Raw genomic sequence first — 59,878 nt, 5'->3', positions numbered from 1 at the left:
TTCATTTGAACCCTCTAGGCTGCTCTGTGAGCCGCCTGCTTGTAATACATAATATAAAAATATTTTTATATGTACCATATACTATATATCAGGGCGGCTCCAAAAGCAGCCCAGGGTTCAAATGAACCCCCTGACTTGGTCCCCCCCCCCCCCCCCCCCCCAAATTATATATATATATATATATATATAATATTATTTTAACCTTGTTTGACCCCTACAACAAAATAATATGAACACCCTGACTTTAATTTTGGTTAAGCTAATTGAAATAAGCTTAACATGATCTTAGTTTTATGTTGTCTTAGTTTTTCTCAATGTTCAATCAAGTAGCTTTGATAAGTGCTTTACACATTTCAAGTCCAAAAAATCTTTTACTACTTACTCCAATTCTAAAAGAGTGATCGCTGTATATTTAAAAACCATACACTTCAAAAGCAAAAATTTATACTGGAGTATTATTTTTCTTAGTTTCACAGTTACTCCTAGCCTTACTCCTAACTGTGCTACTATTCTCTCTTTTTTTTTTTTTTCTTTTTTTTTTTTTATAGGTAAAGCATTTAGAATACTCTATTTTCTTATTTATTCAATTTTTTTATTCAATTGATATAATTATAAAATAATAAGTTATTATTAATTTGATAAAAAAAAAAATATGATTAGTTATTTAACTCTATTTGTTTACGCATCCAATGATTGTTGTCTTAAAACTCTTAACAATCTTTAAACTAATAATAATTTTTATAAACTTGGAAGTTGTATATATAGAAAAACCAAAAACAACAATTAATCATCTTATTTTTTTCATTGGTGCCTACCTTCCGCCAATAAATTTGTGTCTCCGCTATTATCGACCCCCAAGAAAAAAAATCTTGAAGCTGCCACTGTATATATATATATATATATTAAATGTCCATTCTTATTATTATAAATATATATTAAATAAAAATAATATCTTATGTTAATAATATTTTATTTTTATTTTATAATTCAATAGTTATAGTGGAGATTCAATAATTATAATGAGAGATTAGAAATTTGAACCTAAAACTTTTTTGTTGAAAAAATTAGAAGGCGCCAATTAAGCTATAAAACTCTTGGTATATGTTAAATATTAAGATTGAGTAAGTATAATACTAAAAAAAAAAAGTGCAGAATAATTCTCTAAAGAGTAGGCAAATTTTTGAAAGAAATTTTTAATAAAATAAGATATCAGGCCAGAATGGGAAAACTTGATCAAACTATTCAAACTTACATCCTACCTGATATTTGTAGAGTGCCTGATGGGCAAAAATCAAGTGTAAAGAAGAAAATAAAATATGGTTTTCTCAAAGCGTGTACTAGTCAAATTAGGAGTCCTAATGCTACAAATGCTAGAAAAAGTCCTTATATTTGTGCTCAATGTACTCAAAGAATTCCGAAATTGATTGATAGAATATTTAGTTATTTTAATTTTGAAGCAAGAGTGCCTAGAGTCTTCTCTTTCAATCTCTCTTTTCTTCTTGTCCTGTGGCTCACAGTTACTGCTTCATGTGGCTAGTCACACAGCCCCTAAACAGTATCAGCAGTCTTTCTTTTCTTCTCTTTTTACAAACCTAAATCAAATCCATGCCCTTCCCTTATCAAATCCTAACACCCACATATTTCCCTACCAAACAGCCACAAAATTAAAATATTTCCAACTCTTACAAATCCTAACTCTTTCTTGAAGATACTAAATCCTAAATCCACAAATTTTTGTAGCCCTATGCCCATCATAAGCACACATAGACAAGTTTTCCTAACTCTGCCCATGTCATGAACCCTCAACTTAATTAAGCCTTCATCCCACCCATGGTTTTAAAAACTAGACTAAACAAAGACCTGGAAAAGAGAGTGATACCTTATTTTTTAGTTGAACCAAGGTTTGGCCAATGGACTAGACAAAGAACTGGAAAAGTGAGTGATTTCTAATCTTGTAGTTGATCCCGGATTTGAATGATAGGCAGATTGGCACATTATAAATAATAAATATTATTAACATCTAGGATATTAAACTTCTTAGCTTGTAAGCCAAATTTTTCTCTGTTTCATAATTTTTCATTACTAATCTATAAGAGAAACTGATAAAGACTTACTCCTTGTCAATTGTCACAGGTTTAGGGTTATTGGGCTTTTGCACCTTAAGAATGAAAGATAGCAGGGAAGAGTAGCTCAACTATAAGTTAAATCATAGCATCCTTCCTTTTTTCAATGTGGAACTTATTTCTTTATGAGAAAGAATTGTTAGAAGTCCCATGTTAGAAAATAAATGAGGGTGCTATAATCCTTCCCCTATCAAGAGTTTAAAAATTGAACGTATTAGTTTTTGTAGGCCCAATATTCTTTAGTTCAATGTTGGGCTTGTAGCTTGGCCTGTCACTCTCTTAAATAAAAAAAAGTAATGCATCAATGCTACAATAAATATATATATATATATATATATATATAATATTTGGGCACTTCAAAAAGCTTTTAGTAAGTTACTAATTAAAAAATGTTTTTGGGAAGTAAAATAATAAAAATGGTCACAACCAGTTCTGATTTGTGGTTTTAGTGATCAAACTCTCAGTTATGACAAATTTTGGAGGGATCCGGTTTTGGGTATAGACCAGATTGGTAAAGGTTCCAATTCCTAGTTGAACTGATGGTCCAGTATGGTTTTTTAAAACCATGATCCTGACCATTTGAGTAGGCTGCATTGATCTGTTTTACACCACTTGGATATATCAAGGGTCATGTCCTGATTTACCTCTCTAATATTCATGTTAAATTTTTTGACTTCCCTTTTGCCCTTTTTGCTCCTTTCACATTAATATAATCACTTTTCGGCACTAGTGCATATGCAGGCCTCTGGTGTGATAACCATAACCCGACTTTTTGACTATGAACCTATTCCACATTAATCAGGAGATGTCCAACCTTTTGTTGGGGTCCTGCTCAACCACTGGGAGAAATTTCACCTTGAAAAATTATGCAAACTGGACCTAAAAAATGTGTTTGAGTTTTAGTTCCTCTCTCAATCATTATTCTTCTTGAGTTATGCAACCAAAAGCATTTGAATTTGACACAAACTTAAAGCCCACATGTTGGCTTCATGAATATGGTAAGTGGCTCAATCAGTAAGCCCTGGTGCAGAGAACGCCATTTCTATAGCTTGCTCTTGCTTATAGATATATTTGGCATCCGATACCACAAAATATGTTGCATGGATTATGGATATGTATTAAGAACAACTAAAATCATTAAACAAGGGAAAAGAAGGGATATGTTCCCCAATAATGAATAAGCTCTGAGAATATGCAAAACTGTAATGAGTAATAAGTAGAATCATTCATTCAATGACATGTCTAGATATAATGATTCAAAACAAAAGTAGAAAAGATAAACACTAGTAGATGAGAAGATTGACCTGTTTAGTATTTAAGGAACTCTTGGTAAAGTTGGTAGCTGAAGCACCCAAACTTGCTTGGGGTAGTGTACTGTCACCAACTGGGGTAGCAAGATCAAATGGTGGGTCCTCTGGTGATGAGAAGTCAGAACTATCAAATGTTGATAATGATACACACTCATCAAAATAATTCATGGCTTCTTCTTCTAGACGTTTTGACATCTTTCTTCTTTCAATGCTAGTCTGTCATCATATTCAAACAAATACACTTTCAAAGAGAAAGAAGAAAAGACATAGTTGATTTCTATACAGGCACTAGAATTCTCAGCATCCGTGGCATTTATTTCCACACATTAGCGATATACATGGATGCAACGTGATCGATATGTGCAGGAGCGTTTGTGAAGATGGGGCAAAAAACAATTCTGTTGTAATTTTACCAGTATTTGTACCCACAAGTCTGTTATTTGCAATAGACTGATAGAATAGTTTGGGGTTTAGGCATATATCAAGTATGATCATTTTAGTCAAAGGAGGAGGAAGGGGGGCGGGGACGACATTCAAAATTTTCAAATTGACGCATTATGCAGGATAATAGTATATCTTATATTAAAAGAAACAAAGATCCAGATAAATGTTATATGTGTGTGCGCACTCGTGTGTATTGGTATAATACAAACACACTGGCGGGTCTTGAACCCACTACCTCAAACTTCACCTTGTTATTACAAGGGAAGGAGGTGCCTTTTGAGCTAGAGGTCATCAGATTGTGTAAAAATGCATCAGAATTTTGACCAAAACACCAAAAAGAGCCTACTTTTCTTCCTGGTCGAGACTTTGGCACATTAGGGGTCTTAGGATCTGGAAGTATTTCCTTCAGAATTCTACTCAGCTCATGTCCACGGTGCTCCTCCACAGCCAAGTCTGCTTGAAGTTTTCTAGCACGTTCAAGGGACTGCAAGTTGAAGACAAGGTCTAAGGAGTATATTTTTATTTGAATGAATTGGATAAAAAAAGAATAAACAATGCTGAACTTGATATGTTACATGAGTAAGACATTTAGATTAATTCTATTTTATTAACCAGGTAGCATGATTAGACACCATAGTCTGGAATGCCTGTTCCAGTGTACGTTCTCCAATGTGGCACTGAAGACTTGGTACCAGGAAAGACAATGTTTCTTCAACGTTGTCCCAAAATAGAAGCTTCAGGCCAAGCTTAATAAAAAATTTAACCATCTATTAAAAATATAACTTCAAAAATCTCTTTTGTTAAAGCAAATAAGAGAGGATAGTTCATCACAAGTGCTTGCCCAATGCACTATGGACGTTGATTTGGTTACCACCTTAATCTTCAGATTTTCTGCATGAATTAGCCACTCTGATGACACATTCTTGGTCCCATTTTCCTTAAAAAAATTAAATTAGTCACCTCTACCAGGCGCATGAATAACTTCCCTAATGTTTTTAATATATAGTGCATGAACAAACTTTATCATAGTATACTATGTCAATAAAATAGGAAACAGGATAACTACATGACCTACTGATGGGTAACCATCATATAGACAAACAGGCATTAATAATTAGGCCTGCTGTGCCCTAAGAAAGACCAATTTTCCACTTAACTTCAATAATAATTTGTTTCTAAATATTGTGGGATAAAAGTAATATTTACATTGAGTCATTATAGTAATTGGATTGGAAAGTGCATGAACCTTTATCTGCCCAAAGACTTATGTAGTTGGGAAACAATGCCATCATGAACTAAGCTATGTACCAATTACCAAGCATGACAAGACAATCCTGATTCATGTATCCCCATCTACGCTTACAGTTATGGCAAGGTAAAATCACCTGCTCAAGCTTTATGGCATATTCTCTTCTGATATCCAAAACTAATTCAACTGCATCTGGGTTTACCAAGTCGGGAGGAATATCAGCTATATTGGTCGTTGCAATAGCAGTAGTTTTACTCCTTCGGATAGCCTGAACTTAAAAGAACCAGAGAACAAATTATACACTAAACCAAAGTGGCTTGCATGATACAATGAAATGAGCCGAAATAATAAACATAATTAACTGAATTGATACTAGCCATGTAGGAATTGTCAAACATAACCAAAAATGAGAGTAGAAACAAAAGCTAGACTGCCAAATTTAACCATACAACAAGATCTAGAGCATTGGTGTGGGTACAAACATAAGTCAGCATGTATGTCCACAACCACAAGGATATCATAAGTTCAAAGTTTATGAAAGAAGTGGCTCTTGCTTAATGATTGGAGTTCACACATTCTGCCATTCCTTTTTAACAAGTAGTTGGAATTACCACATTACAAATGAAGGAGTGCCCCAATTTTAACTCTGTTAAGCCATATCCCAAGATGATTTCTTGACTATGGGTGTAAATAAGCAAAGCCAAGCCATGTTCTACCATGCTCAGGCTCAGCTCAATCTAAAATTTCAATACCTTAAGCTTGGCTGAAGCTTGAACTAGCTTCAAACTTTCAGGTCGAACTGAGCTCATCAAGCAAACAAGCAGCTCTACAAACTTAAGAAAATAAAGACGAAGTCACACTACAATAGTCTTTTTTGGATAGGTCACACTACAATACTATCTTAAACAATACATGGTCAGAAAGAACTATGAGCCCAGCATTGAACATAGAAAGGTTTGAGCCCACAAGAAAACAGGTCCAACAATTAATGGCTTAGAAACACAAGGCACATGTATTATTAGCAAGTCTTTTGTTGGCACCCTCCATTGTTCCAGCAGTTCCACATCAGGGAAAAGGATAAGAATGTTTACAACCTTTTGTGTATCAATCTTACAAATTACAAGTCCTAATTGAAATTTTAATGCAATTGAAAAGTATTTACTCTTTGTAAGGCTCCTTCCTGCACCATCAAATAGTCGAGCTTTTTTATAACAGGTTCACAAGCTAATGAGTTTGAGCACTGTACTCTTCGAGCTTGCTTGTTTACTAAATGAGCCTAAAGATCAGGCTTGGCCTGTTTAACTTGATGAACAACCCAAGTTGAGTTTCGACCAATTCTTTGACTAAGAAGCTTTTGAGCAGGTCAGTTCATTTACACCCATATTCTCAACATACCAACCCTTGAATTGGTGGTGATCCATCCCATTCCAAATTTTTCAGGTTGGTAATCTTGGTCTCTCCATAAAAATACCAAAGATGTGTAAAGAATTAAAGTTGTGTTAGAGTTACTGAACTCACTTAAAGTGAGACACTAGATGCACATTGAGAACCTCACTACTTAATCTCAGTTCTCTAATATTTTACATAATGGAATGGTGTATATGCTAGAAATGAAAATGTGGACACCCCTACCCCACCACGCAGGGGAAGGTCTCTCTTATATATTCATTATGTTTTTCCTTTTTCAAAAATCGACGTATGCTACCATCAATCAGGGCATGAATTCCCAACACAAAACATATGTTACAAAAATTTTAGAATATAGAGCATCCTATCCTTGTCATGAAAATGAACAGTCATTTAATACTAGAGAACTCAGTAAATACAGAAATGAAAATGTAGAACTCCATTACATCTTGCCTAACTCATGTTAGATTAAAAAGCATTCTGACAAGAATTTTTTCAGTAGCGGCATTACATAATTAATTCAACACTAACATAATGAAAAATAAAATAACTAACAATTTCAAGGTCATTTTGGATTTCAGAGATAGCACGCCTCACTTCAGAACGAACAGCTTCATATATACTACTAGTAGTAGAATCAGCTTCCGCGTTGTCCCCTTGGACTGACTGCAATAAGAAGTATGAAACCATTTTGTATTACAAAAGGCTTTATCCATCATAATTAGATATTACTAATTCCCATAATAGCATTTGCATTTTTGCTAACATGTAAACTGAGTTAAAGTGCATAACTTATATCTGGACCAGATGACCACAACATTATCCCCACCTCACCTTCATTTTTCCGCAAACTGCTTTTATAGTTTTATCTTCAGCTCCAGATAAAGAACTTGCCGTGGATGCTTTATCTTCCCGATTTGCACTTTTTGAACAAGACTACAATGAGAAACATATGTACAAGGCAAAAAATGATCAATTTAATACTTCCCTTTTATGAACCATCACATCATATCCCAAAAGGAAAATGGGTCCCCAGTATGTACCAAAGTTGTAGCGGAACCATCCGAATGCCTGAAAGGGGAATCCTGAGAAGACCATACACCAGAACTACTTCTTACTAAGCCACCCTTTTTTGTATTACTAGATACTACACTCCAATCACGTCTATTCTTGAAATCCTTAGATACATTACCTTCTTGCTCAGCTTCACTCTGGACAAACAATTCAAACGTTCTATCTTTTAACTTACAGCATCCCATCTTTCCCATAATTTGATCAAACAAACAATCCCAAATCACTTAAAAAACACAAGCAAATAAAACTAATTCAAGCATTCTTTTTTTTCTTTTTTTTTAAACCAAATATAATCAATTCAAGCATTCTTTTATAAACCTATTCACTTTGTTAGAATAATGATTAAGTGATTAAATTCAACATTTCCTATAAGCTTAAGCTTCTGGGGCAATCGATAATTTATCACACTCGAGTAAAAAGAATTCAAATAACTCATAATTCCATTGCAAAATAACTCCAAACCTCAGAAGTCACATCCCCGCGCCTCGACACGGGGCACCTCGACACCGAGCGGTTGCGGCGGGCAGCCACCGTGCCGACACTCGACAGACTCCGGGCAGCCTCCATCCCAGCTCCCTTACTACTCCCAATACCAACACCGCCATTCCTGGTGACAGAGCGACCTCTCCTGCTATCTTCACCACCATTGCTGCACTGAGGCTCAAGTTCTGGAGGTGATTTAGCAGAAGAGCTACTCCAGAACAAAGGGTTGTCTCGCTTGTTCAAGAAATCAGAGGAAATAGAGTCGGTGGAGTTGTTGGCACTAGTCCTAGAGAAAGCACTGACACTTCTAGATCTTCGTATTGGGGCTTTCTTTGGAGAAGTGTCTCTGCTTTCTTTTGCAGTATTTGAGTTTGTGGTTGCTGGGTTTCCTCTTCTGGACGAGGATTTGAAAGCTGCCACTGCCATATCTCAAAAAAAAAAAACACACACACACACACACACACACAGTAGTCTATAAAAACGCAAAGACAAAAAGAAGGAATCTTTAATCTTAATCTTAATCTGTGAGAGAGAGAGAGAGAGAGAGAGAGAGACTGTTGGAGCAATCGCTTGTTTTGTTGAGATAGATCGAGAGTTCACATCAGACAAAAGCGATCAACAAAAATAAACATCAGACAAATGCGAATGCGACAGCTATTGTTTTTTCCGCCTTTTTTTAATTTTTAAATTGTTTTTTTTTTTTTTTTTCTTACTTTATTTTTATTTTTAATTTGAATAACTCGTTCTGCAAAAGAAATTTCAATACAAGTTTTTTTTTTTTTTGGTGTGTTATTAATATTAACAAAGAGAAGCAACTAATTTTGTTTTGTCACAGGAAATTATCATGCCAACCTTATCGGTTAATTAATTCTTTAAATAAATCAATAGATCTTACAACCTACAAAACATTACAGTATACTAATGATGAAAATTTAAAAATATCTTGGACTTCCTTTCTTTGTGGGCACAAGTGGACAACCATGTGGAACAACTAAGAAATCATGCCTTTGTAGAGTTCAAAAAAAGGATCTCTAGCAAAGCTATGTTTTAGTGGTTTTATTTTGGCCATTTGGGTTTCTCGTAGTTTATATTTTTTGGTAATTTTTTTTGTTAAATGTGTGATAAAAAGTTAAAATGAATTTTATGAATTAAAAAAAATAAACAAAAACAAAAATCATTTAACTTTTGCCAAATAAACACTCAAGATGGCAAAAGTTATACCTTCTCATTATTATGTGTTGTTTCAAGTTGCCAAAGGCTAATTGCAAAATTGTCCTTTATGGTAGAAAATTTTGGTGGGGGCAGCAGGAAAGAAAGGTTCATTGGATTACTTGGAGTCATTTATGCAAGCCTAAAAGGGAAGGGTTGTATGTATGGGTTTTGGGAGTAATTGAGGTTAAATCTTGTTTTACTTTCAAAGCAGGGTAGGAGGCTAATTCTAAACACAATTCTCTATTGTTTTGTATTTTTTTTTGAGAATTATTCTTTTTTGCATGCAAAACCTCCCCAAAAAAAAGGCTTATTTTGCATGGAGAACGATTATTGTAGGCAAGATTGTCCTTCCGAAAGGTGGGTGAGGAGTGGGAGACATATCATATGTGATGACCTTTCCCATCCACCTTTAAAAGTGGGTTAGTCCTAGGAATGAATGATAATGGGACTACTTGGATGGGTCGTGGCCCATGAAGCAGAAGTCATCAACTCAGTTAGAAGCAGGTACAAGCTGTTACAACTCCAAGGTCCAAATGCTTGCTTCGCAACCAGGCTGGCTCAATACAGTTTGAGTCCCAAAGCAGTAAATTTGAGTTAGGTTTTTTTTAGGTTTAAATATCATTTATTTAATTTTTTATATAATATATATTTTTAAATAAAAATCCTTGTTCTTCTTTTCTTCAGATGCAAACATCCTAATTAAGTTTTGAATCAAGGTTTGTTAACATATCTTTTTAAATTGATAATAGCAAATTTATTTAATCACTTTGTGATATTATCAGTCTTAAGTATTATTATTATTATTTTTCATTTTGAAAAACTTCTTTCTGCATAAAAAACTGTAAGAAGTATTATTAGTAAAATTATGTAAATGATATGTGCATTTAGAAAAGACATCTAGTTTTTTTTAATAGAGAAAGAGAGAGAGAGAGTTTGGTGTGTAGTAGTGTTGAACATTAAGTGGTTGTTGTTGACAATCTACCATATGACATTATTTTACTAAAACTAAAGTCTCAAGTTATATGTAAAATTAATCGTCAATGATGGTTTGATACGCTTACAATATTTTATTTTTAAAACAATTTAGAGTTTTAATTAGATTTGATTTTCTATTGATCCAATATTTTCTTAGAGGTAGGAGAAGGAGTACAAAACCTATTTAGGTTTTTTTTTTTTTTTTTGAAACTAGTTAGTATTATATTATCAATGGAGGCCTTTTAAGTCAACTCATACATTTGAGACTTAGTCGACAAATTTTAGTAGTTTTTTTTAGTTTTTTTAGTATTTAAATATTAATCAAATATTATTTATTCAACTATTTATATTATATTATAGGTTTAAATCATTTTCTTGTTTTTTGAGATGTAAAGTTGCTAATTAAGTTTTACTGACATCATTTTAACAAATTTTCAAGAAAATTAATTGTCATTATTCGAAACACTCATAACATTGATTTGGTAAAACAATTTAGGTTTTTCAATTGAGTTCAATTTTTATTGGCTCAACATTTTGGGGGCTTTGATGGTGAAAGAAAGAAATCAATTGTCACAACTATATTTTTATTGGCTCAACATTATTTGACACGACCTTTTTTTTTTTTTTTTCTTTTTTAAATCAATTGTCATTCTACAAGTTTTGGACTTTTTGGTACAATTTTGGAGGCCTATTTATATACTTGGGGGGCTTTAGAACCTTTAAAATTCTTTGGAAGAGGTAGTTTGGAGACCTTGTTTTTGTGATGGACTAATGGGAGAGCTTTAAGCTTAGGCCTAGAGCAGAGCCTGCATCAGATTTGGTCCTTATTTGTGTCCCAAAAAAAAAAAAAAAATTATAAAAGGGTATGGCGGAAATGCAGAGGTACTCTACCTACAAAGGTTTATTAAAGAGGCATTTAATTTGTAAAGATAGAAGATAGCTACGAACCCTTTGGCGAGGCTAGTGATGAGGAGTTGCGTGCTCTGTAGTCTGTAGAAGTGAATGTTTTAACAGGAGGGGCTAGGGAGTGACCTTTGCAAAGTATTTGGGTCTCTCTTCAATTGTGCTGGAAGGATGTGAACCTTGGGTTGTTTGAGAGTGGGCCTGTTTTGGTGGGCTTGGGATCATATTGGATATGAAGATACAAAGGGGATATTATCACAGAGAAGATACTAGACTAGGCCATTTGGGTCGAAGAATATCCATCTTTTTTGAACTCTACGGTCATTGGGACAATAGTAAGGTGTATTAAACTTGTTACTCTCATGGTGTGACTAGGGCTGAATCAAAATGGGCAAGGATTGGGTTTTGTGCACCTGTGCACTAGGCTCACTGAGTTGTGAAAAGCCAAATTTTAATGGGTTCAGAGTACAAAAGTACTAGACCTAAGCCGATTCCTCTTAAACACTTGTCATTATATTTTTGAGTAAGAGGACCATTTGATATTGTTGACTTGGTCCTCTAGGAAGACAAAATATATTTTTAGTAAGTAATTAAATAAGTTTTACAAATAAAAGAAACATCATATACAATATAATTATAAAATGATAAATATAAACTAAATTTTAAATCGTAGAACAATGTAAACTAATTTATCAAAATGCATTATTGTAAATTCACTTAACAATAGAATCACCTAATAACTTCAACCTAACTACCAAACCAAAGATGAATTGAACACATAACTTGATGAATTAATACCAAACAATGATTAATTTCATAGAAATAATCAAATATCATGGCTCATGCTTAAAATTTAACGAAAAGAGATTAATTATTTTTGCTATTATTATTAATTATTCATTTTTAAAAAATGAGTTTTACCTTGTGTAAGGTGTTTGAAGGAAAGCTAAAATATAATTTCCAATTTTGGAGAGAGAGAGAGAGAGAGATTGTTTGGTGTGTGACCCCGTAGAAGATTAGATGCCTAAAGATTACAATCCCGCTGTGTGGGAGACAAAATTGTAAAAATTGAAGTCTCAAATCGTTAGGAAAATTGATCATCAATGATGATATGGTACACTAACATTTGTTTTTTTGGTCAAAATATATGGTTTATGGTTTCAATTAGGTTTGATTTCTATGTTCCCACAATTTTGGGGGTCTTTTTTTGGGATGGAAGTAGGGGTCATGGTTCAAGCCCAATTGTCTAACAAATCAGTTGGAGGAGGCCCATACTCCCCTTTGACTAACTAATCCATTAAGCCTCACATGATTCTTTTGGGTGATCGTTCAAACCATCATTTGGGCCTTTAGAATCATATCTCGAATTTTAAAACTAAGCCCATTTATTTTACCAAACCCATCAATTCAAAAGGAAGGTATCAAGTCAACCAATTCATCTTCACTAAGGTACCCTATAGTTTTTTATTTAAGGCTTTTATGGGAGTTTCAAACAATGAACTTGGCACCAATTAAGGCACCCTTTATTTAGTGTTGACCATCTCTTTGACTTTTGATGACTTCTTCTCACGTTTGACTGCATATCTTGACCATTTATTTTATACCATCTGTTGGAGGGAAAATTTTGATGTTTGCAAGTACAATGTAGGGAAGCCAAGCCGAAACTCAATGATGGACTCTTGAGATAAAGCCCAAAGGCTTTCGGTGTAGTGATAAGCCTGTCCAAGCAAAAGATAAAGGCTTCATCCTGACAAAAAACAACAACAAAGCCCAACAAACACTTAATTAATTGGGTTAGTGGTCCTTTTATGATATTACAAGAAAAATAAATTCTCCAGCAGCAGGGTAAAATTATACTTAAGGTCCAACAGTCAATTATTAAACGAATTTAGGAAAGTGTTCACTTCTAAAAGTCCTTGCGTGTCTTGGTCAGAAGGGTCTACAGTACTTTTAGCCATCATTACATCAATATGAGGGAAGAATTTCATTATTACAAATACATTATATCCTTCACTAGTAAAACAAAAAGTAAAGACTGATGGTTCTATGGTGAAAAGAAAAGGGTTATTTGTCATGGTGTAAAGGGAGAGAGAGAGATTCCGGCTCAGTGCAGCAAATGTAAACCAAGATTCTCATGGAATATGTATGTGGTACATGAGTAGGATAGCAAAAGGTGTATTTTGAGTGAGTGGGTGTGTAGGCTTATAGTGGGAATCTTTAATGGGAAAAGGTTTATTTCTGGCCAATTAGGGAGCATTCATGAGCTTAAGGTATGCAAAAAAAAGGAAAGTAATATCTAGTTGTGAGCTAAGAAAGGTGATTTGTGAGTTGAGGAGAGCTAAACTACAAGCGAAAATTTGGCAAAGTAGCAAGAATAACAAGAATTTTTAGATGGGTTAGTGCAGAAATTTGGCAAAGTAGCAAGAATAACTGAATTTTTAGATGAGTTAGTGTATGTTTTGTGGGCTGATATGCTTATGCTTTCATAGTAGAGTTTAGGGAAGCATTAATTAACAAAAGTTCAAAAACACAGGACTAATTAGGGGACAGAATAGTAGGCTTAATTATCTTTGGATTTGGCCATAAATGGGAGATTTGCTTTTGAGGCTGCTTTGCTACTTTGTGTCATATGACACATGGTTAGTAGTTGGGGTAATCTTGCATTAAATGTCAAGATTTCTAAAGTTGAGCCTAACCAATAGGATTAAGGCAGATATTAGAGAAGAATCTTGGTGATGCATTTAAGATTGAGACCATAGGAAGTAGGATTCAACACCCCAATCCAAGTGTCAAATTCTAAGCCCACTTCAGAGGGTTCTGCTGAAGATCTCTTCATGCCCTCCAAACCACATGTTCCCAAATTTTCCCCTTTTAGGATTCATGGGCTTGGCACATGAATCAGCCCCTGAACGTTTTGGGCATTTATAGATTTGATTTGTTGAGATTCAAGTGACTTAGTTGTGGCCTCTTTCAACTGGAGATGGAGCCTTGTGGAAGATGATGACATCCCATTACCCATTAGACTTATGGTTGCTAGTACAACTTCTGGCCATTATTCACGTTAGAAAATGGTGGCAAAAAGTTGATGGGACAACCCTTAGTTCAATCTTAGAGATTTGGTTGTCCCTTATGGAGATTTTCGACTGGACCTTGGTTAAGGGTGAACAAGAGGGGCTGATTATCTAGTTCAATTTTTTTGCCTTTGCTGGGATTTTAAAATTGGGCTTTTCTTCAAGTGGGCCAGGCCCTTTGGCTGGGCTGTGCTTGCTCCCTTTTTACTTGGGCTTGTCCTCTCTTCATGAGATGTTCGGACCTACAAAATGATACATTTTGCCATGGGTTTTCATTCCTCATGGGCTCTCATTGTTAATTGTTATTCAATATAGTTTAGGTTTTGATAAATATTTGTAATGGGTCTTTGGGTAAGGATTTTGTAATACTCAAATTAATAGCATGAGCTTTAATTATTTCAAAATGCTTTGTAAATGATATTTACTATTTGAAATAATGAGTTCCATACGATAAGTAATATTTATGGATAATACTCATGTTATGATTTAAATGATAGACTTGAATAATGAGTTTCGAAAAATAAGTATTATGAATGTTGTGATGTAAGATAGATGGTGAACATGTGTTCTTATATAAGTTCCATAAGCTTATAATATGTTATGAAATAGATGTCATGGGTCTAGGATAAATAATCATAACTTCCCATAGGTTTTTTTAAAATGATTGCCATGGGTTTTGAAAATAGATAGTTGCCATAAATTTTATGGGCTTGTAATATTATAGTAATAGGTTTAAGAACTTAAAACATTGTTCATCACTGGACTTTAAATAATTACAATATAATATCTCGCCAAGTATTAATAGCCTTGGGCCTTTAAAATGGTGCCAATGTAAATTGAGCTTTTTGATATTGCTGGTGAGAATTGGGCTTTTGATATTGCCAATGACAATTGGGCTTTGATGGTGCCATGTTGCAATGGGCTTTTGATGGTGCCATGTAGCAACAAGCTTTAGGGTGTCGTGCAGCAGCGGGCTTTAGAGGCGCCGTGTAGCAACGAGTTTTGATAATTTGTCATGGGTTTGAATCATGGGCTTTAATTATGGATTTGAATTCCATTAAATAAAAATGTATTTCCATGAGTTGAATCATGGGCTTTAATTATGGATTTGAATTCCATTAAATAAAAATGTCCTGCCATGAGTTGGATCATGGACTTTTTCAAATATTGCTAAGCATATGCATTTTGGGCTTCTCTAAAACGAATGAAATTTCAACTTGTTCAATAAAAATAAGGGGAAATTACACTTTACCGCCCTAAACTATACACTAAATTACACTTTGCACCCTAAACTATTCAAATGCACACTTTGCACCCTAAACTATCACACTTATCACACTTTGCACCATGACGTTACTTTTACCATTAAGTTAGACATAAATTAATAGCACATAACTTGCACATAAATTTTGCTTTGGTGACACAATATTTAAAGACCAAAACACCCTTTTCACAAACAATTAAAAACAAATACTTTTTTTTTTCCAGGTCTTTCTCTTTCTCACGTCTTCTCCTCTCTCTCGTCCAGCAACTCTTCTCCTCTTTCTCATTGCTCAATTGCTCCTTCCCCCAAATCAAACATACAGGTTATCTCTAAGCCCAACAAAATTGGACCCTTTCTAAGCACATTATTTGATGAAACTATATCACCTCCCATGGCTGCCTTACATCTAAATTTTTGTAATGGCCACATACTAGCTGAAGCATTATAGAAAAACCATTAAAAACATATTGTTTAGTAGATTACTAGTCAACCAGGTAGATACCAAAGCCTTGATGATCTTGTTTAATTTAATGCAAAGTGTGCACTGTTGATGATTTTGTTAGGCAAGAGAGAGACTTGAAAAAATCATCAATGGGTGTTTTGGTTGTCTCTTTCTCGTTTTGTCTAGTTTTGGTTGTCTCATTTTGGACTTAGAGTGCAAAGCGTATCAAAACAAGATTGCAAAGTGTGCACTTTACCATCTGAATTGGAATGCACACTTTGCACTTTGAAAGAGGGGAGAGTTGTTGGGCGAGAGAGACTTGAAAAAAAAAATGTTTTTAATTGTCTGTGAAAAGGGTGTTTTGGGCTTTAAACAGTGTGCTATTAATTTCAATCTAACTTAATAGTAAAAGTAATGCTAGGGTGCAAAGTGTGATAGTTTAGGGTGCAAAGTATGCATTCAAATAGTTTAGGGTGCAAAGTGTAATCTTGGGTATAGTTTAGAGAGGTAAAATGTAATTTACCATAAAAATAAATAATTTAGGGGTGAGTCTAAATTACAGGCTCTACAAAAATATTGGGTCTTATAACAGCCCAATTTTGTGTTGAAAAGAAGAATAGTTGTGGGCTATAATAATAATATGGTACAAAATATTTGGAGAAGTCCAATAATTTGTTGTTGATATTTGAAAATAAATAGGTGGTATTTAAACAATATTAGGTGAAAAAAAAAATGTACCTTAACACCATCGATCCAAGACTCATTTTCAATTTTTTTGTTTTTGTTTTTTTGTTTTTGTTTTTGTTGTTGTTGTTCGCCAAAAAGTTTATGTGCTGAGACTAGAAATATTGCTTGATTTTCAAGCCAATAATCTAAATTAGTTTGATTTTGATTTTTTACATAACTTTCACATTATTCATTTGATTTTGATTGATGATCACTCGAATCAAATCATATTGGATGAGCTTTCCAATTATAGAAGATTGACTCAGACACTTCTTAAATGCATAAAATATTATTAAGTGAGCAATAGGAAAACCTGCATTTTTGAAAAAAAAATTTACAATTTAGTTTAGAGATATGCTATGTTTACAATATTTTCACAACAAATCCTACGTGGTAGGTTATTATGGGTTGTTATTGATGGGGCAGAAAAGGTATTTCAGTTGTATGTTCAAATTAAAACTAATAACAACTAATCACTTATGATTTGTTGTGAAAATGTTATAAAAATATTGTGGATATAACACTTTTATTTCTTCTTGATCAAAACTTGATTGGGCAAATTACCTTTTTGGGTTAAATTGTAATGCCGACACTCGTGAGTCTTGATTAATTACGGATTTCCCACCTAATGGTGGGGGGCAAGATTAGTATCACTCCGTGGGTGCTTATCTCATTATGAAAAAAAAATTAGGGTTTCATAGTGAGGAAAATAAAAAATACAATATGTATATAATTAAAATATAAAAAGATCGAAAGGGACATCAAGAATACCAATAGGACAGCAACAAACGACTTTACAAAAGTCTTAAGCAAAGTAGCTCTTCATGACATGTTTCATTTCATTCTCTTTGTCTTGTTTCCCTCACTTTTAATATTTATTTATTTATTTCAATTATGCACCCTATACTTGTGGTCCACTTGTGACCCCCGGCAAATTAGTTAAACTTTCAATGCTAAGAAATGATTGATTGCTCTTTTCGCAAACTAGTTGAACTTTTTATTCTAAGTAACAGATTGCTGGATTAAAAAAAAAATCTCTAGTACAATTGAAAAGGATATTTAAACACCGATTCTCCTAATAAAAAACAAAAAGCAAGTTATGTTATTGAGTTATACAAAACTCTTGACAAAACGAATTTATGTAAGAGTTTGCATTTAATTCACCAGTCTAGTGAACCTAGTCCATCCAAACCCAATGCGATTTTTTGGAATAATTTTTGGTTAATTGATTGGTTGCATTGTGTTCATTATTATTATTCTTATTATTAAAATAAAAAAAAAAAGCTTTGGCTGGGTCAAGTTTAAATGGGAAGAAAATTCAATATGACTAATCCAACCTAATATTATCCATGCAATTAATTATTCAAAAAATAATTATTGATAATGAGTTTAAATAATTAAATAAAAAAACTAAAATTTTTTATTATCAAGCCATAACCCAAACTCAGCGGATTGCGTTAGAATTATCTTAAATTTAGTTGGATAATTGAAGATTCTTAATCCAAGGAGATCAAATTTAATTGAAAATTACTTCACTTAACCTAACAAATTAACAATTGACCCACACACATCCTATCATATTTGTTTGGACCTCAAATGTACCTACTCAACATTGTCACTAACTTCCAGGGAGATGCATTTCGGGGAAAATGATACAAAATAGAACAAAAGGAAAAGGAAAAAAAAAAAGACAAAGGAAAAGTCGAAGTTACGCATTTAAAATTAAAATTATGATTATCATTATTGGCATATACGCACACTTCAAAAGGTAGGCCACCCAGTTCAATATGGTCCACGACCAAACCCATAAATTCATGTGTGCTACGTGGATGAGAGCAGGTCAATGGCATAAGCATGAGATGTGATGATGACCTTATATTATCTAATAAATTGAAAGAACCCAAAAATAAAACATTTGCGGCGTATAGACACAACTATTCACACATCTAATTTTATAACTTATTGGCTCGCACAATTGTAAGTGGCCAAAAACTCAACATACGTAAAGTGATAAGTTATACAAGATAAAAAATTGTCGTACAAATTAATAAATTGTGAAATTATGTACGGTGATTGGTTGTATTTGATTTAAAAAAAAAAAAAAAAAGGTCTAAGAAAATAGTGAATGAAGTTGAGCCTGACTCGCTCTCTACTCTCTAGCTCCCTCAGACACCTACAAATCCCGTTACTTGCAAAGCATGTAACACGTTATCTATTATACCGTTACCCCGCAGCCTTGAAGAGCCACGTTATCTTTTAGTATTTTTATCAAAATTAAAGTCAAAAAGCCTCGCAAAACTCTTCCCCAATATATATATATATATATATCATATATGACTTGTGATGACAACAACCTCCTTCAATCTCACGTCAGTATCTTTCTTCTCCTTCTCTATGATCTCTTTGCATTGCACTATATATAAGTATCACAAATAGTCTAATACCATAGCCAAAACAAACACTAGTACTAACACCATTCTATCATTATTAATTAGTACTAGCTAGCTAGAAGTATAGTACTAACTAGCACTAGTAATGGGAGATAACAATGTTAACCTACCGCCTGGTTTTCGGTTTTATCCCACAGATGAAGAGCTTGTAGTTCATTTTCTTCACCGTAAGGCAACTCTCTTGCCATGCCACCCGGACATCATTCCCGATCTTGATCTTTATCCTCATGATCCATGGGAAATTGATGGTACTAAATTTTGTTATCTATGTTTTGTTATTTTGTTGTAGAATTCTAACATGTAAGTGCAAGCACTTAAATAGAAACAATTTGGTTAATATCTCTAATATGTAATATGAACTTTTTGTATCTTTGTAGGCAAAGCCGTGGCCGAAGGTAACAAGTGGTACTTCTATAGTAGGAGGACACAAAATAGTAATAGGATTACGAGTAATGGTTATTGGAAGCCGATGGGCATTGAGGAACCAGTGATGAATAGCAATGGCAAGAAGGTTGGAATCAAGAAACATCTAGTCTTTTACGTCGGCGAAGCTCCGTCCAGCGTCAAGACTAATTGGATAATGCATGAATATCGTCTCTCAGATACTGGTTCCTCTAGTAGATCATCCAAAAGAAGTGGGCATCCAAAAATGGTTAAGTAAATAAGTAGTGCTTTAGCTTTTATTAAATATATCATTCAACTATTTTTTTTTTTTTTTTATTTTTTTTAATGTGAACAAGCATGGGAAAGAAGAAATATTAAAGGGATTGGTTACTTAACTTGTTGTTCTAAATTTTTCCAGGACTATAGTAAATGGGTAATATGCCGAGTTTACGAGCGAGATGAAGATGATGATGGGACAGAGCTCTCATTCTTGGACGAAGTTTACTTATCATTAGATGATCTTGATGAGATTAGTTTGCCAAATTAAGATCCCATAACTATGATGCAAGTGGTCTGTTATAAAGCTTAATTTGTCCAAATGTACAATTCTTCATATTGCTAATTGGTAAAATGATGTAGCTAAAATTGCTAAATACCATTTGCACTACGAGCTAGTGCATTTTGTAATTGTTATGTCATCCAAGAAAAAGAAAGAAGAATGTTCTTAATCTCAGCCAGTACCCGTTTCGTTGTTCAAGGTCGAATAACCATTAATCCACAACTTTGTTAATTTACAGCTTAGTATTAAACTGTAAATTAAGAGTAAGTTACTCGAGCTTCAACACTAGATAATTATTCAGACAATTCTAATACTTTGAATCAACAATGGAAAAACCTAGCATAAATAAATAGCCATTTGCCTCGATTTTGTCTCACGTAAAGTATTTATTTGAGATTCATAGTAAAATTTACAAGAATCTAAAAGTTGACTCATATCACACCCTATAAAATTAGTATATCCATTATTATTGCATACTTAAATATTTTGTGTTTTTTTAGAGAGTTTTAAAACACTAATTTGTTTTGGTATATATAGACGAAAATTGAACTTCAAATCTCTTATTTAACCATAAAAAATTTTATCGGTTAAGTTAATTAGAACTCACTATAAATATTTTGTGTTAATTAGTTTTAATATTCTTAAAAGGATATATGCAAAAAGAGTTGTTGCTAGCTTTTTTGCTTTTAAGAGGTGGTGAAGGGAGTAACTTTTCCAAACAAAAAGATTTCTTAAGCCTTTTAAAAGTTACCATGGTTTTTTTTTTTTGTCAAATCCGTGCTCTTCATCATGTCATGAAGATTAATATATCAAATCAAACTAAAAACTTCAACAACAAAAAAAGGGAAAGTGGGAGATCAAAGTAGAAAACAAAATCTAGAATCTTATTTGGAACACACCTCTTGTACTTTAAGAATCAAACTCAAAGATGAATCCAAAACTTTTAAGCAAATGAAATGTCCAAAAAATACATGCTCATTTTTCTTTTGTCATGTGTCAGAGTTTGACCTCCATTAATTGCATGGAAAATCAATCCACAACACAACAGAGTTGTATTGTATTATTTCAATTTGTATCCCCCTTCTTGTTTTTGGGGGTTGCCACGCGCAGAGATTATTGAAAGAGGAATGGATGTGGAGGCCGGTGAGCACCGTAGTAATATTTGCATTGAGCATCTCTACTTTTAGCCTTTTTTTTTAGCCTTTTCTTGCTATATCATAGTTGTTGTATCATAAACCCAAAGAACAAATTTATTTTTGTGGGTGCCTGCTTAGGGAAGCAACGAGTCACACATGATGCAAGCATCCACACGCGTTAAAAATGGCTACACGAGTAATATTATTATATAGGGCCAGCCAAACCATTCGAGACCATCCATCATGCAACTGCTTTCCTTCATTCGTATCTTTTTTTTTCCCCCTCTTATGGACATATATTCATCCATGCTAGTTAAAAAGAATTGTGGGGCGTGCATAATGTACCCATGTGATAATAATTTTTTTATTAGTATTAATAATACACAATTAGAAGTTTTTTTTTGGGCATTTGTACTAGGTGATATAAAAATTTCTGTCTATTTTAATATAAGAACTTACCTTTTTTTTTTTACATGTTTATTTTTTGAAATATTTCACATTTGATTATTTATTTTACACTACATTACATTAAAATGTCAATTTTCTTGATTTTTTAAAGTATATTTCTTTCTTCACATACAACAACTAACATTCACTCTCTTCCTTCATCTTCAGAATACGTAAAGAAAGAATAAAAAACTAAATAAACAATGAATAGTGTTAGTGTAAATTTACATAATTACTGTAGCAAACTTGTAAATTTACATAATTATACACTGACTGATGTGAGTAATTTTTAGAAAAAATTATGCAAATTTTAAATATATTTCTATTATACTTCCACTGATGTGAGTGCTCTCAATGCCTTTAATTAGATCAAATTTGACTTCTCAATTGGCTTAAAAAAAGTTTGATTCCACAATTAAGTCATTTTCAGCATTCAAGAGCTTTGCAGTTTAATTGGCACCTTCTCGTATACAAAGAGCTTGAGGGGTCTAGAGAGGAAATAATAATTAAATTATTGGAACATTTTAATAATAGAATGTAATTTTAATTGTGGGGGGAAAAGGTCCCAGTCCAACATAATGGGCTGAGAGCCCATATGAGAGCTATTTTGCGACTGAGAAGAAGGAGATGGTAAGGGCAGGGCCCATCTGGATGTGGGACCCTCAGAATGAAGAATTATTACAATCCGAAGAGGATATCTCCTGTCCGAAGAGGTTGTAATCCTCTGACGCAAATATTATAAATCAGTTGAGTGTGTAAAAGGCCAAAATGACCTTCCGAGGACTCCACCTGATCAAGATAAGCTCTGAGTATGCTGGGAAACGATAAGGATGAAGAAATATCTAAAGGAAAAGCTGCTACCACCGTATTTAATACTCTGCAGCAACTTTTCTGGCCGCATTTATGTGAAGAAGACTCCTGAACAGTGCATCCTAACCTACCGCCACTCACACAGAGCTAAAAAAAGATGCTTGACATGACACATACTCAAGTAAACTCATGGATGAGGAACAAGTGGATGATGGAGATGAAGAAAAGGGGGATTATATAAAGGAAGGAGGAAGAAAAAAGAAAGAAAAAGAGGAGGGAACTGAACTGTAACCCTAAGATCTTTGTTCATCAGATAATCAATAATATATCTCTTCAAATATTCACTCTTTACGTGTAGTTCCATGTTAGCTTGTGCTTGAAAGTTGTGATTCGATGTTGTTAATCCCATATCTAACCTAGCTCTTTCACTCATACTCTACAAATTTATTGTTTTGGGCTTGGGCCACAAATCCTAACCCTACATTAATAATTTAATTGAATAATAGATTAAAGTGCATTTTTCATCCTTAATGTTTGGGATTGTTTTTTATTTTAGCCTTTAATATTTGGTTTATTTTCAAAAGGGCCCTGCTACACATTCTTATTAGTAGTCTCGTCAATATGTGCCAAATAGGTCCTGACAAGTCACTCATTTAATACCAGATGTCACAATAATCATGTCACTCATATACTTGGACAAGAAGAAAAAGAAAAACGTCATATCAAATCTTGGCATCAAGGAACAAAGTTAGAAAGTTCCATTTCTAATTAGGGATAAAAACTCAAACATAAAATTAAAAGTATGGCGTAAACACCCTATTTTGCATTCATAATTTAATCCAAAAAGATGATAGGACGATCATTTTATGTACCCAAAAACTATGGTCACATTTTAGTCATTAATAACTTATTCATCACATGTTATGAAAACGATCTTAAGGTTTCAACGATCATAACAATACGTTCAGTTTCCAAATCGGATGATTGGATAGAAAGATATCACAAATTCATGTTTTAATTGTTTGCATGCATTCATCTGGGTGAAGTCTATCACATGTGATTAATTAAAATTAATTATTATTATTATTATTATTATTATTTTGTGATTGGTTAAATCTTTGTCTTAAAATGAGGGTTGTTGCATGAGATTAAAACAAATAAGCTGATAAATATTAATTTGAATAGATAAAATGTTTTTTTAAAGGTAATTATCATGAAAATAATTATTTAAAAAGCCTAATTATCATTCAAAAATCATTTTTATCATGGAAATAAGCTTAAAACACATCTAAGTACATTTTCAAACCAAGAAAAACAATAAAAACGTCAAAATTGGCACCAAAAAAAAAAAAAAAAAAAAAAACATGGAAAAGTTTTTAAAGCATACCTAAAAAAAAAAAAAAAAAAAAAAAGCTCATGGAAAAGTTTTTAAAGCATACCTTAAAGCAAAAGCTCCTAGGCTTGATTTTTTACCGTTCCCTTCAGTCAAATTTATCACAATTCAATGAAATAGTTATTAGTAATCTTAGACTCAAAAGATTGGGACCAGAAAAGGTCCCAATCAAATAAAAAAAAGACTTGAGGGTGCTTTGTGAAAAACTCCCTTTTAATTCACTATTTTCTAGTGAATCTTAGGTTTTTCTTGTGAGATTTCTGTGTGTTTTGAAAATGTACTATGTAAGACTCTCTATAGTGGAAAAAATAGGGTTTGGAATGGTCCTTAAATGATGTGAGATTCATTCCAAACCTCAGCCATTATTGTTGAAAACTTGCATTTCTTATGCTTCTGAAACCCTAGCTGCGTATGCAGGAATGTGCCTGCGTACGCATGCTTTAGCTCACGTACATAGGCTGAGGGCTATTTTGGTCATTTTATTTTTAAAAATAGATTTTTGCTTATTCAAAAGATTATATTTTCCATTTTAACACTCACCAAATTAACTTAATATTTGATTGGGCTCTAAATTGGCCTTGTGTCTTAGAGTTCGAGCATCATCAGAAAATGAGGGCCCGTGTCGTAAGGAGTACAAAATGCAGTGTCTACAAGTGAGAACAACATTTTATTTAAGAAAACATCCACAATATAGTCTTGTTACTCCCCCCACCCCTCGAGATAGAACATTTTCAAAAAAACACCCTAACTCATCATGAGTGTTGGGTGAGATCAAGATTCATGTGAGATGCAATTGAGGCTTCATTCCATTCTAGGTGAAATTCAGTCAAGATTTGGCGTAAACCCAAGTGTTTACGCCCTCCAATGAGCTAGTGCCACATCATCATTTTACCAAAATATGAATACAACTCACGCACAATAACAGCTTACAATATTAGATTCGAAACAAAATCAAAACTCAACCTTCCTCCTCACTTTCAAACCTAACCTCCATAGCTCCACCCCACCCCACCACACATGCCACCACAAAAGCCGACAGAGTCACATTTGAAGTAAAAAGAAAACACCGGAGCCGCCACTCCACTGAGCGTAATTTACAAAAAAAAAAAAAAAATCCATAAGACTCATCTAATTCTAGTGCTCATCTCAAAGAAGTAACCAAACCCAAAAATCTATAAACACCAATATCAATAATAGAACAAAAACCCGTTAGCATGTTTCAACCCAAATGACAAAATATATAAATTAAAACAGAAATGATGAGGAAGATGGTGATGGTGTTGGGTCCTTTGTTCGAGATCCGATGGATGCAGCGTTTTTTTCAGGCCACCTTATAGACTCTCACTAGGCCTCTGATGAGTGAGAGTTTGAGGTTATGGATTTGATCATTTTGAATGATTTCAAAGAGAGAGATGAGATGATTTTGGGTTTGAGAGTCACTATTTGTGGCTCAGGTGATGACGTAGTAATAAAGCTTCACTACGAATTTTGATCCATGGTGATTCCAGTTTCCAATGGTTTGTGAGGCAGAGTGGAGTGGAGATCTGGTTTGAATGGGAGAGGACTGGATTTTATTTATTTATTTTAGATATGATATTGTGAGCTAGTATTGTGTGTGAATGTTTGTATTCATCTTTTAAAATGCTAATGTGTCACTATCTTATTGGAGGCGTAAACTCTTGGTTTTACACTAAGACCGGACCAAATGTAACTCCATTCCTAAACCTATGTGAGATAAAATTAGAGATATGCTTAGAGCATCTCCAACAGGTTTGGTATTTGGCTTTATTAGCTAAAATTTGGAGAATTTGTGCACTGTTTATGCTCCAGCAACTTTGGTATAGTTGGATTTTTTTTTTTTTGCTAATGATTAGTAGCCCATCAAGTCTGATGGGCTACTGTTCATTCTTCAAATACTTTTTTTTCTATTATAATAATTAGGTGTTGAATAAAAAAATGTTGGAAGATATGTAATTATTAAAAAAAGAATAAATAATGAATGAAAAAATAATATTTAAATGAGATAAAGAATGAAATAGAGAATCTGTTGAAAAGTGTATTTGAAAAAGTGGGTAGATAAAGGTAAAAGTTACTGTTCATTCTTCAAACAATATAAAAATTTGATGAATTTGCTGGAGATGCTCTTAGTCACCTTGCATATTATATTGGCTACTCTTATTCTCAATTTTCTCTCTCTCTTTTTTTTTTTTTGGTCTAAAACACTTCTACACTTATCTCATCTCCCGGGATCTTTATCTTAGGGGACTAGTGGGAATAATAATAATAATAATAATAATAATTGTTATTATTATTAATTTTTAAATTCTATAGTTGAGAGAGGCAAATTTGAATCATTGACTTTTTCTTTTTTTGTTGAAAATATGGGATGTGTCTCAAACCCAACAACTTGACGAAACCAATCGCATTTGATGCTTGAGGTTGATTTTCATGAATTGGTGGGTTGAATTAGGTTGAAATTTTATTTTGAGCCTTAGGGTTAGATGTGGTTTGGGTTTATAGTTATTGCAACCCACATGTTCCATAGTGTATATAAGTTTATTTTATTACCCTTATTTTAATTGATTTTGGTATTTTGACAATTATTTTTGATTAATTTGAAAATTTTGAATGTAGTTTAACCCTGTTATATGAATTATAATAATTTATTGAAAAAAATGTTCAAATAATTGATGATTTTTTTTAAGATGACAGACAATATGCATACATAACCCATTAATCAAGTTCTACAACTGTGATGAGTTGAGCTGAGTTGAGAATTTCTCAACCAAACAAGGTCATGTTGGGTTGAAAAAACTTTCTAATCCAACCCGACCTGACCCGACCCGACCCATACAAACCCCTACAAGAAGGTTTCTATTGAGCTTGTTGAGCTATAAGGCTCTTGACGGGTCTAGTGGGAGCTTATCTTTCCTTGTTTTCGGGAAAAGAGAATGCTCCATGAAGATTTTTTGCATTAAAAAAAAAAAAAAAAAGATTTTGACATATTGTACATTCACCTCATCATTTCTTATTTCCTGCAAATATTTTTATTTGAAAGATAATTGCAAAATTGCAAAGGTGTCATAACTTTACATATTTGTCTGGCACAAAATTGCAATTACAGATATGTCAAAAAGATTAAAGCAGAGCCCTCCCTTCAGCTTTGATTAATGTAAAGCCCTCCCTTCAGCTTTCCATAGTAAAAGTCCAAGCAGGTGGACACGTCATACGCACAACAAATTACAAATAGAGTTAATTCAAGATAGAAGTCACTTATCAACCTCATAAAATACAGGACGACACATACATTTGTACCTACAATACCAAATATCAAGTCACCTGCTCTTCCACAAGATTATGTTTCTTTGAAATAGATATGAGGTCATACTGTAGGTATTTAACTCAATTATCTTCCAAAATGATCACCAGGCCAGTTCTTTCAAGTTCAAATGAGCAACAAAGGTGGAACACATTTTCTTCAAGAGGTGCAAGGAAAATTCGTATAGCGTAACTGAATTAAAAAGTTTAATGCATCTAGTAAACATAGCGCAAGGTGTCTGCTTCCTCGTTAAAAAGAAAGGAAAATGGGCGATTGGATATACAAATGGCCAAATGGTTTTGATATGCTCACAAAATGTATAATTGCCAAATCAAATCTTCCTTTCTCTCCCGAAAGCATTTTGCAAATCAATCTTACCTGTGAAACAAGATGTTTACCAGTTCTATGCCATAGCATTAACCATTCAAACAAGACGGTCAACAGTCAAGAAATAACTCCCCACAATCACGAATGATGCAAATCCACAGCGAGCCATCCGCAACCAAATTCCACGGAACAAGAGATTCCTATCTGAAGGATGAATCCCCGTAACTCTCTCGAACCTATTCCCAGGTCTTCTCCATCCAAGAAGGTTCCTTTCCATAGAGACATACTAAAACCAGAAAACCCGTAATCATATTATTACTGATAACAATAGCTAGTTATATATATTTTTTTATAAGTACGAATAATAGCTAGTTATATGCTCTCATTTAACTTCAAAAACAAGGGAAAATGCATGTCGTAAAGAAAGATATTATTGGTGCAACCTGAAAATACATACAGTGACTACAGTCATGGTCAACAAAACACAATCCTACAAACTGCCATAACCTAGGCTTCAACGCAATTTGAAATCTATATATCCAAAACAATGATAGTAACATCAGCTGGATCAAAACAATATTTGTTATTGTTTATGGACTAGAACACATTTCTTCTATATTTGGTAAGAGAGGGTGGAAAGAATGAGGGATGGAGATGAAGAGAGGAGAGAAGGTGAAAGATGGCAAAGTGATGGGAGTACTCTCCCTTATGTTGCTTGGAAAGAGGGGAAAAAAAAAAGAAAATGATTTTTTCTTTTGGTCCAAAGAGAAAGAAAAAATGATCAAGAAAATAAAGATATACCATTATGCAAAATTTAAAGGGTTTATAAAATTGAAATTTCAAAACTTTTCTTAAGAGCCCATCTTTCTGTTATCTAATCCACCCACCCTAGGATTGATTGATTTTGTTGGGCCCATAAGGGTTTGGTCCCCCTGTGCAAGCACAAACAAACACATACACACACAAGGATGAGGATAGATGACATTTCTGATTAAACTATTTTCTCAGCACAAAAAGCACACATTGAGCATCATATTGCATATGAATACCAGTATTACGTGGTATACAATAAAGGAAATGAAGTCACATGGCAACAAATGAAATAGACACCATTTTCTCAGTATCAAGTGGTAGATAAATATAATCAGGATGTTTGTAGTATAATCAAGGAAGTATAGAAACTGTTTCAATAATAAGTAACATACCTTGGGCAGCACAATACATTGTGTTCGGGTTTTTGCAGTGTCAAAACAATGAGAAGCTGCAGCAGCTACAGAACCAGAAAACCCAGCTGCAAGACTAACAGCTAAAGGAGACAGTGGCCCAATTTCTTCATCTGACCTAAGGGAGAGCAATTTCACTTCAGGAAAAAAGGAAACATGACTTGACAAAAATTTCAGATATGGATGCTACTAAATGAGGGTTAGACATCTTATGTAAATAATCAGATGATTCCTGAAATCTTATCAGGGAAGAAAATTGAGAAATTACTTTAACCCAATGGTGCAATAGATTCAAAATAAAGTCTAAGTGGTGGTTTGCTCAAGTTGTCACCAACTAGCAAATTACTCGGATGCTGGTCAAATGGTCAGATGAGAACATCAAGGATCACCTCGACAACTCAAAAGGAACCAATATGACCAAATATAGATGAGTTGGACTGGTAATCACGCTAAATCAATAAATTTTGGAAAACCACAACCCAAAATTTAAATTCAAGAGTTAATCATAAGTCTATAACGATGCATAGGCGCATGCACCTCATGTCCATGCTAAGATTCCACAGTAAAAGAAATGTTTCAAACAGATTACCACAAACACAAGCATAAACAGCACATGTACATTCTCAAGTTTCAGTTTACAACCCATGAATTAATGTTGGAATCTTTTATGATGGGTAGTAAAAATTCTTTGTACTTTATAAATCAGGGCAGACACAATAAGAAAACCTAATAAGGGAAGCAAGAATGAATAAGCAAGGGAAATAAAAATATAAATGTAACAGACCAAGTATAACAAACAAGAAACAGATAACATTAACAAATAAAAGATCAAAAGAATAAAATTGAGACTAACGCATAACACATCAGCAAGCTAGCATAAGATACATATTTAAAGAAAGCAAAAGGCATTTTTAATTATTTGCCTAAATCTACACACACACACACACACACACACATTAATTGCCCAACTTTTAGGCTTCAATAAAGCTAACATCTGTTGCATGCAGGAGAAATGTGTATCCAGTTAAGCAAAACATGCCACCAGCTTCCAATCAGACAAGGCCAGAAGATGGCATGTAATGCTTCAATCCAGATCACAAAGTGTTTTACAATAATAAATTAATTGGAGAGTTCAAAAAATATGTTTCTCAAATCCTTACAATATATATGCTTAATGAATTTTTTTTTTTTTTTTGATAAATATATGCTTAATGAAAAATAATTTCTTATAGTATAAAAACTAATCTATAAAATGTGCACGTGCAGACAGGTCGCAATCCATGTCTGCACGTGATCCATTTACTGCAAGTCCAGACAAGACAGATACTTGGAGACTAACTTTAACATGGTGATGTAAATGGAATTCAATCTCTACATCATACAAGGGGTTAAAAGATGCTCAGCTAAGTGGACTGTTCAGCATCAGTTCCATTTTCTTTTTTTTTTCTCTTAAATCAACCTATTTGTTCACCAATCAAATGTTATAAGCAATGAAAAGATACCAAAGATGAGTAGCTCTCATAAGAAAGAGCCAGAAGTGAACATATAAAAGGGACTGCCCTGGAATTAAATCTCAAGACACAGATTAATGAGGGATGAATTTTAAACCTGGGCAAAGGATCCATTCCAACTGCTTTCCAGTCAAGCATTGCTTGGTGAAGAAATTGCCAGCTAGAAAAGAATATGCCACTGAAAACGGAATCTCGAACAACTCCTGACCGAATACCTCTCCATAATGCACTCCATCCTTCCAAAGAGATGACATCCAAAGGCCTACTAACATCACAGACAGATGGTGGCCTCCCAGACCCAGTAATCATCCATGGGTACGCCTGTAAAGCACCCATCATATTGGGATGTTTGGTTGCTAGGGTGGACAAAAGGCTTACAGATTGGTTCAGTGCCCTCTTGTCGGGAGAGAATCCATGTAGTAATCTTGCAATCAAAGGTGAACCAGGTCCCTTTTCTGTAACAGAGGTTGAGGTTGGAATGCGAGAAGCAGATTTAACCTGTTCACGAAGTTTAAAAAGTTCAAATGGAGAGCTTATGAGTGATTCTGCAGCACCAGCTACAATGCCTGCCATAAGGGCCTCAGAGACATAGACAAAATTGTCTTCTCGACCATCTGCCAGGAAAAAACCTTTTGTCAGAGTTAGCAAAAATAATTTCAGCAATATATAATTTATAAAATCCACATGCATGCCCCAAATTTGGAGAACTATTCATAATTAGAAGATAATATTGTGCATATATAGAAGGATAATTTTAAAGCAACAGATTATTTAACTAAAATAGGGGAGAATACAATTTGGTTCATGATTTACTGTGAGATTTGATGAGGATAATTTTTAAGGATTTTAATAGGTTGTTCTCTTTCAAGGTTGTGTTTGATTTAATTTTGTTATTGTTTATGGACTAGAACACATTTCTTCTATATTTGGTAAGAGAGGGTGGAAAGAATGAGGGATGGAGATGAAGAGAGGAGAGAAGGTGAAAGATGGCAAAGTGATGGGAGTACTCTCCCTTATGTTGCTTGGAAAGAGGGGAAAAAAAAAAGAAAATGATTTTTTCTTTTGGTCCAAAGAGAAAGAAAAAATGATCAAGAAAATAAAGATATACCATTATGCAAAATTTAAAGGGTTTATAAAATTGAAATTTCAAAACTTTTCTTAAGAGCCCATCTTTCTGTTATCTAATCCACCCACCCTAGGATTGATTGATTTTGTTGGGCCCATAAGGGTTTGGTCCCCCTGTGCAAGCACAAACAAACACATACACACACAAGGATGAGGATAGATGACATTTCTGATTAAACTATTTTCTCAGCACAAAAAGCACACATTGAGCATCATATTGCATATGAATACCAGTATTACGTGGTATACAATAAAGGAAATGAAGTCACATGGCAACAAATGAAATAGACACCATTTTCTCAGTATCAAGTGGTAGAAAAATATAATCAGGATGTTTGTAGTATAATCAAGGAAGTATAGAAACTGTTTCAATAATAAGTAACATACCTTGGGCAGCACAATACATTGTGTTCGGGTTTTTGCAGTGTCAAAACAATGAGAAGCTGCAGCAGCTACAGAACCAGAAAACCCAGCTGCAAGACTAACAGCTAAAGGAGACAGTGGCCCAATTTCTTCATCTGACCTAAGTGAGAGCAATTTCACTTCAGGAAAAAAGGAAACATGACTTGACAAAAATTTCAGATATGGATGCTACTAAATGAGGGTTAGACATCTTATGTAAATAATCAGATGATTCCTGAAATCTTATCAGGGAAGAAAATTGAGAAATTACTTTAACCCAATGGTGCAATAGATTCAAAATAAAGTCTAAGTGGTGGTTTGCTCAAGTTGTCACCAACTAGCAAATTACTCGGATGCTGGTCAAATGGTCAGATGAGAACATCAAGGATCACCTCGACAACTCAAAAGGAACCAATATGACCAAATATAGATGAGTTGGACTGGTAATCACGCTAAATCAATAAATTTTGGAAAACCACAACCCAAAATTTAAATTCAAGAGTTAATCATAAGTCTATAACGATGCATAGGCGCATGCACCTCATGTCCATGCTAAGATTCCACAGTAAAAGAAATGTTTCAAACAGATTACCACAAACACAAGCATAAACAGCACATGTACATTCTCAAGTTTCAGTTTACAACCCATGAATTAATGTTGGAATCTTTTATGATGGGTAGTAAAAATTCTTTGTACTTTATAAATCAGGGCAGACACAATAAGAAAACCTAATAAGGGAAGCAAGAATGAATAAGCAAGGGAAATAAAAATATAAATGTAACAGACCAAGTATAACAAACAAGAAACAGATAACATTAACAAATAAAAGATCAAAAGAATAAAATTGAGACTAACGCATAACACATCAGCAAGCTAGCATAAGATACATATTTAAAGAAAGCAAAAGGCATTTTTAATTATTTGCCTAAATCTACACACACACACACACACACACACATTAATTGCCCAACTTTTAGGCTTCAATAAAGCTAACATCTGTTGCATGCAGGAGAAATGTGTATCCAGTTAAGCAAAACATGCCACCAGCTTCCAATCAGACAAGGCCAGAAGATGGCATGTAATGCTTCAATCCAGATCACAAAGTGTTTTACAATAATAAATTAATTGGAGAGTTCAAAAAATATGTTTCTCAAATCCTTACAATATATATGCTTAATGAATTTTTTTTTTTTTTTTGATAAATATATGCTTAATGAAAAATAATTTCTTATAGTATAAAAACTAATCTATAAAATGTGCACGTGCAGACAGGTCACAATCCATGTCTGCACGTTATCCATTTACTGCAAGTCCAGACAAGACAGATACTTGGAGACTAACTTTAACATGGTGATGTAAATGGAATTCAATCTCTACATCATACAAGGGGTTAAAAGATGCTCAGCTAAGTGGACTGTTCAGCATCAGTTCCATTTTCTTTTTTTCTCTTAAATCAACCTATTTGTTCACCAATCAAATGTTATAAGCAATGAAAAGATACCAAAGATGAGTAGCTCTCATAAGAAAGAGCCAGAAGTGAACATATAAAAGGGAGTGCCCTGGAATTAAATCTCAAGACACAGATTAATGAGGGATGAATTTTAAACCTGGGCAAAGGATCCATTCCAACTGCTTTCCAGTCAAGCATTGCTTGGTGAAGAAATTGCCAGCTAGAAAAGAATATGCCACTGAAAACGGAATCTCGAACAACTCCTGACCGAATACCTCTCCATAATGCACTCCATCCTTCCAAAGAGATGACATCCAAAGGCCTACTAACATCACAGACAGATGGTGGCCTCCCAGACCCAGTAATCATCCATGGGTACGCCTGTAAAGCACCCATCATATTGGGATGTTTGGTTGCTAGGGTGGACAAAAGGCTTACAGATTGGTTCAGTGCCCTCTTGTCGGGAGAGAATCCATGTAGTAATCTTGCAATCAAAGGTGAACCAGGTCCCTTTTCTGTAACAGAGGTTGAGGTTGGAATGCGAGAAGCAGATTTAACCTGTTCACGAAGTTTAAAAAGTTCAAATGGAGAGCTTATGAGTGATTCTGCAGCACCAGCTACAATGCCTGCCATAAGGGCCTCAGAGACATAGACAAAATTGTCTTCTCGACCATCTGCCAGGAAAAAACCTTTTGTCAGAGTTAGCAAAAATAATTTCAGCAATATATAATTTATAAAATCCACATGCATGCCCCAAATTTGGAGAACTATTCATAATTAGAAGATAATATTGTGCATATATAGAAGGATAATTTTAAAGCAACAGATTATTTAACTAAAATAGGGGAGAATACAATTTGGTTCATGATTTACTGTGAGATTTGATGAGGATAATTTTTAAGGATTTTAATAGGTTGTTCTCTTTCAAGGTTGTGTTTGATTTAAGATTTTCAAATGGTCAGAAAGGCCTGCTGAAGAGTACAACCCCCACACCACACATGATGCCAAAATTTAATTCTATTACCAGCACCAACCTTGAATTGAATGGATTTAGAAAAAGCTGACCAGCCTTGTCTTATGGTTCTCCAAAGGCTGACACCATAAGGATCTGAAACTCCTTTTGTACACTAGCCACCCCAATCTGAAACTCCTTTTTTATTATATTGTTTCTTATTTTTTGTAAACTTAGAAGCTCTACTTAAAGGCTCCAGAAAGACATTAGGGGACATGTTGAATTTGATAAATAAAGTTGTATTGGAATATTCTCCATAAGGTTGGGGGTGATTCCAAGTTAACTCCAGGTGGTGATGCTTATTGGGTTCAGGTTGCAGATTATAGATTTTTAGGAAGAAGCAGGGTGAACTTGCTTAAGAACTGAATCTGCTAGTCGCCAATTTTAACCAGAGGTACGCCTAGGGTCTTGCTGATGGATCAGGTCATATCTTCATACTGCGTCACTCAGTATAGAAGCTTGATAATGCTGACAACAAGGAGATGGTTTTATTTTAAATTGGTTTATTTGAGGAGCACTTTGGTATTCTGTAATCATCCATTGAGTCTTATTTTGCGTTTTATTATGTTATTTGATGTTTGTGTGAAGCAATCCTAATCCAAGGTGAGTTTCATAAAAAATATAGGTGTGATGCCCAGAAGCCTATTTTCTTGATGCAACAATTTTTTTATTTAAAGTATTATTCATGGGTATTAGAGAAGTACTGTTCACAACTGATCCTTAATCTTTTTGTGTCTTAAAAAATGTGACTATTTCATTCATTCTACAATAGTCACATCAAACATAACAAGACAAAGTTCTAAAATCTGATGAGTGCTTCTTGAACCAATTCCTCCTCCCAAAAAAGAGAGCAACTACTCTTCAATTAACACCCACTGAATCCCTAAAGCTCTAAAGACTAGGCTCCATAAGACATATGCAACATCACAATGGATCAACAAATGATCTATTGCCTCCCCACTACACCAGTATTTGCAACACCAACCAGCTAAAGAGAAACCTCAGTTGAAAAGATTATTGCAAGTAAGAATCTTCCTCCAGACTGCTATCCAAAAAAGAATGAGACATTTATAGGATCTTTAACACTAATTAGTCATTGTACCTAGAATAGCCTCATAATAAGTAATGTTTGCCTTCTCTTGCTTTCTTTTACCTTGATCCATATTCTTCTAAATTATTATCTGCAACAAAATTTTCATTTCATCAGAAATAAACATGCACTAGGTGCTTCTCAAATCCACGAGAATACTCTCTAGACTTTTCTTAAGGGGTGAAGAGGTGATAATTGAGCTAGATCCCATTAACATCCCAAAGAGGACATGTTAAAATCCATCCATCAAGAATTTTATCATAACATGATCTAGATTTCTCAAACATATCAAATCTAATAATTCCTTTAACCAAATTTCTTTTATGCGAACTTAATGGCTATAAGTTTTTCTAGCCAATGAGCATTGATTCAAATAACACTTCTTTCTCCCTTAAAAATGGGTGTAGGGTGAAGTTTTAGGTTCAAAACTCATTAGGTACCTTTTTTTTTTTTGGATAGGCAATAAAACTTTTATTTGAAATAGCTGAACAACATGTTCACAATAATGAACATTTCGATCAAGAAAAGATACAACAAGTTCAAAAATTTAACCTAATAGAGAGTAAGAATTTAGAAATGGAAATACAATTCGTAAACCCCCAAACATGCACCCACTGAAACAAAGTACCCAGGAGAAGAGCTTTTAAGAGATCTAAAGGTCTCTCATTGTCTTCAAAGATGTGTGTATTACGCTCCTTCCAAACCAATCACATTAAACATGCTGGGGACCATTTTCCATATGGTTGACAAGTGCTTGCCAAACCAGTTTCTCCAAGCAAAGAGGAGAGAGCAAACTGTCTTTGGCATTACCCATTGAATCCTGAATACCTCAAAAATTGCACTCCATAATGCATGAGAAAACTTGTAGTGGAGTAGAAGATGATCCACAGATTCTCCATCACAATAACATAAACAACACCTATTAACCAAGGACGAACCTCTCTTAACTAGATTATCAATGGTGAGTATCCTATCCCTAGTTGTTGTTTATAAAAAGAAAGACACTTTTAGCACCTTTGCACGCCAAATACACTCCCAAGGAAAAATCTCAGTGAGAGGACCAGATAACAACTTATAGTAAGAGTGCACATCAAACAACCCCGTCTTAGTCAACTTCCAAGTCAAATTATCATCCCCCTCACCCCTTGGCATAGAAGAATAAAGAAACTCAATGAAAGAAAAAACATTTTCTTGCTCCCTATCCTGAGGAGCTTTACGGAATTGAAAATTCTAGCTCCTACTTTCCCCTTCTAAAGTAGATACAATGAGATCAGAAATCCAAGCTTCTTTAGACAAAGAACGAAACAGATCAGGAAAAAGCTCCTTTAAAGGAGTAATCCCGCACTAAGGATCAAGCCAAAAAATAATACGATGACCCTCCCCCACATTATACACTTATCTAACCAAAGAATTTATCTGCTCTTTCTCTAATGCTCTTCCACATCCCACACCCATGAGTACCTCTTACAATTCTAGTGCACTAGCCTCCTCTAGCCTCACCATACTTGGTTGCTACAACCTGAAGCCATAACCTATTAATTTCCATCCCAAAACGCCATAACCACTTACCAAGCAAAGCTAGGTTAAACAAAACAACCCTCCGGATCCCCACACCACCTTCCTCCAATGGCAAACAAACCTTCTCCCAAGCAACCAATTGATATTTAAAAACATCCTTAGAGGCTCCCCAAAGGAAATTCCTCTAAATCCTTTCTAATCTAGCTGCCACTGCTTGGGGTATAGTAAACAAGGTTAAAAATAGGTGGGACGACTAGAGAGAGTACTCTTTAATAAAGTAAGCCTGCCACCTTTTGATAGATATAGGTGTTTCCAACCAAAGAGCTACCTTTCCATCTTTTCTATAATAGGGTTCCATATCAATGAATCCTTATAATGGGCTCCAAGTGGCTTGCCCAAATAAGTCATGGGCAAGCTACTCACCTTGTAGCATATAGCTCATGCTTGTGCTCTGCACTGTTTAATTGAAATTCATATGTAAAATTACATGACGACTACCTATTGTGTAAGACTGATTTTTTTTTTCTTTTCCCTTAACTTATAAGATTATGGTAGATCATTAAAAGAATTAGTATAAATAATGAAATTTCAATGTTTTTTTAGGTAATATAATTTTAAACAAAATACTCCCACCACTTTGGGATGTCCCAAAATAGTTTTATTTGTTTGAAAACTCAATTAACACAATATTGATGATTTTTCTAACTTACACTACTTTATTTAAAAAGACAATAGCTGCTTCTAGAAATAGAATAGTGCAATGATATGGTTTTCATGCTTATTTCCAATTATGATATGGAGATAGACATGCCACATGCATATGATAAACACTAAGTAGGCACTAATTGATCAACCAACCTTCACATATAAGACAAATTTAAATACACCATATACATAAAGAAAACTCAAGTGGTACCTTTATAAAAAGCAGTCAATATTTCATAGATCCCAAAGCGCGCTCCCAAACCTAAAATTTTCCCCGAAGCCAACCACCCAAAACCACTGTACAAACCTATAATGTTCACGACAAGCAAAACTTCACTTAGTATATAAGAGTTATAAAGAAAAGTGAAAAGAATACATAACTTAATTTTAATAATAGAAAAAGAATGCATGAAGAGAAAGGAGTAAGGAGAACGGAAAGTATATTTTAAAACAGCAATCCTTGATAAACTACCACTAGCCCCAAAAGTTTAAGAATATAAGAAAAGGCGACTTTAATCACTTAAACATTATTCTAATGCTCTCCCTTAATAAGTGGGGTCCAAGTAACACATGAAATTTTTAACTGAGGAGTCCTTGCTCTAATACCATAATAAACTATCAATAGTCCTCAAAACTTAAGCTTATAAAATAAGATGAATTTAATCAGTTAAGTATTATTCTAACAAACTTCATAATTATAAGTATTGTACTGCTCTTGCACTTTCATCATGTGTCATTCAAGTGTTCCCCTATTTTCTTGTTGCATCTCTATTCTCATCAAAACTATTACAGCATCGATGGGATTAATCCTCTGCCATGAAAATCTAATCAAATTCAAAAACTACATAACCAGTCCTTAGTGCAATCCTACAAAGAGAAAACAACACATCATTTTTTAGCATGGTTCACAGAATCAAATGTTGAGCTTTACTTGTTCATCAAATTCTCACATTGTGGTTTGAAACCAAAAAGGCTAGAACAGCACAATGCACATCCTCCACAAAATCCAACAATAATTTTCATGATGCACTTGTCAACCGATTGAAAATGGATCTATCTCTCCCTCTCCACCACCCATACATGCATGCAAATTTATCAGGAGGGAAGATAAATTTCTCATCGAGCAAAGGCAAAAAGAGTTTTTCTTTTTACTTTTAATAAGCAACTTTCATTTTATGCTCCTTCAAATTTCAAAAGACCCCAATTTAAAAATTCTACACCAGAAGTCATATTACAAACACCAAAAATAATAATGAAACCGAAATTTTCAAACAATTCATAAAGAGCATCCTGATATGTACAACACCATATCCCATTAATAAGAGTTAACACAAAAATTAAAAGAGTCACCTGAATTTCCAGATAAAGATCGAACTCTATCTAAAACCTGAGCAGGAGTCAATTGTTTACCGGGACCCGAACCAACCTGTTCATGAAATAGAGAGATGAGGACCTGGCTAGAAGCAAAACTTAAGAATGAAACATTATAAAACTTCTATGAAATGAACATGGAGGAAAAGACAGAGAACCTGGACAAGGACTTTGATAGTGTCAAGAGGGTAAGTGAGAGCAGTGCCTAATGTAACCGAAGATGCCGCAGCGATGGCATGGGTTGCAAACATTTTGTTCTTCAACAAATCTTCCATCTGATGAAACATTAACAAAAACATCTCCCGTCAAAGACAGGCATTGCTTTAAAGGTATGAATTTGACAACAGAGAAGGAAAAAAAGTAGGCCCAGAAGTGCTTCTATGACAGGCTATATGAGATAAAAATAGAACGACAAGACAAGACGTAAATTATGTCTCTTGGGCATTTCATCAAACAACTTGCTAGCATGTTCAAGTGCAGGATAATAAGAGAGACAAAGTTTTATGAGGGAAACAAAGAAATGTAATGACAAAGAACTTTTGGTGAGAGAGAGATATAGAGAGAGAGAGAGAGAGAGGATACTTCATACCTTCATGGATTGAATAAAGAAGAAACGTTAAAAGGAACAAGCGTGCAGGCTACAAGAGAAGAGAGTCGAAAATTCTACAGGACTTCTCAGCAGTTAAGCACTACTCTTCCTCTCTCACACTCTAATAATTTTTGTTTAAGAAATACCAGCACAATTTATTTATTGGACTAAATTGTAAATTACATCCGAGAAATTGAAATTACGTGAATTTTACACAGTAAAATTTGATAATTTTGATTATACGGTATGAAAGGTCCTGTTAGCTAAAACACAACTCGATTAGTTTTCGCGGTTAAATGACACTCTGGCAGGCTGACGTGTTTGCTTATTTTTGCCAAATAACTATGTCAAACGGCGCCGTTTCGCCAAACACACAACACAATACAATCAAACTTATGACACCGTACGTTTCACGTCACAATTTCCAAACTCAACCACAGCAAAACAAACCCAAAACCCCAGATTGTAAACATTACATGAATGCACAGTTGAGTTGAGAGGTTATAACTTATAAACCCCAATTCTCAAAAAGAGAACTGACTGTTGGCGACACCACCGCCTTGGATCTGATCTGATCGAGCTGATGGTTTCACGTTCACGATAAGCCGCTGCTGGGTTTTGGGTTCAAGAGGAGTAGAAGAGAAAATCTGGGGTTTTGGGTTTGTTTGCTGTGGTTGAGTTTGATTGTATTTTGTGTTTCTTCTTATTAGGCAAAATGGCGCCATTTTGAAGCTGCCAACATTTCTTTTTCTCTCAAGTGAAACGAGCTTCATTCTGTATATCTGATTTGGCTACCAAAAAAAAAAAAAGAGACAGGTCAGCATGCCAAAGTGTCATCTAACTGCCAAAATTAACTGAGAATATGTTTTTACTAATCGAATCAAACTTCAAAGTATAAAATTAAAATTCTCTATTTTCAAGATGTAAAATTTAAGTAACCTCAAATTTAAGAGCATGTACTTTGTGATTTACCTTATTTATTTATATTTGGTTTTTGAAAAATTATTTTTATTTATTTTTTTATGAGACTTTTTTTTTTTAATGAAAAAGAAGTAGTAAATATTATTAAAGCCTCGTTTGGATCTGACTTGTTGCGTGTCCGCGTTTTGTATATCACGTTTCATTCTTTTTTTTTTTTCAATCTGCAGTTGTTGACTTTTTACCTGTGTACATTGCATAATGCACTGTTTACGAGATCCACAAGCTTCACTTTTCAGCAACTTTTTCATTAAAAATAGGTTTCACATCACTATTCACATATTTAAAAATTATTTTGTTACAGTGTTTTCAGTTTTTTGTAAAATAAGTTGTATCTAAACAGACCCTAAGAAACAGATGCCTACTAGCACATTTTAATAATAAATAAATAGGAAATTTTCAGTTTAATCCCTATCATTTGAGGGTAGTTCAAAATAACTTTTTAGTTTTTGAAAGTATCATATTAAACACTATTTTGTATATGTGTGTGTGTGTGAATAATTCAATACCTACCATGGGAAGAGGATTTAAACTATAGATGTTCCCGTTAAAAATGAAAACACTAAGAGGGGTCAATTGGCCTCATAAGTTTTTAAAAGATAGCAAATGAAACATTGAAGTTAAAATTAGTTTAACACCATTACGGCAGTGGTTTTATTATTATTATTATTATTTTGAAATTGTTAGACATACACACACTTATGTTGCTTCTGCAACTTATTATAAACCCGGTTTAAAATACTAATATTATTATTTTCGTGTATGTTCTAATAAGTATTACTGTTTACTAAAAAAAAATGTTGCTTTTGCAACTTGAATCTATGCCCTCCCCTTTTTACCCAAGTATGTGCTTAGGGAGATACCAACTTGTCCAAATGGTGTAGATGTTGACTATTAACTAAAAATCCACTTCTTCTTTTTTTGTCCATTTCCATAAAGACATATTGAAATTGAGAATTTCTTATCTCTCAATTTTTTTTTTCATTCCTTTCTTAATTTTTAAAAGATTAATTATAAGTTTACACTATACTATCAATGTAAACCTTACATTATAGACTAAAACTGTATACAATGTTGTACACATGCCTTTTGCAAATGTGTACAAAGTTTTACACATTTGTTTAGTCTACAATGTAAATCTTACATTATTAGTACAATGTAAACTAAAAAATTTTCTTGAGATAATTGCAGTTAACCCACTTGTGGTTTAGTCAGTTTTAACTGAGTCTACCCGTAATTTAAAAAGTGTTACTTAACCCACCTAAGGTTCCCTTTGTTTGACATCCGTAACTCATCTCACTATTTTTTGTTAGAAAAATAGGGGTAAAAATGTTATTTCAATAATATTTTATGTCTCTCTCCTTCATCTCCTCCTTTGAATCTAGAACTCTAGAAGAAAAAAAAAAAAAAAACACTTACACTAAAAATCTCAAGATCAAAATTTCACAAACCCATACATTACTACTAAGGTATCATCATATTCATCCTGCTGTGATAGAGACAAACGAGGAATGAGGTCCAAGCTCTCCAACAGAGAATCTTGTCAGGGGTTTGCATTTGAAATCAAAAAAAGCTACCAGTTGGCATGCATATCTACACATTTAGATTTGACAATTGAAAAAGAAAAGGGAACATACTTGAGTCTTCCGAGATTGAGATGAAGGATGTCTCTTCAGACCATGCTGAAGATGAGTGTCAGCTATACTATGATCGATCTCTCCAGTATAAGCCTCAGCCCCAAACAAACTGGGTGAAAATCTCGGTCTACGACCTCGACACCGTTGAGCACCTGGACCTGGTCCAGCCCCGTCAAGGGCCACCAAGTCAGCATCAACATCAAACATAAGCTCCTCCTTTAGCGCCTCACCCCCCGGGCCTTCTTCCTTCTCAGTCCAAGGGAACTATAAAGAGCTACTGTGGGCGCAAGGGGGGGGGGGGAGTCGCCACCTAATTATATGGTCTAGGAACTATGAATATATCGTCCTTTCGAGGAAGGACCTTTTGATCTTACTACCATAATATGAGTTCGGAGTTTAGGTACGCTCTTGGGAAGGTGTTAAGCACCCAAGATCGCCAAATCCTAAGGTTAGCCTCCTATTATTATGTCTTACATCTTAATCAACACTTGCATCTATACTCACACACACACACACACACTAGCATACATCTAAGCATACAACATGGCACCTTTCATCCCAAACAAAACATACTTGTCCATCTATCCAAAAAAAAAAAAAAAAAGAGAATCCAAAATATCAAAGAAACCCTAGCATTCATCTATCATGTGAGAACCTATCATACATCTAAAACAAAGCAGCCACCCAAGCATGGCAACAAACATATCATCATAGTAAGGAAATCATATTATAGACAAGGTGATACATGTGTCAAAGGAGGATTAAACAAACAACATGCATGTTCATGTAAATGCATGACTTACCTTACTTATTATGCAGTATCTTAGCACCTATGGCATCATGAATGGGCATGTGAATGCATGTTCATGACATCAAGGCAAAAAACGAACACAAAACCCTAATCTAAGTATGTTAAAGACAAACGAACATGTTAAAAGGTGAACAAGAACTCATGGGGCTTAAAACATATGAAAAAGAGGTTGCATAGAACGAACATGTGAAAGCAGAAACATTACAAACAAAAAACTTAGAGCCTGTTTGGTCACCAATTTTAAACACCAGTGTTCAGTGTTTAAACACTGAACACTGGTGTTCAAAAAAAAAAAAAAAACACATGTTTGGTAGGGTATCTATGTTCAGTGTTGTTTGAACAATGTTGTTGGAAATATGGTTTTTAAACAATGCTTTTTGAAATCACTTGGGACCTATTTTTAAACAACAAAAAATGCTTTCCAGTGGCAATTCCGTAGATACTTTCAAACCCGTGGGTCCCACCAGATGTGACAAACCTTCTCTCTCTTCCCTTCTTCTCATTAGGCCTGCCTTTGTTCTGTGAGAGACCGCGCCCTCGACCCCCTTTTTTATGGAATGTTGGGCCAAACCCACGTGAATGGGTGGAGTCGTGTTATTGCCTCTCAAAATGAAGGTTCGACTAGTTATATTTTCCTCTTTAGATTAAGGGTTTTACAATGAGATCGACACTTATTTAATTATTGGGATAAATAAGAAAACCAAAATTGAAAAATTCCTCATTTTATTAATTTTCAATTGAATTTACATTGATCATAGGAAAATTACATGGCTTTGGTCCTAGATACAATCTAAAATAAAAGTACATGGCTTTGTATCATAGTTATAATCTAAAAATTGAAAATTACAAGGATAAGTATTTGATTTAATAACCCTTGATCTAAGTTCGGAGGCTATGTTACAAGGTGGGAAGGTGTTAGGCACCCACCTTGCCCAGTGAAACCGGTCTTTTAGACTATGGTGGCCAACATTCATATCATATCATTCAGTATATCAATCAATTTGCATGTTGAATTTAATGTGTGTGCATGTGATAAACCCTAATTCCATTTACTAAGCATTGCATTTGGATTGAAAAATAAATTCTAGTGAATGTGTGTGATTAGTGATATCCTAGATTCAAGGATTTGAAAAAATTATGAAACAAACATGTTTTTCATATTTTTGATGTGAATTTAAGATTAAAACTAGTGTTATGCATGAACATGTGATGAACAACCAAGAATATGTGAAGAACATATTAGAACAAGTAAGAACATTCAAACATATTCAAAGGAATTTAAATGATCATTATCATGCTTTAATATTAAATTCTCATCATAGCAACACAAGAAACAAATTACAGAAAGGGATTATACATTCATGCAAGATCCATATGGTGGAAGAGGAGACTCTTGGTAGAGATCCTAAGGGTGGAGGAAAAGAAGAGTTAGAAAAGGAAGAGTGAGTTTCACTCAATACCTTGAGTCTTAGGAAGACCAAGATATGACAAGATTACTCAACTTTACTAGAACTCAAGAGAGGGGAAGAGATGGGAGTTTTTGTGTTTTGAAATGAAGGAGGGGGAGGGTTTATATAGTAGTGGTGGAGGGAATATGAATGGAATGCTATTTAATGAGGGTTGACAAGGATCATGAACTTAGACTTCATTTTAGCATTGGGAAAAATCTAGTGCATTAAATGGAGAGATTGGTAGGAGTGGGGAGCAAGCCAAAATTCGGTTTTCCCGTAGCTGTTGTAACAGCCTATAGAGCCGTCTTCGAAAAATCATATCTAACTCAATTCTGATCGGAATTGTCTCGTTCTTGTACTCAAATTGAAGCCCCAGATGTCTAGTTTCTGGGAAAATTAACCTCATTCACAAATTCAAAATATTCTGAGAGATATTGATGAAATGGTGAGAAGAGGTCATTTGTTAGAAAATGATTTCAGCACAATTAACATTAATAGGTCCTAAATTAGCTCCCAATTAACATTAAATGGCTCCAATCACTCCAATTTCAGACTTAATTAGTTTCAAATTTACTCTAATTAAAAGATAATTGCACAAATTACTCATTGAATAATTAATGTTTAACTATCTAATTAATTAAGTATATGCAACCTCACCATAAAATGTAGTCCTAACCAATTAAATTATGACACATCATTGATATTAAATTGATTACACTTATAACCAATTGAAATCAATTATTCATAATCATATAAAGTTGGACTCAATTTGTGATAGTGCATCTCAGCCATTAAAACTTGATTTGATGATAACTTTCAATCTGGTGGTCCGATTAGGGCTTATGACCAGTCGATTTGATCGTTACAACATCAAGATCATTTTACTGAAATGAGATTAAGGATCTAATGGCCAGAATCAAGATACATATTTCTAAGATGAAAGTACCATTTTACCCTCCATGTGAGGTTAAATGCGGGTTGCAAAATGGGGTGTCAATAGAATGCCCCTCATTGGCAAAGCTTGAAAAGTGAATGTAAATGTATGAAAGAGACACCTAACTTTGCAATCAGTATTTAACCGTAGTGAATGTATGATGTATGTAGATAAAAATGTAGACAGTCATGTTGCGGATCAAAATGTGGACCGAATCTCGAGGGAGATTGCCTACGTACCTCTTAGTGGGAGGATCAAGTCCAAACGTAGTTCATGCATGCAAATTTTTTTTTTGAATGAGTACAAAACATGCTTACTTGAGGTCAAGAAAAAAAAAATGGAGGACCAAGGATCCTGGCTCATGTTTTTAGAGTACCTAGTATCTTGGCTCATGTTTTTAGAGGACCAAAAGTTTTGGATCCTGGCTCATGTTTTCAAAGGACCTAGGATTTTTGGATCTTGGCTTATGTTTTCAGAGGACCAAAGGTTTTTAGGGCTTTGGCTCATGTTTTCAGAGGACCAAAGGTTCTGGATCCTGGCTAATATTTTCAGAGACCTAGGATTTTTGGATCTTGGCTCATGTTTTCAGAGTACCAAGGGTTTTTTGGGCTCTGGCTCATGTTTTTAGAGGACCAAAGGTTCTGGATCCTGGCTCATGTTTTTAGAGACCTAGGATTTTTGGATCTTGGGTCATGTTTTCAGAGGACCAAGGGTTTTGTGGGCTTTGGCTCATGTTTTTAGAGGACCAAAGGTTCTGGATCTTGGCTCATGTTTTCAGAGACCTAGGATTTCTGGATCTTGGGGCATGTTTTCAGAGGACCAAGGGTTTTTTGGGCTTTGGCTCATGTTTTCAGAGGACCAAAGGTTCTGGATCCTGGCTCATGTTTTCAGAGACCTAGGATTTTTGGATCTTGGGTCATGTTTTCAGAGGACCAAGGGTTTTTTGGGCTTTGGCTCATATTTTCAGAGGACCAAGGGTTTTTTGGGCTTTGGCTCATGTTTTCAGAGGACCAAAGGTTCTCGATCCTGGCTCATGTTTTCAGAGACTTAGGATTTTTGGATCTTGGCTCATGTTTTCAGAGGACCAAAGGTTCTGGATCCTGGCTTATATTTTCAGAAACCTAGGATTTTTGGATCTTGGCTCATGTTTTTAGAGGACCAAGGGTTTTTTGGGCTTTGGCTCATGTTTTTAGAGGATCAAAAGTTCTGGATCCTGGCTCATGTTTTTAGAGGACTTAGGATTTTTAGATCTTGGCTCATGTTTTCAGAGGACCAAGGGTTTTTGGGGCTTTGGCTCATGTTTTCAGAGGACCAAAGGTTCTGGATCCTGGCTCATGTTTTTAGAGACCTAGGATTTTTGAATCTTGGCTCATGTTTTCAGAGGACCAAGGGTTTTTTGGGCTTTGGTTAACTTATAAACCCCAATTCTCAAAAAGAGAACTGACTGTTGGCGACACCACCGCCTTGGATCTGATCTGATCGAGCTGATGGTTTCACGTTCACGATAAGCCGCTGCTGGGTTTTGGGTTCAAGAGGAGTAGAAGAGAAAATCTGGGGTTTTGGGTTTGTTTGCTGTGGTTGAGTTTGATTGTATTTTGTGTTTCTTCTTATTAGGCAAAATGGCGCCATTTTGAAGCTGCCAACATTTCTTTTTCTCTCAAGTGAAACGAGCTTCATTCTGTATATCTGATTTGGCAATCAAAAAAAAAAAAGAGACAGGTCAGCATGCCAAAGTGTCATCTAACGGCCAAAATTAACTGAGAATATGTTTTTTACTAATCGAATCAACTTCAGAGTATAAAATTAAAATTCTCTATTTTCAAGATGTAAAATTTAAGTAACCTCAAATTTAAGAGTATGTACTTTATAATTTACCCTATTTATTTATATTTGGTTTTTAAAAAATTATTTTTATTTATTTTTTTGACGAGATTTTTTTTTTTAATGAAAAAGAAGTAGTAAATATTATTAAAGCCTCGTTTGGATCTGACTTGTTGTGTGTTTGCGTTTTGTACATCACATTTCGTTCTTTTTTTTTTTTCTTTTTTTTTTTCAATTTGCAGTTGTTGACTTTTCACCCGTGTATATTGCATAGTGCACTGTTTACGAGACCCACAAACTTCACTTTTCAGCAACTTTTGCATTAAAAATAGGTTTCACGTCACTATTCACATATTTAAAAATTATTTTGCTACAATATTTTCAGTTTTCAGTAAAATAAGTTGTATCTAAACGGACCCTAAGAAACAGATGCCTACCAACATATTTTAATAATAAATAAATAGGAAATTTTCAGTTTAATCCCTATCGTTTGAGGGTAGTTCAAAATAACTTTTTAGTTTTTGAAAGTATCATATTAAACACTATTTTGTGTGTGTGTGTGTGTGTGTGTGTGTGTGAATAATTCAATACCTACCATGGGAAGAGGATTTAAACTATAGATGTTCCCGTTAAAAATGAAAACACTAAGAGCATCCGCATTTGGGTTTCTAAATGCCAAATGTTAAGAGCATTTGGCATTTAAACCCCAAAATCTATCAGCAATGGGAAGGCTTTATCCCAAATGCTAAAAAAAATTTGAGATTTTGCTACAGTACCATCTCAAATGTAAGATGGTACTGTAGCAAGATGGTATAAAAAAAAATATTTTTTAATAACTTTACCAGCAAATTTCTCTCTCCCTCATTTTATCTCTTTCTTTTCTCTCTCTTCCTTCTTTCTTTCTCATCCCCTCTCTCTCTCGCCGAATCACCAGCCGGATCGGAGCTCACGCCGGATCCATTCCGATGGGTTCCGTTCCGTTCCGATGGAGATCGGTTTGGCGAGGTGGGTTCCGTTCCGATGGAGATCCGTTCCACGGAGATCGGCATGGATTGTTGATGGGTTCCGATGGCGAGGTGGGTTCCGATGCATTGTTGATGGGTTCCGACGATGGCGAGGTGGGTTCCGATGCATTGTTGATGGGTTCCGACGATGGCGAGGCTGGGTTTGTTCTCTGGGTTGTTGTGATTTGTTGATTTGTTGTTCCGACGATGACGATGGCGAGGCTGGGTTTGTTGATGCATTGTGATTTGTTGATTTGTTGTTGTTCTCTGGGCATTGTTGATTTGTTCTCTGGGTTCCGATCATGGTGATTTGTTGTTGTGATTTTCTCTGGGTTTTTTTTTTTTTTTTTGGTGTTGACGGTAGTTTCTGGGTTGCCGGTGGTGGTGGTGGCAGCGGTGGTGGTGTGCAGCGGTGGTCGTGATTGTGGTTCTGACCAGAAGGAAAGAGAGAGAAAGAATAAATAATGTATAAATAATGTGTTGTAATGTATAATGGTAATTGTGAGAAATATTATTTTATTGTGTAAAAATATTATTTTAATGAGTAAGATTGGGATATAAAAGTTGGGATGTTGGAGAATTGTAAAATTGTATTGTATAATTGAAAAAGTGATTTTTTGAGATGGTAAAATAAGATAGGATTTAGAACCCGGTTGTGGATGCTCTAAGAGGGGTCAATTGGCCTCATAAGATTTTAAAAGCTAACAAATGAAACATTGAAGTTAAAATTAGTTTAACACCATTATGGCAGTGGTTTTATTATTATTATTATTATTTTGAAATTGTTAGACATACACACACTTATGTTGCTTCTGCAACTTATTATAAACCCGGTTTAAAATACTAATATTATTATATTCGTGTATGTTCTAATAAGTATTACTGTTTACTAAAAAAAAATGTTGCTTTTGCAACTTGAATCTATGCCCTCCCCTTTTTACGCAAGTATGTGCTTAGGGAGATACCAACTTGTCCAAATGGTGTAGATGTTGACTATTAACTAAAAATCCACTTCTTCTTCTTTTTTTGTCCATTTCCATAAAGACATATTGAAATTGAGAATTTCTTATATCTCAATTTTTTTTTTCATTCCTTTCTTAATTTTTAAAAGAGTAATTATAAGTTTACATTATACTATCAATGTAAACCTTACATTATAGACTAAAACTATATACAATGTTGTACACATGCCTTTTGCAAATGTGTACAAAGTTGTACACATTTGTTTAGTCTACAATGTAAATCTTACATTATTAGTACAATGTAAACTAAAAAATTTTCTTGAGATAATTGCAGTTATTCCACCTGTGGTTTAGCCGGTTTTAACTGAGTCTACCCGTAATTTAAAAAGTGTTACTTAACCTACCTAAGGTTCCCTTTGTTTGACATCCGTAACTCACCTCACTATTTTTTGTTAGAAAAATAGGGGTAAAAATGTTATTTCAATAATATTTTATGTCTCTCTCCTTCATCTCCTCCTTTGAATCTAGAACTCTAGAAAAAAAAAAAAAAAAAAAACACACACACACACTTATACTAAAAATCTCAAGATCAAAATTTCACAAACCCATACATTACTACTAAGGTATCATCATATTCATCCTAGTGTGATAGAGACGAAATAGGAATGAGGTCCAAGCTCTCCAACAGAGAATCTTGTCAGGGGTTTGCATGAAATCAAAAAAGGCTACCAGTTGGCATGCATATCTACACATTTAGATTTGACAATTGAAAGAGAAAAGGGAACATACTTGAGCCTTCCTAGATTGAGATGAAGGATGTCTCTTCAGACCATGTTGAAGATGAGTGTCGGCTATACTGTGATCGATCTCTCTGGTATAAGCCTCAGCCCCAAACAAACTGGGTGAAAATCTCGGTCTACGACCTTGACGCTGTTGAGCACCTGGACCTGGTCCAGCCCCGTCAAGGGCCACCAAGTCAGCATCAACATCAAACATAAGCTCCTCCTTTAGCACCTCACCCCCTGGGCCTCCTCCCTTCTCAGTCCAAGGGAACTATGAAGAGCTACTGTGGGTGCAAGGGGGGGGGGGGGAGGAGTCGCCACCTAATTATATGGTCTAGGAACTATGAATATATCATCCTTTCGAGGAAGGACCTTTTGATCTTACTACCATAATATGAGTTCGGAGTTTAGGTACGCTCTTGGGAAGGTGTTAAGCACCCAAGATCGCCAAATCCTAAGGTTAGCCTCCCATTATTATGTCTTACATCTTAATCAACACTTGCATCTATACTCTCTCTCTCTCACACACACACACACACACACACACATACTAGCATACATCTAAGCATACAACATGGCACCTTTCATCCCAAACAAAACATACTTGTCCATCTATCCAAAAAAAAAAAAAAAAAGAATCCAACATATCAAAGAAACCCTAGCATTCATCTATCATGTGAGAACCTATCATACATCTAAAACAAAGCAGCCACCCAAGCATGGCAACAAACATATCATCGTAGCAAGGAAATCATATTATAGACAAGGCGATACATGTGACAAAGGAGGATTAAACAAACAACATGCATGTTCATGTGAATGCATGACTTACCTTACTTATTATGCAGTATCTTAGCACCTATGGCATCATGAATGGGCATGTGAATGCATGTGAATGACATCAAGGCAAAAAACGAACACAAAACCCTAATCTAAGTATGTTAAAGACAAACGAACATGTTAAAAGGTGAACAAGAACTCATGGGGCTTAAAACATATGAAAAAGAGGTTGCACAGAACGAACATGTGAAAGCAGAAACATAACAGACAAAAAAATTAGAGCCCGTTTGGTCACCAATTTTAAACACCAGTGTTCAGTGTTTAAACACTGAACACTGGTGTTAAAAAAAAATAAAAATAAACACGTGTTTGGTAGGGTATCTGTGTTCAGTGTTGTTTGAACAATGTTGTTGGAAATATGGTTTTTAAACAATGCTTTTTGAAATCACTTGGGACCTATTTTTAAACAACAAAAAATGCTTTCTGTGGGGCCCGTGGGCCTGATAGCCTCGGCCCATCGTGTAGCAGGCTCAAGGCCCATGCCGAGGAATACTGACCATTCAAGGCCAAATTGGGGAAAGCCTCTTTTCCCAATCCACGCCGAGGACCTCCTCGTCCTCGGCATGACAAGGATGATTTTTGGGAAAGACCAGACCCAAAGTAAGCTGTCACCTTCACACTTAATGCATTCACCTAACCCTTCTGGCCGCATTAATGGGGATATAACCCCTTAGCAGGGCAACGTTGATCAGAGTGAACCACTTGAGTATTGATAAGGCCTCTGATGGGACGGACGGCCAGAAGAGAAGCAAATGGATGATCAACAGATGGAAGAAGGAGATAGGAAGATGAAGACTATATAAGAAAAGCAAGCAAAGTAGAAAAAGGGGGGGGGGGAGGGGAAGAAGGAGAAGAAAAGGGGCTCCTCGGCCACAGTCCGAGGAGCATCCCCCCAGTTGTAAATTAACTCTAAGTATTTTCTTTTATAAAAGAGTTCATGCTTGGTGAACGACGGTCAGCGCTTAAACCTTGAACTCATGCTCTATAAATTTATTGTTTGGGCTTGTTGGGCTAAAAACCCATTCGTATTCAGGGTCAAATCCAAATTGAGTCCCTACAATTGGCGCCGTCTGTGGGAAGGAATAGGGTGCTGGCCGGCGCACCAGGCGATTGTTCTAAGTGGTCGTTTTACAGTAGGTTGGCGAAGTTAAAAAAAAAAAAAAAAAATATATATATATATATATATATATATATAGAAGATTCGACAGCAAAAAGAGAAATCTTGATATTATTATTTCATAAATAGAAACAGTACAAATTACAATCAGAGGCTCAGGCAGGTGTGTTTCACAAACAAATTTACAAGCTAATCCTACTAGCTATTTCTACAATCAGAGGCCCAGGTGGAGCCGCCCTAAAAAAGCTAGCCGGTGGAAAGTGTCGAGCCGTCCCTTTATTGGTATAAAGAGAATGGGATAGCTTGACACAAAAGGCAGGGAAGGGGGAGGGCCATCATGTTTCCAGGCCACCGACAACTCCCTTCTCGGCACGGCGAAGCTGGAACAAAGAGAGGAGCAGATGCAGGGGCTCCGGGATACCTTCCCCCATGATGTTCCCTTGATTCTCTCCAATCCTCACGAGTGTTGGCCGTTGGAGACGGCAACACTCGAGCACCGCCCATGAGGTGAATTCGCACGTCTTCTTCGTCGGGGGTGCGCTCCGAGGAGAGACGTTAGGTACTCTAACAACATCCCTCTGGGCCACCTTGTAGGGCGCCATCGGGGTTACGCCTAGATTCTGCCGCACCGAAAGCCCAGTGGGGGCTGCGGCCATACCGGCTTTTGCCAGTTCCAGTCACAATTCCGGCGGGGTTGTTAAAAGGGCTTGGGAAGTTGGAAGAATGTGTTCTGTTTTTCTGTTTGTGTTGAAAGGTCCATGGGTTGTGGAGAAACCATCTCGCCACCTTTTATAGGGGGTGGGGGTTGGTGAGAATTAATTCATGCAGAGTTCGAAAAGAGAATTATCAGCTGGGCTAATAATGAAGCTATCAATTTCCAAGGAGGCCATAGACCGTTGGACTCGTGTTAATTTACGAGGACATTAATGAAGGCGCGTTTCGCGCACCGAAGCGTCAAGCGCGGAACACGAACGGACAAAGGGCGCTTCATAAATGAAAAAGATGGGGCCTCGAGCTGGAGGCGAGATCAACGCCACGTGTAAAGATCATAATCTGACCCAAGGAGGAATCATCTCCAGTAAAGCGGTCCGAGGACAAACCTATACTTACAGAAAAATAGAAGTGGTAGACAGAACCAAGGTATTGCATGGTCCTCGGACCCAAGCCTATGGTAAAACTATTCACACCATTATACCTAGGTACTAGACAGAACCAAGGTATTGCATGGTCCTCAGACTCAAACCTATGGAGAAACTAGATACTTATAGAAAAATAGAAGTGGTAGACAGAACCAAGGTATTGCATGGTCCTCGGACCCAAGCCTATGGAAAGTTACATACTTCTAGAAAAATAGAAGTACTAGACAAAACCAAGGTATTGCATGGTCCTCGGACCCAAGCCTATGGAAAGCTACATACTTATAGAAAAATAGAAGTACTAGACAAAACCAAGGTATTGCATGGTCCTCGGACTCGAACCCATGGAGAAAATAACTATCTGGAGAAAAACCAAAGCGTTTCCTAGAGTCAAGCTATAATACGGTCTTTAGATTTATATTTGAAGGATAACAGATGGTCTAATGAGACTAACTCCAGAATAGAATACAAATATCGAGCAGAATATTTTAGTAAAGCAAATAAAAGAAAATATCATTAGTTGGAAGCAAAGTATTAAGCATTCAGTTCAAACGGAAAGTATACAACTTTCTTACAACGCCACTGAGGCAAAAAACAAAATGAGATAAAAGAGAAGATAAAAGAGAAAATAAATAAAATTATCCTATGTCGTATACTAGTCTCCCCAACGCAGTAGGCAAATTAATTCGATAAGCAAATCAAAAGGCTTTAGCCAAGGCCTAAGGGCTTTGTCTCGAAGGGTCCGCCGGAGGCCTTGCCACGTCTTGTGGTATTTCTTGACCCTCGGTTATAACTCCCCCCAACGTTCTCTGGGACTCAACCTCCTCGGGTGGTTGGTCAGTGAAAGATATATCCTCGGCGGTCTTATCGTGACTCTCAACCGCTGGTAATGAGGACCCCTCCTCGGGAGCAGCAAGTGTAGTCTCGCGAATTGCAATAGGGTAATATACCCTGTCCTCCCTCCTAAGGTCAGATGAGGCATCAACCCCTGCTTGGTTGAGGGCTTCATGCCAGGTCTGAGAACAGTAATGCCTGCACACTGCAGGAACTGGAGCCCGAAGGGTGGCTTCAGTCTTAGCCACCCCATCTGCGAAAGCCTCCTCCTCTGCCTGTTCTACAGAGCGCTCAGCGTCTATTTTTGCAAATACCGCCTCGTCTTTGGCTCTCACAGCCTCCTCCCTGGCATACTCGGCAACACCTTTCTCATGGATTGCCACGGTCAACTTTTCTCTCATATAGGCAATGTCCCCTTTGGCAGCCTATAGTTGACCCTCAACATCTTGCAAGCGATTAGTTTGATCCTCAGCTTGCTTCCTAGCCACGGCTAGGTCGGAGACAGCAGTATCCCTGGCCTTCGTCATCTCCTCCAGATCCTCGGTTGGTTTTTTTTAGGTCGGCCTCAGATCTCTTGAGGGTATTAGCAGCTTCCAAGAACTTGTCACGCTCTTGCGCTAAGGTATTGCTCTGGCCATCGACCTCCTCGCTTAACCTGAAAGGGGCCTGGATAGCCTGCCAATAAAAACAAGTAACTCCGTAAAGAGAAAGGAAGGTACTAAGCGACAAAATTTGAATAAAGTAAATAAGTGCCAAAGGACCCACCATGCCTAGATACTTCTTAAGGTCAAGGACAACCTCTAACCCACTCATATTCCTTAGCTCGGCCATGTCAGTGGGAAGAAGAAGAGATTTCTCCAGGGCCTCGGCTACGAGAGCCCCCTCGGCTCCTTAGGATTCCCGCATCGACGCGTTATCCATCAAGGGCTGATCATGGAGCATGGCAGCGGGTAGCCAGGCTTGAGCCTCGGACTGCTGGATGGCTTTCTTACCTTTCCGTTGACCACCGAACTTTAGTTGTTTCGGAGGCCTGCGAAATCTACCCTTCTCGGGCGGGGAATGGGATTTGCTCCCATTCATTGGCTCCTTACCCTTAGAAAGTCCCTTCCTTTTCGGGTCATGAGACTCGGTCTGAGGGTCTGATACTGTGGGGGCAGAGGACGACCTGGTTTGCACAGTTAAAATCTGGGGCGGAGGTGCTGGGGGCTGGGGCTGCGACTCTTTCGGTACACCCTTCTTGGAACCGCCTTCGAGCAGGTCAAGAAGATTGGTTTGGGGCTGTCTTTTTAAACCCATCTCAGCCCGAGTACCAACTCTTAGAGACCGGAGATCGGCTTCGGACAAATGAGGGTCTCCTAGATCACCAGAGGGATCCTCGGACTGATCAACTAGGTTGAACACGCTATATTCGTCTTCAGAAGAACTCAGTTCAACCACCTCTCTTGCCTTCTTAGATAGTCCTTCCTTGGCCACCGTTACTTGTTGGGACGAGGAGGGACCTGCTAGGTGGAAATGCCTAAGGTAATTGAGAGTCACTGGCCTCATAGGGATTCTCATCCCTCCCTCTACGAAAGCGACTATCGGGATCACGACTTCACCCTCTCTCCTCCTAATGTACCACTCCCCTTCTTCACAGTACTTCAGACTCACATTATTGGGTATCCCATAGTCTACGATGAATTTGTTCATCATCTCGTCGGACTCAACCAACTTCTTAAACTTGCCCATCCCCCCAAGGACAACTAAAAATTCTAGAAAAAGAAAAGAAGGGATAGAACCAAGGAAAATTTGGGGTCACTGGAAGAAGAAGACTTACAGAAGTATGACGATGCTCTTCAGGTAGTGTGCAAGTTGAACCAGATTCAAATCATACGCATCAATAATTGTAAGCGCGAAAATGAGGAAACCAGGCGGTTCAAACAGGTACTTATACTCCCCCTTAGGTTCCCCAAATGTAACCGCTTGCCCATAAAAGCAGGAGATCCCCATCGAACAATTACCATCATACCGTTGAAAGTGGGAAATGTGGTGCCGCCAAAATTTAATGTGGGCACACATTAAGTCTTGAAACGCCAAAAACGCGCATCGGGCAGTCGAAAAGTCGCCAGCATTAACACGAACCGAAGTGGGGCGGCTCGTCTAGAGGGTCCGCAGGTATCAAAACCCTCCTCCCCGTCCGAGGGAACGTGCAGCAGGGTTTTGAGGGGCTATTGTGGGGCCCGTGGGCCTGATAGCCTCGGCCCATCGTGTAGCAGGCCCAAGGCCCACGCCGAGGAATACTGACCATTCAAGGCCAAATTGGGGAAAACCTCTTTTCCCAATCCACGCCGAGGACCTCCTCGTCCTCGGCATGACAAGGATGATTTTTGGAAAAGACCAGACCCAAAGTAAGCTGTCACCCTCACACTTAATGCATTCACCTAACCCCTCTGGCCGCATTAATGGGGATATAACCCCTTAGCAGGGCAACGTTGATCAGAGTGAACTACTTGAGTACTGATAAGGCCTCTGATGGGACGGACGGCCAGAAGAAAAGCAAATGGATGATCAACAGATGGAAGAAGGAGATAGGAAGACGAAGACTATATAAGAAAAGCAAGTAAAGTAGAAAAAGGGGGGGAGGGGGAGAAGAAGGAGAAGAAAAGGGGCTTCTCGGCCACAGTCCGAGGAGCATCCCCCCAGTTGTAAATTAACTCTAAGTATTTTCTTTTATAAAAGAGTTCATGCTTAGTAAACGACGATAAGCTTCTAAACCTTGAACCCATGCTCTATAAATTTATTGTTTGGGCTTGTTGGGCTGAAAACCCATTCGTACTCAGGGTCAAATTCAAATTGAGTCCTTACACTTTCCAATGGCAATTCCGTAGATACTTTCAAACCCGTGGGTCCCACCAGATGTGACAAACCTTCTCTCTCTTCCCTTCTTCTCATTAGGCCTGCCTTTGTCCTGTGAGAGACTGCGCCCCCAACCCCCTTTTTTATGGAATGTTGGGCCAAACCCACGTGAATGGGTGGAGTCGTGTTATTGCCTCTCAAAATGAAGGTTCGACTAGTTATATTTTCCCCTTTAGATTAAGGGTTTTACAATGGAGTCGACACTTATTTAATTATTGGGATAAATAAGAAAACCAAAATTGAAAAATTCCTCATTTTATTAATTTTCAATTGAATTTACATTGATCACAGGAAAATTACATGGCTTTGGTCCTAGATACAATCTAAAATAAAAGTACATGGTTTTGTTTCATAGTTATAATCTCAAAATTGAAAATTACAAGGATAAGCATTTGATCTACTAACCCTTGATCTAAGTCCGGAGGCTATGTTACAAGGTGGGAAGGTGTTAGGCACCCACCTTGCCCGGTGAAACCGGTCTTCTAGACTATGGTGGCCAACATTCATATCATATCATCCAATATGTCAATCAATTTGCATGTTGAATTTAATGTGTGTGCATGTGATAAACCCTAATTCCATTTACTAAGCATTGCATTTGGATTGAAAAATAAATTCTAGTGAATGTGTGTGATTAGTGATATCCTAGATTCAAGGATTTGAAAAAATTATGAAACAAACATGTTTTTCATATTTTTGTTGTGAATTTAAGATTAAAACTAGTGTTATGCATGAACATGTGATGAACAACTAAGAACATGTGAAGAACATATTAGAACAACTAAGAACATTCAAACATATTCAAAGGAATTTAAATGATCATTATCATGCTTTAATATTAAATTCTCATCATAGCAACACAAGAAACAAATTACAGAAAGGGATAATACATTCATGCAAGATCCATATGGTGGAAGAGGAGACTCTTGGTAGAGATCCTAAGGGTGGAGGAAAAGAAGAGTTAGGAAAGGAAGAGTGAGTCTCACTCAATACCTTGAGTCTTAGGAAGACCAAGATATGACAAGATTACTCAACTTTACTAGAACTCAAGAAAGGGGAAGAGATGAGAGTTTTTGCGTTTTGAAATGAAGGAGGGGGAGGGTTTATATAGTAGTGGTGGAGGAAATATGAATGGAAGGCCATTTAATGAGGGTTGACAAGGATCATGAACTTAGACTTCATTTTAGCATTGGGAAAAATCTGGTGCATTAAATGGAGAGATTGGTAGGAGTGGGGAGTAAGCCAAAATTCGGTTTTCCCGTAGCTGTTGTAACAGCCTGTAGAGCCATCTTCGAAAAATCATATCTGACTTAATTCTGATTGGAATTGTCTCGTTCTTGTACTCAAATTGAAGCCCCTGATGTCTAGTTTCTGGAAAAATTAACCTCATTCACAAATTCAAAATATTTTGAGAGATATTGATGAAATGGTGAGCAGAGAGGTCATTTGTTAGAAAATGATTTCAACACAATTCACATTAATAGGTCCTAAATTAGCTCCCAATTAACATTAAATGACTCCAATCACTCCAGTTTTAGACTTAATTAGTTTCAAATTTACTCTAATTAAAAGATAATTGCACAAATTACTCATTGAATAATTAATGTTTAACTATTTAATTAATTATGTGTATGCAACCTCATCATAAAATGTAGTCCTAACCAATCAAATTATGACACATCATTAATATTAAATTGATTACACTTATAACCAATTGAAATCAATTATTCATAATCATATATAGTTGGACTCAATTTGTGATAGTGCATCTCAGCTATTAAAACTTGATTTGATGATAACTTTCAATCTGGTGGTCCGATTAGAGCTTATGACCAGTTGATTTGATCGTTACAACATCAAGATCATTTTAGTGAAATGAGATTAAGGATCTAATGGCCAGAATCAAGATACATATTTCCAAGATGAAAGTACCATTTTACCCTCCATGTGAGGTTAAATGCGGGTTGCAAAATGGGGTGTCAACAGAATGCCCCTCATTGGCAAAGCTTGAAAAGCGAATGTCAATGTATGAAAGAGACACTTAACTTTGCAATCAGTATTTAATCATGGTGAATGTATGATGTATGTAGATAAAAATGTAGACAGTCATGTTGCGAATCAAAATGTGGACCGAATCTCGAAGGAGATTGCCTACGTACCTTTTAGTGGGAGGATCAAGTCCAAACGTAGTTCATGCATGCAAAATTTTTTTTTTTGAATGAGTACAAAACATGCTTACCTGAGGTCAAGAAAAAAAAATGGAGGACCAAGGATCTTGGCTTATGTTTTCAGAGTACCTAGGATCTTGTCTTATGTTTTTAGAGGACCAAAGGTTTTGGATCCTGACTCATGTTTTCAGAGGACCTAGGATTTTTGGATCATGGCTCATGTTTTCAGAGGACCAAATGTTCTGGATTCTGGCTAATGTTTTTAGAGACCTAGGATTTTTGGATCTTGGCTCATGTTTTTAGAGAACCAAGGGTTTTTTGGGCTTTGGCTCATGTTTTTAGAGGACTAAAGGTTCTGGATCCTGGCTCATGTTTTCAGACACCTAGGATTTTTGGATCTTGGCTCATGTTTTCAAGGACCAAGGGTTTTTTGGGCTTTGGCTCATGTTTTCAGAGGACCAAAGGTTCTGGATCTTGGCTCATGTTTTCAGAGACCTAGGATTTCTGAATCTTGGGTCATGTTTTCAAAGGACCAAGGGTTTTTTGGGCTTTGGCTCATGTTTTCAGAGGACCAAAGGTTCTGGATCCTAGGTCATGTTTTCAGAGACATAGGATTTTTGGATCTTGGGTTATGTTTTCAGAGGACCAAGGGTTTTTTGGGCTTTGGCTCATGTTTTTAGAGGACCAAAGGTTCTGGATCCTGGCTCATGTTTTCAGAGACCTAGGATTTTTGGATCTTGGCTCATGTTTTCAGAGGACCAAAGGTTCTGAATCCTGGCTCATGTTTTCAGAGACTTAGGATTTTTGGATCTTGGCTCATGTTTTTAGAGGACCAAGGGTTTTTTGGGCTTTGGCTCATGTTTTCAGAGGACCAAAGGTTCTGGATCCTAGCTCATGTTTTTAGAGGACTTAGGATTTTTGGATCTTGGCTCATGTTTTCAGAGGACCAAGGGTTTTTGGGGCTTTGGCTCATGTTTTCAGAGGACCAAAGGTTCTGGATCCT

The 59,878-nt window shown here is 35.8% G+C and overlaps 4 protein-coding genes across 8 annotated transcripts in view; 1 reads left to right on the top strand and 3 right to left on the bottom strand.

Moving 5' to 3' along the window:
• The window catches only part of LOC112012320 (uncharacterized), an 11,491-nt gene extending 2,817 nt beyond the window's left edge, over window positions 1–8,674 (bottom strand). Inside the window, exons 1-7 of one of the 3 annotated variants that reach the window (XM_024044716.2) lie at window positions 8,070–8,674; window positions 7,577–7,744; window positions 7,368–7,469; window positions 7,131–7,199; window positions 5,263–5,394; window positions 4,224–4,361; window positions 3,428–3,649 (exon numbers count right to left, since the gene is read on the bottom strand). In XM_024044716.2, the coding sequence (XP_023900484.2) occupies window positions 3,428–3,649; window positions 4,224–4,361; window positions 5,263–5,394; window positions 7,131–7,199; window positions 7,368–7,469; window positions 7,577–7,744; window positions 8,070–8,516 (1,278 nt within the window). In that variant the 5' untranslated portion in view covers window positions 8,517–8,674. Of the gene's footprint in view, window positions 1–3,427; window positions 3,650–4,223; window positions 4,362–5,262; window positions 5,395–7,088; window positions 7,200–7,367; window positions 7,470–7,576; window positions 7,745–8,069 lie in introns of all 3 variants that reach the window. The other 2 variants (XM_024044714.2, XM_024044715.2) reach the window with 2 other exon arrangements.
• A 10,460-nt stretch (window positions 8,675–19,134) lies between these two features.
• On the top strand, window positions 19,135–20,354 carry LOC112012300 (NAC domain-containing protein 104). Its single transcript, XM_024044687.2, has 3 exons — window positions 19,135–19,381; window positions 19,511–19,785; window positions 19,936–20,354. Exons 1-3 carry the CDS (start codon window positions 19,219–19,221, stop codon window positions 20,062–20,064), a joined length of 567 nt encoding a protein of 188 aa, XP_023900455.2. The 5' UTR covers window positions 19,135–19,218; the 3' UTR covers window positions 20,065–20,354.
• A 6,529-nt stretch (window positions 20,355–26,883) lies between these two features.
• LOC136064513 (uncharacterized) lies at window positions 26,884–30,852 on the bottom strand. Of its 3 annotated transcripts, none has more exons than XM_065766340.1 (4): window positions 30,340–30,852; window positions 28,714–28,849; window positions 27,560–27,794; window positions 26,884–27,177 (listed from the first exon to the last, which is right to left on the bottom strand). In XM_065766340.1, the coding sequence occupies exons 1-3, from the start codon at window positions 30,813–30,815 to the stop codon at window positions 27,606–27,608; spliced, it is 801 nt and encodes a 266-aa protein (XP_065622412.1). In that variant the 5' UTR covers window positions 30,816–30,852; the 3' UTR covers window positions 26,884–27,177; window positions 27,560–27,605. The 3 variants fall into 3 exon arrangements, with proteins under 3 accessions (XP_065622412.1, XP_065622413.1, XP_065622411.1); XM_065766341.1 differs by having other exon boundaries at window positions 26,884–27,052; XM_065766339.1 differs by lacking the exon at window positions 26,884–27,177 and having other exon boundaries at window positions 27,349–27,794.
• Window positions 30,853–31,368: 516 nt separating this feature from the next.
• Window positions 31,369–39,647, bottom strand: LOC112012337 (uncharacterized). Its single transcript, XM_024044728.2, has 6 exons — window positions 39,506–39,647; window positions 39,075–39,191; window positions 38,896–38,971; window positions 37,757–37,852; window positions 33,378–33,894; window positions 31,369–31,890 (listed from the first exon to the last, which is right to left on the bottom strand). The coding sequence occupies exons 1-6, from the start codon at window positions 39,509–39,511 to the stop codon at window positions 31,554–31,556; spliced, it is 1,149 nt and encodes a 382-aa protein (XP_023900496.2). The 5' UTR covers window positions 39,512–39,647; the 3' UTR covers window positions 31,369–31,553.
• Window positions 39,648–59,878: the final 20,231 nt, after the last annotated feature.

Source organism: Quercus suber, unplaced genomic scaffold (assembly GCF_002906115.3).
Source record: "Quercus suber isolate HL8 unplaced genomic scaffold, Cork oak 2.0 scaffold_700, whole genome shotgun sequence".
NCBI lineage: Eukaryota > Viridiplantae > Streptophyta > Magnoliopsida > Fagales > Fagaceae > Quercus > Quercus suber.
Note: the sequence above shows the minus strand (reverse complement) of the source record. Positions and strands in the feature narration are given on the sequence as shown.

What these genes read in the sequence shown, in the direction of transcription:
- LOC112012300 (XM_024044687.2), top strand. Translation starts at nt 19,219, where the DNA reads ATGGGAGATAACAATGTTAACCTACCGCCTGGTTTTCGGTTTTATCCC. An exon ending in TGATCCATGGGAAATTGATG is followed by an intron (nt 19,382 to 19,510) that starts GTACTAAATTTT and finishes GTATCTTTGTAG; the next exon opens with GCAAAGCCGTGGCCGAAGGT. An exon ending in GAAGTGGGCATCCAAAAATG is followed by an intron (nt 19,786 to 19,935) that starts GTTAAGTAAATA and finishes AAATTTTTCCAG; the next exon opens with GACTATAGTAAATGGGTAAT.
- LOC136064513 (XM_065766340.1), bottom strand. Translation starts at nt 30,815, where the DNA reads ATGGCAGGCATTGTAGCTGGTGCTGCAGAATCACTCATAAGCTCTCCA. An exon ending in GGAATGGATCCTTTGCCCAG is followed by an intron (nt 28,850 to 30,339) that starts GTTTAAAATTCA and finishes GCTCTCCCTTAG; the next exon opens with GTCAGATGAAGAAATTGGGC. An exon ending in AATGTATTGTGCTGCCCAAG is followed by an intron (nt 27,795 to 28,713) that starts GTATGTTACTTA and finishes TTCTGGTTTTAG; the next exon opens with TATGTCTCTATGGAAAGGAA.
- LOC112012337 (XM_024044728.2), bottom strand. An exon ending in ATCTTTATCTGGAAATTCAG is followed by an intron (nt 37,853 to 38,895) that starts GTGACTCTTTTA and finishes TGAACATTATAG; the next exon opens with GTTTGTACAGTGGTTTTGGG. An exon ending in GGAATGGATCCTTTGCCCAG is followed by an intron (nt 31,891 to 33,377) that starts GTTTAAAATTCA and finishes GCTCTCACTTAG; the next exon opens with GTCAGATGAAGAAATTGGGC.